Source organism: Cricetulus griseus (assembly GCF_003668045.3).
Source record: "Cricetulus griseus strain 17A/GY chromosome 1 unlocalized genomic scaffold, alternate assembly CriGri-PICRH-1.0 chr1_0, whole genome shotgun sequence".
In the NCBI taxonomy this organism is placed as follows: Eukaryota; Metazoa; Chordata; class Mammalia; order Rodentia; family Cricetidae; genus Cricetulus; species Cricetulus griseus.
This window is the reverse complement of record NW_023276806.1, coordinates 262,077,024-262,138,708: the sequence shown is the minus strand read 5'-3', so window position 1 is coordinate 262,138,708 and position 61,685 is coordinate 262,077,024. Positions and strand designations below refer to the sequence as shown.

At 49.2% G+C, this 61,685-nt stretch overlaps 1 protein-coding gene across 2 annotated transcripts; it reads right to left on the bottom strand.

Moving 5' to 3' along the window:
* Positions 1–1,330: 1,330 nt before the first annotated feature.
* Positions 1,331–27,092, bottom strand: Col6a2 (collagen type VI alpha 2 chain). Of its 2 annotated transcripts, none has more exons than XM_027394272.2 (28): positions 26,937–27,092; positions 20,282–20,430; positions 19,555–20,153; positions 19,324–19,344; positions 18,544–18,609; positions 17,149–17,202; positions 17,001–17,045; positions 16,697–16,723; positions 16,465–16,491; positions 16,330–16,374; positions 15,977–16,030; positions 15,488–15,550; positions 14,819–14,881; positions 14,559–14,648; positions 13,928–13,990; positions 13,288–13,350; positions 12,908–12,970; positions 12,391–12,453; positions 11,863–11,913; positions 11,457–11,492; positions 11,076–11,138; positions 10,370–10,432; positions 10,161–10,196; positions 9,658–9,703; positions 9,352–9,504; positions 8,738–9,190; positions 8,595–8,633; positions 1,331–2,383 (listed from the first exon to the last, which is right to left on the bottom strand). In XM_027394272.2, the coding sequence occupies exons 2-28, from the start codon at positions 20,415–20,417 to the stop codon at positions 1,785–1,787; spliced, it is 3,081 nt and encodes a 1,026-aa protein (XP_027250073.1). In that variant the 5' UTR covers positions 20,418–20,430; positions 26,937–27,092; the 3' UTR covers positions 1,331–1,784. The 2 variants fall into 2 exon arrangements, with proteins under 2 accessions (XP_027250073.1, XP_027250074.1); XM_027394273.2 differs by lacking the exon at positions 1,331–2,383 and adding an exon at positions 4,303–5,164.
* Positions 27,093–61,685: the final 34,593 nt, after the last annotated feature.

Below are 61,685 nucleotides of genomic sequence, written 5' to 3'. Positions count from 1 at the left end.
AGTATGGCTGTGATCAGGGGAAAGGCTGCAGAGTGAGTCAGAATGGGCAAGGCTGGAGAGAGGGAGAGTGCTGCTCCATGCCAAGATTCCACGGCAGCAACCCACGTCTCAAGTGGGGTTAGTGGCTGGTGATTGAAATAGCAGGGCTTTAGATGGACAATACCAGAAATAATGGTAAAATTAGCCCTGAGACCTGAATAACTAATTAGAGCTTGTTACTATTATGAGGGGAGAGCCAGTGGAAAACTCAAGGAGTCAACACCAGTTTACTTGATCCAACTTTTGGGAGAGAAATCCTTAGTCCTAGGAGCTGGAAGTATTCCCCTACATCTGGGTAAAATACTGCAAAGCAGAACTGTCTTTCCTATCACCTCATGTTGTAAACTAAGAGGCACAGTAAAAATTTATCCAGTTTTGAAAAAAAATGGAAAGGGGGAATTTGGACTGACGAACACAGGAAGAACATCTCACAAGGACTACTGTGGTGATGCCTGCTGCCAAAGACAAGGGGAGTGCCAGCTTGGAGTCAGGCCTGAGGCCTAGGACAGATCCTCCATGACGCAGGCCGAGGGCCCCAGCCTTACCCACTTCACACCTGGGCTTCTGGCCTCCATGTTTGTGAACCTATGAGTTTTCCTCCCTTCTAGTTCTTTTGTCTTTTCCCCTCTTTTTCCTGTGCTAGGTTCAAAGCCAGGACCTCATGAACATCAGGCAAGCTCCCCTCCCCCAACACACTATGAAGAATACGTAACCCAAGACAGTAAACTCTAGGCCACTCAGGACCCATGCTTAGTTATGTAAGTGTGATACAGCACAGCACCCACCTGGCCTGGAGAACCCACAGTTCTCTGCGGAGCCTCCAGGAGTGTAAGTGTGGAAGGCCCTTGGGTACGAGCAAGCCCAAGTCACCCAAATGAAGTAGGACTGACTTTTGAGGGTCATTTGTCTTGTCCACCCACCATCCACTAATGATATGTCCTTCCATGAGTATCCCATTCAAGCTATGGGGTGGTCCCAGAGCACCTTGCCCTGACTGAGGACTAAGAAACAGCTCACAATCCCAGGGTGGCAATTTTAGCTGAGCACTCTCTGGCCAGGGTGGAGTTCATGTTGAGGCTTTGCTGGATACTTACTAGGGACAGTGTAGACAGCACCTTTGGAAAGTCCCTGCCCCATGAGGGTAGGGCAAGTGGGCTGGGGGTCAGGGAGTGATGAATTCTGACATGTAGATAGCCCAAGTGTCCCCTTAGTGTTAGGAGGAGGCCCAGTGTAGTAGATGCCTGGGGTAAGGCCTGCTTGGGCATAGACACTGGGGATCTGGCAGCAGCAGGAAGGTTCAAAACCTTTATTGGGCCATTGGGTGTGTGACACGGGGCTCTCAGGTCTGATCTGACATAGGAAATAATGGGCAGAGAAGGACAGCGCCCTGGGCAAGACTGGTGCAGGCCGGCAGACAGCCTTCAGAAGGGAATGTGGGATGCACGAAGAGGAGAGGGAGGTGGAGGGGTAGAGACTGTGGGAAGCAGGCAGTGGGGGGACTCTGGGGTCCTCCAGTGCTTGAGGGCAAGGTTCAGGTAGGATGGAGAAGCAGGAGGAAACGCCAAGGGAGCTGAAGGTGGCAAGGGGCCTTGGGTCCAGAGTCCTCCTGTTCTGACCTCGGGAGAAGGGTTTTCACTCTGCAGAAGACTCAAGTGTTCAGTCCAGCAGGGACTGGCAGGGCTGGGGTCCGATTAGCACCACAGAGGGGAGATGGACAAGGGATGGGTGGGCATGGTGGGCACACGCTAACAGATCCAACGGATGAACCTGTCGAAGAAGCTGGGCTGGGCCAGACTGTCAAAGTCTTTCTCCCGGAAGATGGCCGCCCTGTCACCCAGGCTGATCTTGGTAAGCACATCCATGTCCACATCGCTGCCCACAGCGACCACGGTGGGCACCACGTTCTGCTTGCGCATGGAGTGCACCGACTCCTCCAGGCTGTCATTGCCCGTGACGCCATCGGTGAGGAAGACAAAGGAGAGCTCTGCGTGGCGCCGTGCCCCGCCCCGTGCGCCCCGAACCACGTTGTTGATGGCATGCACGATGCCTGCACCCACGTGAGAAAAGGAATTGAGGTAGGCGGTCCTCTCCAGTGCCTCATGGATGGTGGTCAAGTTGTAGGTCAGTGGGAAGACCACCTGCTGCTGATTCTGGCTGCCGTACTGCAACAGGGCCATGCGGGCGTTGAGTGGGTCGTCATCCTTTCGTGCCAGAGTCAGGCGCCGTGACACCTCCTCCACGAAGCGCCGTGCCTTGTGGAAGTTCTGCTCACCCAACCGTTCCGAGCCATCCAGCAGGAAGACAATGTCCACAGGCCGCTGTGTGCACTGGGCCACATATAGCTCTGCAGGGAAGATGTAAGGTGGGCCCAGGCGGGCAAGGGGCCCGAGAATCACCCCATCTCTGCATACATCCTGCACCCTGGATCCCAGATCACAGGACTTAGGGGCTTCACCAAAGCCACAAATGTAGGCCTCAGCAGAGCAGTCCCAGGTGATGTCACTGATTCAGGCTCCTTTGGGAGTATGTCTGCTGTTCCCTGGGGCTTCCTCTTAAATGCCCCCAAACTAGAGGACTAGAGATCTGACTAGAGGCCAGAAGATTCATCTTTTGTCACCAAGCATGGTCTCAGCCTCAGCCAGCCACCTCTGAGACCCTCAACAGCCCCAAACCCTCACTCAGCCCAAGGTCATTTCTTGTGGGGGGCAAGACAGAGCCTTTGGACCTGACTCCCTCTCCCAGGGGCTACTTCCTTCTGAGCTACCTAGTCTGTCTGAGCCACATATCACCCAGAAAGAGGAAGGGCTCACATGTCCGGGCATTCACTGTGGCTTTGGTATGCTGCTAGGGTATGGCTGAAGGAGTCCAGATGGGCCCTTGGTGACCACACTGACACCAAGAGATGCCTTCCTCTGGTGGTCACCAGCCCTGACACACGGCACTATGGAAGCTGAAACCACACTCCCTACCACCACACAGGTGTCAGAGACCCCAGGCGAGGGCCCGCTTACCTATTCACCAGACATCCATCTAGGCTCTCCCTAGATGAAGATGAGTTCAGCTCACCCATGCATGCTGCCATGGCCCAGTCATTTGGGACCCCAGGGAATCGCATTAAGAACAGCCAGACTCCAGTCATGTATGACCAAGGATGCTGAGGCAGGAGCCAGCTGCCAGAGTGCTTACCCCCGCCTCCCTCCCAACCCCAGTGGTGTGAGAGGCTCCATCCCTGTGTATACTAGCCCAACTTGGCCTTTGACCAGAGCAATGCATTAAGTTACAGGTTTCATCTTTTTATAACATATTTAGCATGGCTCACTTGAGGCTGAGCCCTGAGTCAGGGAGTATCTGCAGATAGGCTGAGTGTTTCTCACAGGGCTTACAAGCTACCTACTGTATTCCACCATCCCTGGAATCTGCTCAGAATGTCTAGAAATTTTTTTTTGGGGGGGACAACTGGACTTCCTAGCTCCTCATAACAGACAGGCACCCCCACAGTTATTACCACAAACTCTGAGGCAGACATATAGTAGGGGCTGGCTGCTGGATTGGGCACATTCCCTTAACAGCAACATCTACAGGGCCTGGGGGAGACCAGGAAAGGCTGGTGAAGATCCGTTTGTAATCGGGAGTTTGGGGACTCAGGGGTCTCTGTGTTCCATTTCTGTGGGGTTCCTTCTTCTCCCTGTGACCTCTCAGCAGGGAGAGGATGTCACCTTCCCAGGAGGATAGGTCTTACCCTGGCCTAGAGGGGAACAGATACGGATAAGGACATCAGTCCAGCCTGAAGAGGTCCCTTGAGCTCAGTCAGAATACTCCAGGTTCATGGGCTTGCCTTGAAGGCGAGTGACTTTGCAGTGGGTCCCTTGCCACTCCCTAAAGTGGGAGAGGATGCCTTTATGGTTCTCAGTCATGTGACTGAGGGTATCAAAAGCCCTTCCTGTCAGATATTCCCATGATGCCTTCTTATATCCAGAGACCTGGCTGGGCATACAAGTGTTTGGGGCACACTGACAGATAGCTCTGGGGCTTTGATCTACTGGGCATGGTGGTAGCTGAGGTACATTAAGGCCCTTGTCACATCCCTATGGTTGCTGTGGACTATAAACACATACCTGACACCAAATACGAAGCCCAAACAGAAGCAGGAAAGGGGGGACCTCCTCAAGCATTTCAATAGCATCCCACCCAAATCTATGCTCCCAAACACAAGCTAGCTCAGCTCGACTGAGGTGGTATGCTCATCTGAAAGATTCCCAGAAGTTTACATCTCAAAAACCTTAAGATAATGCCCTTTACAGTCCTTTGCCAGATGTGAGCTTCTGGGGTTTAAGGTGGGCCTTCAATCCAATTGCTGATGTTCTTATAAAAAAAAAAGAGGAGGGCCGGGCGTTGGTGGCACACACCTTTAATCCCAGCACCTGGGAGGCAGAGGCAGGAGGATCTCTGTGAGTTTGAGGCCAGCCTGGTCTCCAGAGCGAGTACCAGGATAGGCTCCAAAGCTAAACAGAGAAACCCTGTCTGGAAAAACAAACAAACAAACAAACAAAACAAACAAAAAAACAAAAAAAGAGGAGGGGGGGAAGGGGACATGACACAAAGATAAGACGCTAAGGGAAGTTGGAAGTGATACTGGAGGAGTGTGCCCTCAAGCCAAGGACAGCAGCTCTACCAGAGACCCTCTAGAGAGAATAAAGTTAGAGAGACAAGATTCTGGCCTCTGGCCTCAGGTCCCCCCTGCCTAAGGTCTTAGCTTGTGGTGGCAGCCTGGGAAGCTATAAGAAGTGCGGGGTTAGCCCTGGCTATTTGCGCGTGGTGAACCCGAGGCTTTAGCAGAGTGCCAGTGCAGACTCTGGGTCCCCTGTGATATCCCTGTGCACCAGCTTAAAGGTGTCAATAAACAGCTGCATCCAGTCCTGCCGCTCGACCCCTGTGGAGAACTTGGCCCGCTCGGCGGTGTAGACCATCACAGCCACCAGTTGGGAGTAGGCAGCTGGGTTCTGAGTGAACTCCGTGGTGTTTAGCAACTGCTGGATCAGGGGGATGGTCTTGGGGAAGGTGGGGTCCGGACCCTCTTCCGTGCGGAGGAAGGTGACCGGGGGCTTGCTGCCAGGCCATGGTTCATCTGCAAGGGAGTGCCCAGAGAAGACTTTAGGGGCTCCAGTGGGTGTGGCTGGCCTCTAGCCCTCCTTAGGCCTCTGACTACGGACAGTAGTTAGGACCAAAGAGACTGAGCCAGGGAGACAAGTAAGAGATGGAGCAGGTGGTTTTGTCTGGCCTAGGTAGGAGGCCTGCTGGGGTGAAGAAGCTGAGAGCAAGCAACACAGCCAAGGAGACTTAGCATAGTAGCAGTTTTGGGATATCCATAGAGCTCTAGGGAAACTCAGCGTGGAGCATTAGTGCCCAGGCCCAGCTGAGAGATGTGCACAAATGCTGTAATCATCTCCAGTTCAGTGCTATGTCTCTACATCCCTAGGAAGAGCCAGCTCCAGAAAGTGCTCGAAAACGGAACCACGCTGCTAACATTTTGTCCCAGACATGATCTGTTGCGATCCCAGGACCTGCCCTTGAGGGTCTGAGATAGTGGTACAGACACCAAGGGAGAGAAAGACCCTCTGTTCCTCCCTCCCTTCTCCCCTGCTCAGTTCCTCTTCTCTTTTTGTGTCTAGGTCTGTCTCTTTCCCTCCCTCCCTCCCTTTCTGCTTCTGTCCCTTTCTCCCGTCCCTTCTCTTTGTGCCTCTATTTTTCTTTCTTTGTCTATCTATTCCTCCCTCTCTCCTTTTTTGTATCTTTCTCTCTCTGCCTCGTTATCCTCCCCCCTCACTCCTCCCCCTTTCTGGCTTCCAGTGCCTGCTGGAGCAGAAGGGTATGACTCAATGGGTGTCATGGCCAAACTCACTCCCATTTCTCTGGTCACCAAGGAGGCACGAGGACACCCAGATGTGTCCAACACAGGACCAGGCCCCAGGACCTTGGGCCTCCCTGGGGACACTTCCTTCTCTAGAGGATCTTGTTTCTTTTCTACACAGTCAGTGCTCAGGTCTCTCTGCAGTCTTTGATTACCATGGTCATTACTAATTTTCTTCCTGAAGTTTTGAGCCTCTCAGGCACTCTCAGCAGGCCCTAATGATTGACACCATGCCTGGCCTGAGGCAGGCTTCTGGGTGGCTCAGAGGATCTGGCTAGGTCAGAATTGGAAGTGTTCATAACACCATATTCGCACCAGAAATGCTCACAAGGATGCTCACCCAGGACCCTGTTCTTAAAGACACTGTCTAAGGTCACCAGATTCCCCAGACATCACATCTAATTTACCTTGAAATTGTGTATAGCAGTAAATGCAACTGTGCTTTATAAGGTCAGCAGAAGGGGGTTAGGGAGCTGAGAAATGTGGAGGGGACTTGTAAGGAGCACTGTGCTTTGTGGGGTCCTAAGACCTCAGTGAAGCTGAGGTTCTCATTTCCTCCTGATCTTGCCACCCTCCAGAGCTGGGGTGCCCACAGGTGGGAACTGTCTGACCCTGGGCCCCCATCCTAGAACCACTGCACCCTATCACCCAGTGCCATCCTACACAGGCCATACACAGATGTCACCAGAAAGGAAGATGCAGAGACAGCTCTTTCTTGAACACTGAGGCGAAGTCTCCTCCATTAGACATGAGCTGATCAAATCCAGCAGGCAAAACTGAGGTAGACCAAGAGCAAGGGCTGTCCCTCAGGGACACAAGGCTCACTCAACAATAGAAAATCAATATGACTGACCATTGCTTTCGCAACTAAAGAAGAGGTGTCACCAACAGAGCAAGCATGTGACAAGATTCAATACCTTCCTTTCCTGACAACAAAACTCAACAACTAAAACGGGGAACTTGCTACTCCATAAAGGCAGCCACAGAAACCCACAGCTGATGTCACATATTTGGAGTAGAAACTTGGACATTTCCAACTGTGATCAGGAGCAAGACTTGGGGATCAAGGTCTGGCTTCTGTGCTGGAGGGGTGGAGCCATCTGTGGTCTCAGCTTCCTTTATACAAACCTCACTTAAGGTTTACATCCTGGACAATACTGTGATACAGTCTGATACCATCACTCACCTAAGGTACAGCTCACCTGGGAGGGCAATCAAGGTGCCAGGTGCCGGGGTTCGGGGTCTCACTGCAGACATGGCCCCAAGCCTTTGACAGATAACCAGAACTGGCAACTTGAGGCCAGTGCTCTGAGCCTCATCCAATCCTCTCCAGATAACTTCACTGGGTGGCTGAGGCCAAGACATGCCCTGAGAGTGTGTTCTTGGTAATGACCTCTAAATAGTGCGAGACCCTGATTCCCAGTGCACATGGTCCCTTCTGTTAGTCTCAGAGCCTGTGCACATGCTCAGTGGGCCACTGGTCTTTGGGAAGGACCAAGGAACAGCTGAGAGTTTGCAGGGAGATGCAGCTGCATAGTTCAGACTACAAGAACTAATACCTGTGGCCCATCTCCACAGCAGCCCCACCATGCAAAACTGCCCCCACCACTCTTGGGAGGGGCAGGCCTTGCAGAGGGGACTGCATGGCTCCTGAGGCTCCAGGACATCTTCCTGAGGGTCTTGCCCCATCACTCTGCAGCAGAGTCTGGGGAGGCATTGTCAGGGTCTCAGCATAGCAGGGACACCTCCAACCCTCCTTTGGGAGTAGCAGCTCTGGTTCCAGCTTTCTACCACGAAGGCCATCAAGGCAGCCGCAGGGTTAGAAGCAAAGCCAATCCACTGCTAGTGGGGACCAGTGTGCTTGCCCCAGATATTGCACGCTAGCCATTCTGTGTGGTGATATCTTTCTTGAACAAATAAAGCCTGTCTGGGGGGGGGTGTCAGAGAATGGAGCTTGCCACTAGCTAACAACCATAGAGGTCTGCAGGTCTTTACAGATAGGCAGGAAGTGATGTAGCTGGGCAGTAACAGTATATAAGCAGGGACAAACAGGTAATCGTTCTCTTCTCTGTTGAGACGCTTAGGAGGTAAGGTGTGCTGTGGCTTGCTCCTTCTTTCTGATTTCCCTCTATATCTGACTCTGGCCTTTTATTATCTAGACCAATTAAGAACTTCATTTACAATTCTGCCCATCAGTTTTAGGGCCGTGTCTTTTGACAAGAGCTTGCCAGGCCCTGGCAAATGGATAGCTTTAGTTTATGACTGCTCAGGGCCTGGCCCTCATGGACCAAAAGGAGAGCCCCTAGTGTTAGGAAGACTTCAAACTCTTAGATGAGACTCCCTTTGTGTTGAAATGTCCTTTTGATCAGTGTCCAAGAGCCACACACAGACAGGCCAGCTGTCTATGCAGATGGTACCCTGCAGGGGCTCATGACACTACATGCTCCTAGAAGCCAGTCCTCACCCTGAGCCCCTGACTCTACCATGCCAGGGGTGAACTTCAAGGGTTTTTCCCTAAGGAAGCACCTCCACAGTGGCACACCCTTGAGGCTGCACAATTCCTGGTAGCATCCCTGGCTATTAGAACAAGAAGGATGCTGGGGTTGCTCTGCTTGTCTAGGGTTAGGGTTTCAGGCACCCGTGTTACCTGTTTGGCAGGGAAGTTCTGGACACACGATCTGGGGGTCTAGAAGAGAGAAAAGAGACCAGATCTCTATTAGTCCCTGATGGGCCTTCAGTAGTCACCTACTAGTCTGCTAAGAGGTAAAGGTACTGGGTCTCACCACTCACCTGGGCAAAGGACATCTTCCATGTCATCGATGAACTTCTCAGCCACCAGGTCAGAGAAAAGTGTCATATTGCGCACCTGCTGTGGCTTGTCACAGGCAATGGAGTAGAGGTTCTCACTCTCATGCGTCTCATGGAACATGTCACCAATGCCAATGGCCGTCACAGTGACATCTCGATCACACAGCGCCCGAAGATTGAGGTCGTCATCTCGGGGGTCATGGCGCCCATCTGTGATGACCACTGCAAACACCCGAGTCTTCTGGCGCCGGCTCTCTTTGATGAGCTGATTGTAGGCAAACTTGAGGGCAGAGGGTGTCCAGGTGCCGCCAGCAATCCACTCGAGGTTTTTGACAGCCTCCTTGAAACTGGACAGGGAGTTGACTCGTTCGTCGTCTAGCCGGATGGCTTCAAAAGTGCCTTCGTGGCTGTACTGCACCACACCTACACGTGTGCCTACAAAGGTGCAAGAGTGTGAACAGTGTCTACCAGCCTGCTTTCCCACCTTGGTGACCATGACTCAGCCACCTTGAATGAAATCCCGGGCAAAGCCATGATGCTGGCTAGAGGTAGGGTTCTGGTTTCTGCCTCAGGGCCCTTCATGGTTTTTCACTGACCTGTCTCAGACTTGGGGTCCTTGGCAATGGCACCCAGCCTGTTGACCACATTGATGACAAAGTTCTTCTCCAAGGTGAAGTTGGTGTAGCCGATACTCTCAGAGCTATCGATGACGAAGACCACATCCAGAGCACCACAACGCTTCTCACAGTCTGGAAGTGTGTGTGGGATGACAGGGTTATAGTGGGGCGAGAGTATGAAGACCCTTGGGGTACAGGGCCAGGGATACCATGAGTGATCCTTTCCCCATTCACTCCATCCCTCCAGCAGCCGTGCACACATCCTGATGCACTAGGCCAACTCACCGCAGCACCCACAGGTTTCCCTCACATAGGTCATGACGTCACATTCCTGCAACACAGCCCCAATGGGTACATTTAGGCAGGGAGCACCTACTGTTGCCTGTGGGCTTCCACTGGAGTCCCTAACCCCATGACCACTGATGACCATGACAGCATGTGGAATAGAGGTACACACATCTCCAACTTTGCCCTCTGACCTTACCCATGCCAGCTCCCTCAACTGACCCCTATCCTCTGGCCTTCTTCTTGCCAACCTGACCACTGCTGACTTTTGCCCTCTGAACTTACTCCCGCCAACCTTGATGTGTCTTCTGACCTTGTCTCTGACAACCTCAAACCTGTTGGCTTTGACCTCTGCACATATGCCTCTAACTTTGCCCTCTGAGCTCCTCCTTGGACTTTGCTCTTGCCAACCCCCTGTACTCAATGCTCTTGGTCTTTGCTTTTTAGAAGAGAGAAGAACACTTATAAACAAGGATACTGATTCCATGTTACATGACACCTACCGTGAGACCAGGGTCTCCAGGAGGGCCGGGTTCTCCCTGGGGGACAAGGACAACAGTGAGAGGTGAGGCTGCTGGGTCCAAGTTGCCCCTGGTGCCACCACCCAGTGCTTACCAAACCATGGGTCAACTAAGGGCAGAACCAGGATGCTCCAAGTACCTCAGCCTGGCTGGCCCAGGAGATATGGGCCAAAGGGATAGAGATGGCTTACCTCAGGTCCTGGGATTCCTCTTGGGCCCCGAGGGCCAGGTTCACCAGGGGGACCAGGATCAGCCTGAGGAGGAACAGGGAAGTAGGCTCAGTATGCCCGTGGGAGGTCTCTCTGCCCCATAGGAGTACTGATTCCCCTGAATGGCCTCTGCTGGGAGTATATGAAGGACTGCACCACCCACTTCATCCTGAATCTGATGTCGCCCCAGGGATGTCCTAAGCTGCCACTGTCAGGGTCTGGTAGGCAACAGAGAGTAGAAGGCCACTGAGGAACTCAAATATAGTGCTGGGATAACTCATGCTGATATATCCCATGGTCCTCTAGTCACTCTGTGAGCCTAATCTAGCTACCCATCTATCCATTACCTGTCCAGCCATCTACCATCCCTCCACCCAACTGCCAACCCCACCCATCTGTTCATCCACCGTCATCTGCCATCTGTCCTTATTTGTGCTGTCTCGCCCTTACTGTTCTTCATGCATCCACATGTCCATCTCGACACCCAGTGGTTCTAGGGACATGGGCTTGTGCCAATGAACCAATAGGAGGTGCTGGCTGAGGATGGAGTGAAGACCAGAAGAGGCCTTTGAGCCTGACCATTCCCTTCAAGGGCTTGCTGAAGGGCAGGCTGGGTGTTTTCTCAGTTATCTTAGACCCTCCTCATGCAGCTAGCCCGTCGCCCTGGGCATAGGACGGTGACACTCACTGGTTCTCCCTTGTCTCCCTTCCTTCCAGGTGCTCCTTTCAGACCAAAGTCTCCTCGGCCTCCCTGTGACACAGGACACATGTTAGTTGTGGGCAATGGGTGGCATACACACTCCAACCCACACTAAAAGACCTTCTACAGACTTCCAGGAACTCAGAGGTGACACAGAAGCCACATGCAGAGTTCAGGATGCTGGACATTTTTAGGGAAGCCCTGGCTTTTGTTTGGAAAAGGACACTGTGTTGTATCCTTTAACCACCAGCCAGGGCCCATGTAGCTTGCCCTGGCCCAAGGACATGACGAAAAAGATAGTTTCCACAGTGGACATGGCATGCAGGACTTCCATAACCCCACCATGAAAAGGCTAATTGGAACAAGTACCTCAGGGCCTGGTGGACCGGGCTCTCCTTTTTCACCCTGTGAAGCAAGAAAAGGTCTGACAGGTTGCTCAGTCATAGACTCCAAGTCTAACTACAGAAAGAGAAGCCCACTGACTTTTGGAGTTGAGCTCACCCCTTATGATTTCTTGGATATCAGAATTATATAGGATCTCACACACCTCAGGTAAAGGCCACAGAGCCCACACATGCTGAGTCATGCTGACCCAATCCTGGGCTATGTCTGACACCTGGTATCTCCTGGTACTGGCTGGATCTGCCTTTGCACCAAGTGACAGGTAGCCCACGACCCCTCCCTATTCCTAGTCCCACATAGAGGGAACCATAGAAGCCTTGGGGCGTGGCCCACAGGGTTTTCCTGGGAGTTCTTGTTCCATGCCATGACTCACAGGTGTTCCTCGGGGTCCTGGGTAGCTGAATCCAGGCCTTCCAGGATCTCCCTGAAGGGGAAGGTTGAGTTAGTTGGAATGACTGATGAAGAGGCAGTGTCCAAATAGTGCAGATGAGGACCAGGATATTTTGTGTAGGCTGGGAAGAAAGGCTGTGAGCCTAGCCTTGCTTGTACATCTCCAGATGTACAGTGTGTGCAATTGACGTGCCAGGCACTCAGGGGCTGTGGCACACACTAGAGAGATCATTGGGATCATGCAGTACCCATCCCTCAGGACCCTGCCATCTTTTCAGGCAGGCCATTGCTGGGGAGGGCAGAAGACAAGGCTGCATGGTCTCCTACTGCTCTCCATGCTCAGAGGTTAGGTCTCTGCCCTGGCCAGTCTAATTAGGAGCTGGGAATAGAAGGCTCAATGGAGGCTTCTCTCCTGCTCTGGGCTCCAGGCTTCTTGCAACATTCCTGTTGGGTACCTCCACAGGCAACTGCTTTGGACCCCAGCCCATATTACCAGGAGGAAGGGACGTACCTTGGGTCCTGGCTGTCCTGAATCTCCACGGGGTCCAGCATCACCAGGGTCTCCCCTAGATCCCTGAGGGTAGGAGAGGAGACAGAGGCGGCCTTGTCACCTGAAATGGTGATGACCTAACCTGCTTTAGCCAGCTCGAAGAAGATAGTAAGTCTTGGCACCAGGGCCGCCACCTTGCCTGGGGTTAGGGGTTGGGATGAGTTGGGGAGTAGGTAAGTGATGGTTTGTAGAGTAGGACGGGGAGTGGGAAGAGGGTGGGTGGGTGGAGAGTTGGAAAAGGGTGGAGTGGGGAGTGAAGGGGGCAGGGTGAGGAGTGGATGGGGGTAAGGGGCAGGGTAGGGAGTTGAGGAAGGGTTGGGGGAAGGGTAGAGTAGGCAGTCATGGGACAAGACAGGGAACATATGGAGGGTTGAAGTGCATGGAGAACAGCTGGGATTCAGAACAATATTCCGAGTGGGTGGGGCCTGGGGGCAGGATGCCATCATGGCCTCAGCGTTTCTAGTGTCTTGCTACCAACCTGTTTTCCCAGCTCCCCAAGAGCCCCCTGGGGGCCTCTGGGTCCAGGCAAACCTCTGTCTCCCTGCAAAGAAATGAGATGAGGGTAAGATGGTGAGGTCCTGTGGTCTAACAGTATGCATACAGGGTCCTGATGTCAACCCTGTGGTTCAGGGTGAGGTCAAGCTGCCCTCACCCACTCACTGCCCAGTAGTGGTCTTCTTGATTGGGCCTGTGAGGAAGCTAAGTGGGGGCAGGAAGGTTATTGGGCACAGTTTTCTCCAGTCTGGCCTTTGCTACCTCCTGTCCTGGATGTAGCCTCCTCCACCCTGACCTTTGCCACCTCCTGTCCTGGGGACAGTCCCATTCAGTCTGGCATCTGCCACCCCCTGCCCTGCGTACCTTGGCTCCTTTGCTGCCAACTTCTCCAGCCAGGCCTCGAGGTCCCTCAGGACCAGGGTCTCCCTGTGAGAAGACAGGCCTGGTCAGGTTTTAGCCAAAGAGCAATTCTGATGCCCTTTCTCCAGAGGCGGTACTGAGGGATGTGAGGATGGGGAACAAGTTATTCAATCCACTGGACAAAGACACTGGCGTGGTGTCGGAATGGGGGTGCCCTGGGGGTGTCCTTCCTCCTGACGTCCAGTCATCCCCACAGACCAGCAGCCTCTGTCCTGCTGAGGCCACTCTGGGGGTGAGGGGACCCTAGCCAGGTTAGAGGAAAGCTCCTTCACCGTCATCCTTGAGAGCTGTGGCAACGGGAGGCCACAGGAACATGTATGTCTGCAGTGGGGATGCTGCAAGCTGGAGCAGTATGCAGCCTGTGTAGTTGTACATGGTACACGCAGGATGGGTGGCACCTTCCAGAAGTCCCAGGGACAGCTGGGAGTGGGAGCTCACCCGTCTGATTCAATGCAGGGACCAGCCCCCCCCCCCCTTTAGTGCTTAGAACTGAGTTTTGTTCTCCCGGTGAATGATGATAGGGTCAACCCCTCAGCTTTATGAGGAGATTCCAGACCCCTTGGCTCCTTACAGAGCACCTTACCTTCTCCCCCTTTGGACCATCAGTTCCTGGGCCGCCCTTGGTTCCGGGATCTCCCCTGCGTCCCTGTAGAGAATGGCCAAGAGGATGAAGGAGGAAAGAAACTGCTGGGAGGGGCACATGGGCCACTTGTAGTCCAGTTCTCCCCAGGACATTGGGGGCCCTGGACCTGGTATTCCCTCCCAGTGATAGCGGCCTGCGTATCTATGTCCATGGCTCTATCTTCATACTGCTGCTGTGTCAGTTTTGTCCTGGTCAGAAAGTCAGGACGTGGTGTGTAGGAACCGCGGTGTGTGGGAACTCCTGGTCAGACTGTAGGTCCTGGACACTGACTGGGATGTGGCTTGGACAATCAGCATGGTCATTCCTGATCACTCCCTGACTGGGCCTCTCCAGACCGTCTCTTCTAAGGATCAGCCCTGGGATGGGGTCCCTACGCCAAGTTCAGCCCTGGGGGAGCTTTGAAGGGACGATAGTGAATGGGCTGATTGGGAACAGAGGGCTCTGCCTATCCTCAGTCAGTCATTGGCTCTTCATCAACCCTGCTGCCCTGAGTAGTGCCACAGAAGAGCCCAAAGCAGGGGCCTGGCTCAGGCAGAGGGGCTTAGGGTCTGTAGGTGCAGGGTCAACTTACCGGCTCTCCTTTTGGTCCACGTGGGCCAGGCCCTCCCTTGCCTCCTTTCACTCCCGGACTTCCAGGAGCTCCGTTGTTGCCTTGATATCCCTGTGTGGGGCAGGGGCAATTCAGCATGGCTGGGAGCATGGCTGAGGAATGCACAGGGGCTAATGCGTGAGGGCCCCTTAGCCATCCCTTACCATCCCTCCCCACGCGTGAGGACATAGAACAGTGCGGATGACACCCTGGGAAAGGTAGTGAGCAGGCCAGCAACTCACCTTGCTTCCCTTGTCACCAGGATCTCCTGGTGGTCCCCTGCGTCCTGGGCGGCCAGAGTCCCCCTGGAAGGGTTGGGGGTGACATCAGTTTGTTTTTTTTTTTCCATGGGGAGGTACTGGGCAGTGAGGCAGAACCACCTAAATTCCCCCACATTCTTGGGGCACACAGGATGCCAGGCATAAGGGGGGAAGACCTTGCCATGGTGCACAAAAGACCAACCCATGAGCCCAGTGTAAAGTCTGTTGCCCCCTCTGGGGAAGGAGCCCTATGTGAGGCCCTGGTGACAGCGGGATTGCTAGGTAGGGGCTCAAGGGAGGAAGGGGGTAGAAGGGACATGATCTGGGCTCCTAGGGAAAGGCTGCCTAGCCTGTGGCTAAAGGTCTAGGGCTACCAAGAGCAAGGGACCACCAGGCTTCAGGGAGTAGGAACTTCAGTGACTAGAGCTCCCTTCAGGGTCTCTGCCAGCTTGGAAGGGAAGGTGGGCGAGTTCTGCTACTTGTGACCATGTGACCCTGCTCTTGAATAGTGAAAGTGAGGACAGGATTCCCTGCTCAACTTCACAGCCTGGGTTGTCCCCTCACCCTGATGTGAGCTGGCATAGGGAGCCCCAAGGCAGGGATTCCAGAGATGGCAGCCTGCTCTAGAGCTTTATCTAGCCAAGTCCTTACCTTGGCACCTTGGTCTCCTTGCTCGCCCGGGGTTCCGGCTTCTCCAGGGTATCCATCGGGGCCCTGAGGGAGGTAAGAAAGACTCCTGCTGAATGCTACCAAGGGCAGACTGTGCTTCTCATGAGCCAAGAACATCGCCGCAGAGCCGGCCCCCAGAGCTATGCTCACTCAGGCTATGAGGCCTTGGCTCAACAAGAGCCACGCCTTAGACTGCCCTCTATGGTCATCAAAGTTTCAGAACTTCCCAGCCTAGGACCATGAACTCCACCTGGCCTGGAAACCTTATATGTCTAGGCGTTGGCTCATAGGCTCCTGAGGGGGTGGGTTGTGACCCCAAGACTAGCAGAGCTCCAGACTGAGGTGAAGGCCAAGCAGGGAGAGAATGGGCAGAAGAGATAATCCAAAGATTTGCTTCCAGCCCAGCCTGGTAGCCATGTCCCATGAATGACATTTCACATGGTAGACAGTGAGGATGGTGAAGGTACTCACCCGACTTCCTGGGTCTCCCTTGCAACCAGGAGGCCCAATGCGGCCCAGTTTGCCCTGAAAGAAGAAGTAGGAATATCAGAGTGTAGATCTGGGGTCTGTGCACGTCAGTGACGGCAACACTCAGGACCTTGTATGATGGCCAGCTGCACTCTAGTCAGAGCACAGGAAGGTGAGGTGATTCACATTTTGCTTCATTCTGTCTCCATGGAGACAGAGTCCCAGGACCAGGCCAGGTACATGGATGTGGAATGTCCTCGCTGAGCACACATGTGAGTGTGTGTGTGTGTGTGTGTGTGTATGTGTATGTGGGGGGAGGCAGTGGCTGGCAGTGGAGGTGGGGCTGGCGACTCTACCTTCTGTCCATCAGTTCCATTCTTGCCAGCTAGGCCGGGGGCTCCCTGGGGAAGAAAGAAAAGGGCCAGGTTGGTCCAATCCTTGCTTGTTCTGAGCAGCATGGCAGGGCACACCCATCCCACACTCAGGCTTACCTTCCGACCATCGGATCCAAATTCACCCTGTGCAGGAGGCAAGCAAAGTGTTAGCTGAGTCTCCATGCTTCAAAGACACTGTTGTCTTTGGGGGGTGCAAATGAAGACCGCCCCCAGCCCAAACATGAGGCCAGAACTAAGACCTAGGCCAGAACCTAGGTCTGCCTCCTTGAGCCAACAGGCTGCTGTGCCATCAGTATCTCTCTAAGTCCTGTGTGGCATCACAACTTACCTTCTCTCCCTTGAAGCCAGGTACACCCTGAGGGCAGAAGGAAAAGACAGTGTGTTATCAAGGGCATGTTGGCTGTGTCATGCCTGGAAATCATATGTGGGTCCTGAACACATTCTCGATAGAGGAGGAATCAGGCTGGATATATTGTTTTTTTTTGGAGTGACCTTCAAACTGTAGAGGCATTTCCTTTCTTTGGCAACAGGGGCTGGGCTGTGGACATCCCCAAGTACAGGGTGGGGAACTGCCCCAAATTGACCTTCCTCTGCTTCCCTTCCCCCATCCTAGCCCCAGGTAGGGAACTTGCCTTGGGTCCTGGGAATCCAATGGGGCCTTCGATGCCAGGGTCTCCCTGTGAAGAAGAAACAAAGAACCTTGGGTGTGATCCCAGCCCTGGGTGCAGGGAGAGTAGGTGGGGGTCGAGTCGGGGACCAGAGGCTATGTGGGGACCTTACCTGTCGACCCTTCTGTCCAGGCTCTCCTGGCTCACCCATGTTGCCCTTGGCACCCTAAAAGTAGAGGACAGGGAAAAGGGTAAATTGAGGCAAGGGAACCATGTCATCTCCTGTGAGAGGTGATATGGCAAGAGCTGTCCCTCTCCTAGTGGGAACATCTTAGAATAGAGCCAGCTGCCCCTGAGAACCCCAGCAGCACCCACCAGGCTCTTGCTGACTCTCTTCTCTGAGCCTTGATAGACAACTCTCCATGAAGCCACACTGCAAATGGGGCAGAACAGCTTCTCAGCTGGGAACGCTAGGGACCCCTGTACCACAGCCCAGACCACAGCTGACCCTGGGCTCTCCATAGGCCAGCATGGAACACACGGGGACATTAATTCCTCTTGAATGGGATAGACCTGGGTAAGGCATGGATTGAAAGAACTAGAAAGATTGGGGCTTCAGAAAACCACATAAAATCAGACTCCCAGGGAGCTGAAGTTTTAACTTTACATATGTAATAAATGTAGCAACCTATTAATACCCTTTCACTTTAAAGGCAAAGGGACAGAGAAGAAGGAAAAACAAATCATGAGGTCGAGAGGAGGGAGGAAGCCAAGCAGAGCAAGTGGTCAGAATCCTGTGTGTCACAGCTATGCTTGGCTCTGAAGTCCCCGTGGTATCCACCTCCCCGGGCCTGGATCACCGCTCATACGTGTGAGTGATAAGGTGGCCCCGGGTGGCAGATTCATTCCCAGCTGTAGCATGGTGGGCAAGGCTCGTGGCCAGGACTGGGAGAAGCCAGGTCAGAGAGTGGCTGGTACAGGAGGTGTCTCAGCCAGCTACCCACTGATTAGAAGCTCTCACTGTACTTGCAAAGAACATGAGGGTGCTTAACTTCCTCTCTAAGCCACTGCATGTGACTGGCATCCTCTCAACTCCTTCCTTCCCTCCTGCTTTCTGACACACGAATTGTCAGTTTCATACACTGTGGTGGTAAAATTGGGAGGGATTCATTTTATACAGCTCTACTGTTAGAAAAAATGCCAGGTGACCATTCAAAGCAGGGTCCTCAGGGCTAGGCTACAATCAAATAAACCTCCTGTGGATGCTTCACGCCAACCCGCAATTACGTCACTGACAGAAGGGTAGCTTGTGTGTTGTTTCCCCACATAAGCATGCTTGTGTATTTTGGAAATGCATTTTAGGTGGCATATCTTAACTTTTTGTTTTTTTTTTAAATGCCTACTTTTCTCAAAATACCATTTAAAAGGGAATGGATAAAATCTGAAGTTTAGGTTTTCCAAGTTTGGAAGCACTGAGGCCATCCACAGCCAGCTGGCCTTCAGTGTGGAATTCTGGCAGGTCAGGGGCTTCCTAGAGCATGGGCCATGGGCTCTGCGGGCCTCTTACCTTCTGTCCTCGGTAGCCCTTGGGTCCATGGGGCCCAGGAATCTCCAGGCAGCTCACCTTGTAGCACTGAAATGAGGTAGATAGACAGCAGGTCAGGTGGGTAGGACAAATTCCCAGTTGGGTGTGGACTGGGGACAGAGGAAGTCCCCAAACATCCATACAGACAAGCAGAGTGGAATGAAGGACCAGACACACAGGGTACTAGACAGGTGGGGGCCAGTGCTTAGTCAAATCATCTAGCCAGGTTTTGGCTAAGCAGGTCTGAGCTAATCAATAACAGACAGTAACAAGGACCAAAGAGCTCTGGTCATGGCTAGGCACCATCTGTATATGGGGACTGATTTGCCTTTCTTTTTCTTTCTTCTTCTTTTTTTTAATAGCTGCTCTGAGATGGCATGTTTCCATAAAAGGAGTAGGGCAGGACTTTGGGTACCCAAGGCTGTAGGACCCCAAGACAAGTACATGGCTTCCAGTCTGGGTTGGATAAAGCCCCCAGTCTGGGACATGACTCAGCTTTTCTAGAAGCCATGTGTTTGGTAGGCAACTCTAGTTCCAGCCCCTAGGGCACTAAGCAGCCGGGGTTCGAGTGGGGAGGGACTAGGGCTTCATGCAGCCTTAAGAGTATCAGGCCCAACAGAGCAGGTGGACTTGAGTCCTTTGCTGCTCTGGTCTGCTCAAGGCCCTGGGAAACCAGGATTGCGGTGTTGTTCCTCCGCTGGATCAGCAGTCTTGGTTGCCAACAGGTAGCATAGGCTGGACTGTAGTGACAGGGCAACTCACCTCTCCATAGGCTTCATGTTTCTGCAGAAAAGACAGAGACCCAGATTAGCCTGAGTCTGGGGACATGTGTGACACTTCCCGAGTCTGGGTGGGGATGGTGGATATGAGAGGACTTGACCCCAACCTCCCCTGAACTGTCTGACTCACAGAGGAGTATACTCAACTCTAACGGCTGCCACACTGGTGAGTGGACAATATCCCCAATCTCTGCCCCAGCCGCAAGCTACTCACCATGACCTTGATAATGCGGTTGATGGTATCCTGGTCAATCTCAGTAGAGTCAGGCCTCATGGTGGCATAGTTGTTTCGGTAGAGCTCATGTGGGGTGTTAGCGATGTCTCGCAGGCCTTGCTCATTTAGGTTCCTGTTAGGGGCCACAGCAAAGAGCCGGATACCCTCCTCACGGGCGCGCTCAGCTTGCATTTTGATGCCCCCACACGGATTGCCTGTGACGTGGCCATCGGTGATGACCACAGCAAAGTTGACCACCCCTCGGCCTACATGCTGCCGGATCTGCTGTGTCATGTTGGCCAGGGCGCAGTCAGTAAAGGTGCCTCTGCGGAAGGAGCGGATGCTTTGGAGGCTCTTAGTGAAGGAGGCCCGGTCACTGCCTGGTGGGCTGAACACCTCCACCTGGTCGGAGAAGTGCAGGCCACCGTAACGCCAGCTCAGGGCCACCTGGTCCAGGTAAAATTCGTTCTGCAGCTGGCTGATGAACTGAGGCACAAACTGTTGCATATGATAAAGCAGGCTGTCTGTGGGGGACTGCATGGCCACGCTCTCTGAGGTGTCTAACACGAAGTACACATTGACTGGGCAGTCAGCCTTCTCTGGAGTGGGGGAGGAGGGGTGACAACATTAAACCCATCAGGGCTTGCCAAGTGGGGGCTTAGATGAGCCCAGCCACATCCTATGAGTACTACTTCTCTCCCAGAACTCCAGAGTCCCACCCAGGTACCTGGACAGTTGTTGTTCCTGTCAATGGTAGAGATGTCGGGTGAGATGACTTCCTGCTGCTGAGCATGGAGGACTCCCAAGAGCGCCCCCAGCAGGAACACAGGAAAAGAACCCTGAAGCATCTTGATAGCAGTCATGGGCCCTGATGTCCTGCAATAAAAGCAGGGACCATTACAGATAACCTCACCTGCTCTCCCAGGGTGGGATGCACATGGCTGGTAATTCCTTGAGGAAACAGGGGCCTCCATGACCCAAGTTGTTGCTCCCACCGGCAGGAGAGCTATGCCTCTCCAACTCTCACTTGGCTGCAGGGCTCAGTTCTAGGCTGGATTTAGACATTCAGCCCTTCCCTGTTCTCTGGGGCCAGAGTACACACAGATGGGCCCGTTTGAGTGGGTTGGAAACACCAGGGAGCAGTGTCTCTTTACACACCCCACTCCAGGGCCTGACTGGGAACAGGAGGAGGGAGAAAAAAGCCTATTTCACTCAGTGGGCAGGTCCTGGCTTCAGTGTGGGATTCTGGGCATATCCCTCTCCTATAGCCTGATCTCCCATCACATGGGCTGAACGAGATCAGAGCTGGTCAGACACAGTGACTTTTGGTATGATTTCCACTAGGTGCCAGCAGGCTGAGGGCAGCCCTTTCCCCACCATAGGTGCAGCAAGACCAACACAGACTCTCTGGAGCAGGGGTGGTTGTGCCCCTGGAGAGACTCTGCCGGAACTTGTTATCTGGGAAATGTCTTCAATCAGAAAGTACTCCAGATTTCAGATGTTACATTATTTTAGTTGAAAAATAAGTAGAATCAAGCATACTTGATACTAAAAATGGAAGGTATCAATTATTACACACACACTTGTAATCCCAACATTTGGGAATCTGAGACAGAAGCCAAGAGCTCAAGACCAACTAGTCTACATAACACAATCCTATCTCAAAACAAAACAAAAAAAGATGAAACAGACTATACACAAGTGTGGTAGTTTGACTATAATTGACACCCATAAGCTCATAGGGTATGGCAATATTAGGAGGTGTGGCTTTGTTAAAATAGGTATGGCCTTGTTAGAGGAAGTGTGTCACTGTGGGGGTGGGCTTTGAGGTCTCCTATGCTCAAGCTACTCCCAGTGACACAGTCCTCTTCCTGTTGCCATTGAGTCAAGATGTAGAACTCTCAGCTCCTTCCCCAGCACCATGTCTGCCTGCATGCCACCATGTCTCACCATGATAAAAATGGACTACTTCTGAAACTGTAAGGCACCCTAATGAAATATTTCCTTTATAAGAGTTGCTGTGGTCATGGTGTCTCCACAGCAATTAGAAACCCTAAGACAATAAGCGATGGTTGATAGAGATAGATGGTAATGACAGGAGACACAGAATAGATCATGGAAGGAAAAATGAGCATAATAGTAACTGAAAAGACAGGTGACCTTAGGAGAAACAAAGAAAGGAGAGAGGGACATTGTGTTGAGAATCATGAGAGGAAATTACCATCATTACCATCATTACCAGGAAAACAGAATCAATTAGGCACAGTCAAGTGAAGTGCACCAGTTGTGAAATCTAACTTGTAATGAGAATTCTAAAACTATCCACATAGGAACAAAACAAAAACAAACAAAATGGCAAAAACCAAACTCTAGGAAACATCTAAAGGAAAAAATTCATTGGTGGTTATATAGACAGTCATAATTGTCCCAAGATAAGCCCTGATTTTCATCTCCTGGTATTTCTATGCTTATGTAGTCTTTCTCACATCAAGTCTCGACTGGACCATGAAATGATGGTGTGCAGCTTCTACGATGAAGCATCTGTTTGTGAGCTCAGCACATGGGAGATGGAGGCAGGAGGACTGAGGGCTTGAGGCAAGCCTGAGAACTGTGAAAAGGCTCCATCTCATAAACCAGAATGAAAACCACAATCATTTTGATCGACTGTTACTAGGTAGGCATGCTCTTAGAGCCGTCATGTCTCCTTGATGAATTGAGTCTCCCTGCACCAATATGGAATATCCTTTTTTTTTTTTTGTCTCCTGGGTATTTTTAAAATTTAACATCTATTTTTGAATATCCCTTTCTAATTCATCACTAATTTTTTTTCTCTTTAGATCTAAGGTGAGACTCTTGTAGAGGACATGAGACTATCTTGTTTTTCTAAGTCCATTCTGCCAATCTCTGTTTCTTAATTGCAGAGTTTAATCCAGTTTCATTAAAAGTAATTACTGACAAAGGGTGGCCTCCATTTTAGCTTCATTCTCTCTATACCTTACACATCCGTGTCCCTATCTTTTTATATAACTGTCTACATTTTGTGTTTAGTTGATTTTTAGTCGTGAAATGTTTAGATATTCTTCTCATTTCTTTGGTATTTGTTTACTCTTGCCAGGTTGTTACCGGGGAGACTGTAATTTCACTCCCTAAAATTGAAAGGGTTTGAATCTGTACCTTTTTGTTTTGTTTTGTTTTTTTGGTTTTTTGACACAGGGTTTCTCTGTGTAGCTTTTGGAGCCTATCCTGGCACTCACTCTGGAGACCAGGCTGGCCTCGAACTCACAGAGATCTGCCTGCCTCTGCCTCCCAAGTGCTGGGATTAAAGGCGTAGGCCACCAATGCCCAGCTGAATCTGTACCTTTTTAATGACACAAATATTCTCTTCGTTTAATATCGCTATGCCCATTCCTTTCAGCTATCAGTGTCATAAAACTTGATCCTGGGGCTGGAGAGATGGCTCAGTGTTAGGAAGGTCTACTGTGCTTGCAAGATGACCCAAGGTTAGTTCCCAGCATCCATGTTGGGTGGCTCACAACTTTCTGTAACTCCAGCTGCCAGGGACCTGATGCTCTATTCTGGCTTCTGTGGGCACCAGCACTCACCACACACACACACACACACACACACACACACACACACACACACAAATTTAAAAACTCCATTCTCATACAACTGTTCCTTGGTACCTTAAGGGAGCTGGCTCCAGGATATGTAATTATGTATATCCTCCTCTATGCTTGAAATCATCTTTAGACCGCTGTTAATGCCAAGCATAATGAAAAGTCTATATATATACTTGTTATATGACATTTTAAAGACACTGACAGGGAGTAAAAGGTCTGTAAATATTCAGTACTTTCAGTATTTTCAGTCTGTGATTGGATTTATAGATGTGGAAAAGTGAATACTTTTCCATTTATCATTTATCATTTCAAAATATAACTAATATATATTTAATTTTTGTGTTGCATTTGTTTAACTCTGTAAAGCTGTGTTATTTTGCTTATCTAAAACACCTGATTGGGGCCGGGTGGTGGTGGTGCATGCCTTTAATCCCAGCACTTGGGAGGCAGAGACAGTCGGATCTCTGTAAGTTCGAGGCCAGCCTGGTCTACAAGAGCTAGTTCCAGGACAGCCTCCAAAGCCACAGAAAAACCCTGTCTCAAAAAGATAATAATAATAATATAATAATAATAATAATAATAATAATAATAATAAAATAAAACACCTGATTGGTCTAATGAAGAGCTGAACAGCCAATAGCTAGGCAGGAGAGGGATAGGCAGGGTTGCCAGGCAGAGAAAATAAATAGAAGATAGAAGAGAGAGGAGTGAGAAAAGGAGGAGAGCAGACACCAGGGGCCAGCCACCCAGCCACATAGCCAGCTACAGAGTAAGAAGGAAAGAAAGGAAAATAGAATATAGAAAGGTAAAAGCCCAGAGGCAACAGATAGATGGGATAATTTAAGAAAAGCTGGCTAGAAACAAGTCAAGCTAAGGCTGGCCATTCATAAGTAAGAATAAGTCTCTGTGTGTGATTTATTTGGGAGCTGGGTGGAAGGCCCCCAAAGAGAAAAAAAAGTCCAACTACACAAGGGAAGCAAGAAAACACTTAAAATGAAGAAAAGCCAATAAAAATTTCTGAAATGCACACAGCAGAAACAAGTCTAAAGACACACAGAAAAGCTTATACCAAAGCTAAGGAAGAGCTCACACCAACAGCCCAAAGCCAATCCACGAGTAGCAGAGAATAATAGCAGAGAATAATAAAGATGAGCAGAGGAAAAACAAGATACATATTAGGAAAAAAAGATGGAGAAAGTCAGTGAAACCAAATCTGGCTCTTAGAAAACACCAACAAAATTGACAAATATTTAGCTAGATCAACAAAAACTTTTTGAAGAAAATTCAAATAATTATAGATGAAAGTGGAAGTAACTAGCCTGTTCTATTCATCTATTTAGTATTTAAAAATACTACAGAGCAGGATTGGGGGTGTGGTTCAGTGGTAGAGCACTTGCTTAGCATGTACAACATCCTAGGTTTGAGCCCTAGTGTGTACATGTGACACACACACACACACACTCTCTCTCTCTCTGAAGCCAACCAACCAGAAAATGACACGTGGTGAGGCTATGAAGCAATATGAAGCGTTAGCAACTTCTCAAAAAAAAATTATGAACAGAACTGCCAAACGATACAGCTCTTCCATTTCTGGCTGTGTCTTCATGCGTTCAAAGTATGTATACAGAGATTTAGTCCTTCACCTTCCTCTCCAGAGTCTCACCACATATCTGAGTAGTTAAAAAAGCAAGGACATCTATTAGGAACATGGGAAAATTGTGACCAGGCAAGTCACAATAAACCTACAAATGGCCAATGATAGGTCATGTTGCACAATTGAGGCAGAGCAAACTCACAGCAAGGCATTGCACACCAAGAAGGGCAGATCAGCAGAGACCAGAGAACACAAATTCTGCTCTGCTTCTCTCGTGGGTATCTGACAAGTGGATCTAAGCGCCCCTAAAACTGTGCTCTGTACTCGATCATGTCACTGTCTGTCACACAGACTAGGTAGCTACCCCATTTCTAGCTAATGTTTGTGTCTTGGATCTCTTCATAATTTTTTCTTGGATCTCCAGTAGGTCTGTGTGCATCCATGAGGATGTTGCCCATAGTATGGTCCATCCCAGTGTTGAGGGCAGAGGCTGGGTTCCCAGGTCTGTTCATATGCAGCACCCCACAATCCCTGTCTATTTGTGGGGGTTCCCTAGATTCCTAGACTTTTCATGAATGAGAAAAAAGAGACACAGCAAGGCTGACATTGAAGTGTGGGACTGTGTAAAAGGAAAAAGAAACAAAACCCACACCAACCATCTGATTTTAGAAATCACGCCATCCTCACATCTTAGAGCTTTGGCTCTGAACAGTCTGTCTACACTGTGCATCCAGACACCCCAGACTCCCTGCTAGCTGAGACCAGTAAGTGCTTCTAAGTGGGACCTTATTTTGAGATCAGAAAGCAGAACCATCGCCAGGGGGGAGGATGTGGCTGGTGTCCCATGCCAGGGTTTGTGAAAATTCCCAGTCCCTTCATCCCGGATTCTGAGAGTTGCACCAGAAAGCCCCCGATGCCCAGGGTTTCCAAGGCCCAAAGCAGAGCTGCCTGGATGTGATGGCAATTCACCAAGGGACAGGAAGGAACCCCCCCTCCAGTAGACAAACTGCCCAAGTGGCAGCAGCCTTGTCTGCTTCTTCCAAAGTCTATGCCTGACATCATTTCATTAGACAGAGAATTCCACCGTCCTTAAGACTGATGCACAGCCCTCAGAAAAGCTGCTCTGCACCCCCAGACTCAGCCCCTCTGGTTTGTTCTGGGGTACTTGATATCACCCGTTCCCTGGAACCCTAGATCCAAGCCCAGTCCCTGGCACCCCCTTCCCTCTAAGGGACCCCAGGTCCCTGCTTTACCTCCATGTGAGATGCAGTCTCAAACGCCCCTCCCCCCTTTTTTTCTTGGTAAGTATGTGCTGGCCTCAAAGCCAGAACTATTTAATTGGAAAAAACCCCAGTAAGTTAATCCGGACCTTAAATGTCTCCTTTAGGTACCTGGTCGTTCTATGGTGCTGGCTCTATGTCCTCAGGTGAGCATGGGGATAGTAGTCCCTGAACAGCCAGGCTTAATGAGGGCTGTTTTGTGTTGCTGTCTATAGGGAGATATCTCTATGGTTATCCACTGTGCTCTGGGTGTGCCCTAGGGAGTCCAAGGGATAGGATGGAGTCAAGAGTGACAGATTATTAACTTGGGACCACTCTCAGAGGAAGTTCAGCAGAGGGTTGGCATCTCCTTGAGAGCACCTGGCTTGCCTGCCCCTAGGGCCGGAGACTCACTTCTCTGTTGTCCACAGAGCAGCCTTGAAGTCCATCTGAGGAGCTAATTCAGGTGGCTGCTACTTTCCTCATGAGTAAATACCCTTCCCTGGGGCCTGCAGAGAGGCCAGCAGGACCTCGTCCAAGTCCAAGTCACACCATGTCTTCCGACTGAGGCAATTTAGGTTCCTTAACCCATTGGAGATGCCGTCCAGGCCTGAGGTAACTCAGACCTGCTAGAAATGGCCATGGGTCTGACCAGATGCCAGACATTCTGTGGACTGGGGAAGTAGAGGGAGTCTGGGCCATCAGTGGTCAGTAGAAAGCTGTGGAGTTCAGACCAAGAGCAAGCCTACACCCCAACCAGGCTATGTCCGATAGAGACCTAGGGGCCAGCTGGATACTAGAACCCGGGACTGGGCAGTCGGTTTGGGTGGAACTGTGACCCTGAGGTGCAGCCCCTGAGCCTTGTTCCTCCTCTCCGGGCCAGGCTGGACCCCACACGGAGCTTACCTGGCTTAGCACTTCCAAGGAGAGGCCGTCTGGGCACTTCCGAGGAGAGGCCCGGTCCTGCCCGGTCCTGCCGGCCCGAGATGCGGGCGCCGAGTGGGTAGGAGGGAGGGGACCCGGGGGCGGCCCGGGACGGAGCGGGAGGGGACGAAGCCAGAGGCCTCCCACTTTAACCCTGCCCCGGGCGGGCGGGCGGATGCCTGGAAAGCACGACCACCGGGAGGCGCTGCGGCCCCGCGGATGGGCGGGGTCAGCGGGTGGGGATGCTGAGCGACTAAGGGGGAACCCGGAGAAGGAGCTGGGGGAGGGGAGGAAGGGAGGAGGGGAGTGGAGGGAGCGTCCAGCATACTCCGCTACAGCGCTGGGGCTGGACCCTGTCTACACTGTAGGACCTGGTGACGTTTTTCCTAGCAAATCTTCCCCACTTACCCAAAGGAAGGGACCCCAGGACCGGCACCAGTAGGAGCTACACCCACCCTGGTGGGCCTGGGTTCTCCCCTTCTCTCCCCCACCCTATCCGAATACTCTGACTGAAGTTGGGCGGGATGTGGCGGCTTTGAGCTCCCAAGTGCAGTGAAGGTATCCAAACCACTATGTCTTTAGAATCCCCTGGGCACTGGGTTGTTCTCGTGGCCTTTGGGAGTTGAAAGGGGACCTGAAAAGGCAAGAGGACAGGTCATAGGGATAGGAGGGAGTGAGGGAGCCCTGAGGAATCTCAAAGGTGGGCTTTGAGTGGGCCCTGCTCACGTTCCTGGCAGGCAGGGTGCATGGGCAGACTGTGGTTAGGGTCTTTCCTGCCTGGAGTGGGTGTGGCTCTGAGGAAGTATTGGCAGGTCCAGGGAAGGGACTCATTCAGGGTAGTTCTTGAGGGTGCAGAGGTGTGTGCATGTGTGTGTGTGTGGGGGGGGGGTAAGGCTTGCTTCCCATGAGCGCTGAGCAAATCTCCCCTATACTCCCACTCCTGTGTCCCGTCGCTCGTCCCGGGAGGTGGCTTCCCTATGTCTTCAGAGCCTTCCTCCTTCTGCCCTCTGAAGCTTGGTCATCTCTTTCTTTTGTTTTTTTTTTTTTGTTTGTTTTTTTGTTTTGTTTTGTTTTTGTTTTTTTTTCGAGACAGGGTTTCTCTGTGGCTTTGGAGGCTGCCCTGGAACTAGCTCTTGTAGACCAGGCTGGTCTCGAACTCACAGAAATCCATTCGCCTGCCTCTGCCTCCCGAGTGCTGGGATTAAAGGCGTGCACCACCACCGCCCGGCTCATCTCTTTCTTTTGATGCCTCACATTTGAGAAGTTGGCTGAAGGCACCTTTCACAGTGTCTTGTGTCCTTGTGCCTAGCAGTTGAGGAACAGTGTCACCTTGTAAGGAAGAGGAAAATGCCACCAAGGCGACCTCTTGAGAGCTGACCCTACAGGTCCCATTAGATACCTGTCCCTGTCACTTCTCATTTGCAGTTCCTAGAACCTGGAGCCCTGGCAGGACTCTTAGTAGTCCAGCATCAGTACTCACCCTTTCATGGGTAGCACCTGCTATTGCTGTTCTCTGCTCTAGAAGCCTTTCCAGTGGGTGGGGAGTGACTAGAGCCAGAGGTGTGAGCATGGATATGAGTGAGTGTGTGTGGCATTTGCATCTCTCTCTCTCTCTCTCTCTCTCTCTCTCTCTCTCTCTCTCTCTCTCTCTGTGTGTGTGTGTGTGTGTGTGTGTGTGTGTGTGTGTGTGTGTGTGCTCGCTCCTGAGTTGTGGCACATGGAGTGAGCATCTGTCTGGGTCGGGGTGTGACTGAGTATGACAGCTGCCTGGTGACCCTAAGCAAGAAGCTCTGGCTTGTGCCCTTGGCCATGCCAGACTGCAGCTGATCTGGGCTTCCTCAGCTTTTGTATACTTCTTGCCTTGGCTGCTCTCCAGGGAAAGGATGCTGGCAGATCCCAAGATCTGAGTTCTAGGGATTACTACTCTAAGACAATCTAAGGGTGATACTGACTGGTTTTCCCACTAGCTCCTCCCAGGGGTCCATCTCACCCAATGCCCCCAATGCCTGTGGCTTCTAGCCCTGTGTCTTTTCCAAGCATGGCCAAGCAAATCTCTACTCACATCTGATCCTTGCTTCTCCTGGGACCCCAGGAGGGCAGCAGGGGCCTGAAAAGGGAGCAGCAAGGTGACCATTCCTTAGCAGGAGAGGACACTGTCTTGATTGGGGGCAGGTAGTGTTTAGCACAAGGTAGAGGATAATTGTTGGAGGTTTTACCCTGAGGTAGACCAGGGAACATCTCAAAAGATGGCAGCTTGAAATTTGAAGGGTGTGGAGGACAATCGGGTAAGATGGCTATTCCTGGGGTACACTGATGCCCTGCAGAGAGACAACAGGAGACTAAGGCATTTAGCCAGGAGGGGCTCCTTCTGATACCTCTTAGTGTCTTTCTAGAAGCTAAAAGGAAATCATACCCCTTTCTAGAATGACAGTGATGACCACTTGGGTTTCAGGCACATTTGAGTGACACGTGAGTTGGACATCCATGGAAGTTGAGTATGTGGCTTTGTGTACACCCGGCTCTTGGAGCCTGCAGACAGGGTAGTCCTTGCTTCATTTGCAGTGGTCCAGGAGCAGAGGACAGGTTCTCAGGGCCTAGATGGGGTGAGGATGCCAGGTGACAGGAAGACTGGGGAACAAATGCCTCAGGGAGGTGTCTCAAGAGTGTTCTGAGAGATCCCAGTCACAGCTATGGTTAGGTTGTCTTTAATTTCCTTTGTGTGTGTTGGACACAGCCATCATTTATCAGAGAGCGAAGCCAGGCTGATGATGGGGTACTCTGCAAAGCTCTACTCACACATCCAAACTAGGACCCTGTGTCGTGAAGGGTGGGCAGCAGAACCCACTCTCCTCACAGAGGTAAGAATAAGGCTCACTGAAGAGACGGGGATAGGTAGGAAAGCAGGTTCTGACTGTTTTCACTTCTGGTCCAGTGGTATTGATTCTTTCCTCCCCAACCACTCTGAGTACATCTAAACTACATGGAGCTAGATTACAAAATACTTCTAAATATTTATATTTTGACAAAAGCTTCCTCTTTACCAGATGTGCTGTGCTGAATGAAGGGGTCACTTGAATGTCATGTAATTCAGCTCTGTGCTGGCATGTGGGGGCTGTGCCAACTAACCCCATGCTGCCTGACTTGACTGGGAAGTAAGAATGTTAGCATAGGGCTTCTCTGGAGGGCACGAAGTCCCCCAGGTCTGAGGAAAAACTTTGCCTGTGAATATTTTTTTGAGATAGGAATCCATGGATTTAATTGAGTTCTCAATTCTATACTGTGGTGGTTTGAATAAAAAACAGCCCCCATAGCCGGGTGTTGGTGGCACACACCTTTAATCCCAGCACTCGGGAGGCAGAGGCAGGCGGATCTCTGTGAGTTTGAGGCCAGCCTAGTCTACAGAGCGAGTGCCAGGACAGCCTCCAAAGCTGCACAGGAAACCCTGTCTCGAAAAACCAAAAAAAAAAAAAAAAAAGCCCCCCATAAGGCACACAGGGAGCGGCACTATTAGGAGAGGTGTGGCCTTGTTAGAGTAGGTATGGCTTGCTGGAGGAAGTGTGTCACTGGGGGTGGGCTTTGAGGTCTCAGAAGCTCAAGCCAGGCCTAGTGGCTCACTGTCTTTTCCTGTTGTCTGCTGATCTGGAAGTAGAATTCTCAGCTACCATTCCAGGACCATGTCTGCCTGCATTCTATCATGCTTCCTGCCATGATGAGGATGGACTAAAACCTCTGAGCTGTAAGCAAGACACAATTAAATGCTTTCCTTTATAAGAGTTGCTGTGGCCATGGTGTCTCTTCATAGCAATAGAAACCCTAACACACACACACACACACACACACACACACACACACACACACAGACCCCTCCAAAGACAATGAATATTTTCAGAAAACTAGAATAACAAAATATATAAAACCATGTTGAACAAAGATCAAATTTTTGTGTTTTTTTAATTCATCAGGTTTTTAAAATTTATTTTGCATACTAACCACAGTTTCCCCTCTCCTCCTGTTCCCTCTCCCATGTCCCTCCTAGCCCCTCCCCCATCCACTCCTCCTCTATCTCCATTTAGAAGGTGTAAGGCCTCCCATGGGAATCAACAAAGCATGGCATACCAAATTGAGGCAGAACCTTGATGCAGCTCCTCCCCTCTGCGTCAAGGCTGAACAAGGCATCCCACCATAGGGGATCGGTTCCAAAGAGCCAGCCCATGCACAGGGAGAGGTCCTGGCCCAACTGCTAGGGGCCCCACCAAAGATCAAGCTACACAACTGTCACCCAGATGCAGACGGCTTAGTTCAGTCCCATGCAGGTTCCCTAGCTGTCCATCCAGAGTCTGTGAACTCCCACAAGCTCAGGTCAGCTATCTCTGTGGGTTTCCCGGCAATGACAAAGATTCAATTTTTATGATGACTTGGGGGGTCCAGAAGCATCACCACCAGTACCACGGGCATCTTCATTGACTATTGCCACTTCTGCCTCCACATTCACAATGAGAGGTATACTCCATGTCGGTACCATCTGACATCCTCAGCATCCATCCCCATCATGACACGTCACCATCATCACAGCCACCACCATCATCTTCTCCACTACCATTGTTGTCACTGTGACTCTCATCAGCTTTACCACTATAACCATCATGGTGGTTTAAAGGAGAAATATCACCCATAAGCTCAGGCATTTGAATGCCTGGTTCCCACTTGGTGGTGCCCTTTGGGGAGGTAATGGGAAGATGTATGTACCCGGGCTTGGGGAAGTACATCACTGGGAGTAGGTTTTGAGGATTTATAGCCATAGTTTCTACTTTGCTCCCTGCTTCATGTTTGTGGTTAAAGATGTGATCTCTCAACTTTCTCCTCTGGCTGCCTGGACTCACTCTCTCTCTGGAACCATAAGTCCAAATAAACTCTATTTCTTAATTTGCTTTTGACCATGGTATTGCATCACAGAAACAGAAAAGTAACTAAATGCAACCATCCTGACTACCAGGACTGTTTCTACTTCTGCCATCATCATTGCCGCTGTCATCGGAAGATCGCTGTCATCGCCGGGTGTTGGTGGCGCACGCCTTTAATCCCAGCACTTGGGAGGCAGAGGCAGGTGGATCTCTGTGAGTTCGAGGCCAGCCTGGTCTACAGAGAGAATTCCAGGACAACCTCCAAAAGCTACAGAGAAACTCTGTCTCAAAAATAAAAAAAAAGGATAAAAAGGACCACTGTCATCCACATTATCTCCACCACTGTTATTCTTATCATCGTTACATCCATCACCGCCATGACCGCCACCACTTTCCCCCCAGTTTCCATCACTGCCACTGCCAGCATCATCAGTCCCGTCACCCCCACCACTTAGATGACTTATCCACTTCTCCGTAATAAAACACTTTTGACATTTAATGCCAACCACTTTGCTTTCTCTTTTGTTAATGGGCTCATCTGGGAAGTCCATGTGATAACTGCTCTTGAGCTTATTATGTGGCAGCCGTCAGACAAACATGCAGAGGAGGATGGATGACCAGAAATGGCATTCCAGCTAAGTGCACTGGTGCACACCTCAAATCCCACCATGCAGGAGGCAGAAGCAGGAAAATCTTCCAGGACAGCCAGAGCTTCATGATGAGACCCCGTTTCACCCTTCTACCCACAAAACCCACTAGAAATGGCATTCCTTCTGGGTCTTGTAGGGTTATAGGGCAGGCTGTTGGCCAGGAAATGTAAGCTTCTTTGTGTCGCCTCTTTAGAAGGCCAATTCTGACTCGTTTACGTGGTGTCAGTAAACAGAGTGAGAACAAAAGCTGCTAAGATTCTTGCAATCTGGGCCCAGAAATATATCATTTTGTCACATTTTGTTGGTCAAAGCAATCACAGGCCAACTGGAATTCAGGAGAATAGAGACCTAGATCTCAGCTCTGGTTGGGAAGTGTTGCAAAGATCCCACTGTTGCCATCTTTCTTCTTTCCTGATTGTCCTCTCTAGGCAAGTGCTGACCATTGAGGGTCTTGGGTCAGAAAAATACTGTCTATTCCCAAAGGTCCATGTTGATGAGTTTGATAGTACGCATGCTCTCACATGTTGATGAGTTTGATAGTACGCATGCTCCTCCTTTACTCTCTTGAGGTAAAAGAAGGTAGGAAGTCCTAGGTGACAGGGATGGTTCTATTGTGGAGTGGAAGAGGTGTGTGTGTGTGTGTGTGTGTGTGTGTGTGTGTCTGTGTCTGTGTCTGTCTGTCTGTCTGTCTGTCTGATACAGGAGTGGAATGTACCACCTTCTGGTTATCCTTTTTGTTAGATGTGTCTACAGTTGCCTTCTTTTGGCGTGTGTGTGTGTGTGTGTGTGTGTGTGTGTGTGTGTGTGTGTGTGTGTTTTATTTTTACTAATTACAATTTTTTTTACTAGTGGTTGATATTAAAGTTATGTTATTAGAATGTGGTAATATTTTGTTTATGATCTAACAAATAAAGCTTGCCTGGAGATCAGAGTGTAGACCGTACATGTTCCTTGTACAAAAGTAAAAAGCCACGATGTGATGAGAGAGTCAAGAGTGGGTCCCCTAGCCTCCCCTCCAGTTAGCTCAAGCTCACCATGTGCCTGCAGTTAAGTCACAGCCTCTGTGGGTCCCAAACACCAGTTTCTTACCACAGCTAGCACTTCACTACTTCATGGAAGCCTCATCTCCTCAGAGTAGGGCAAAATCGGAGAGAGATAATGGGGAAGTGGGGACACGGTGGATAAGACACAAAGAGACAGCTAGTAACCCCAAGAAAGGGTGAGAGAAGGGGATGGAGGCCCAGGAGAGAATCCAGCACTTGTGTAAGCAACAATCTGTGGCTTTTGCCATTATCTACTTGTTAGAAGACAGTCATTATTAGAAGACAGTATAGTCACAGTCAAGGGGAGGTTCTGCACAAATGACGAATGCCCAGAGGTGAGGATCTTTGAGGGCTCCTTTAGACACTGCCTGCTGCCATCCCCTCTACTGTGCTTTGTAGTGTGTTCTGTTGGACACAAGCATCTTCAATTTCCATTTGTCTAAATAACTTTTTATTCAACTCCCAGTTCTGAAGGATACTTCCCTAGGTAGGAATTCCAACTTAGTGGTTGATTTCCTTTCGATGGCATTCCACTATCTTCTGGCTTCCAGATGTGTGGGAAAGACTGTCTTTGAAGAAAATAAGCTTTCTTCCTCTGGTGTCTTTGAAGATGTTCTCATTGGTTTGCAGCAGCCTTGCCCTGATGTCCCTGAGTCTACTTCTTGAGCTTAGCATCCTTGCCACGTGCAAGTTTTCTTTTTTAATTGATGGTAAAACATCTTTTTATTGCTTGTAGCATTTAACTTCTAAAATACCGCCTCTGCCCCATTCTGTCTTTATCCTCTCCTGGAACCCGATTTCCACATCTCCCTGCTCTTCCTGTCTGTTTTTTTTATTATTATTGATTTTCCTTTGCCTGCTCTTCCAATTCATTTATTCTCTTTTCTGTCATGTCTAACCTGATGTTAACCCTATCAGCTGACCTCTTAGCACTAGCTTTTGCATTATTTATTTTTATTCTTTTTCTGTTTGTTTTATTGTGTATACGTGTGTGTGTGTGTGTGTGTGTGTGTGTGTGTGTGTGTGTGTTGGTTAAGGGTCAATGTCTTCTTTAGTTACTCCAGCTTTTAAGAAACTATTCTTTTATTTTATGTGTGCTTTATTTTATGGATGGTTTGTTTGCAGGTATATCTGTGCACCACAGTCATGGTCTGGTGCCCACAGAGACCAGAAGAGGGTGTTGGATCCTCTGGAACTGGAATTACAGTTGTGAGTCACTATGTGGGTGCTGCCAGTTGAACCCGGGTCCTCTGGAAGAACAGAGACATCTCTCCAGGCCTCCATCATTTGTTTTGAAACAGAGTTTCACACTAGAGCTCACTGGTTTGGCTAAGCTGGCTGACTATTGAGTGCCTGGCTTCTGCACGGGTTATGCATAGTTAAACTTAGATCCCATATTTGTACAGCAAATCCTTCTAGACTAAACTGTCTCTTCCCCCATGTTATCTATTTTTAGAATGTCTGTTTTTTCCCTCTTCAGGGTAGTTTACTGGTCCCTTTCACGAGGTGCTCAATATATATATATATATATATATATATATATATATATATATATATCAGGGTTCTTGTCTGATAAACTCCAAAGTCAGGGCTACGCAGGTAGTTTTTATTTGTCCATTTTTTTCCCCACATAGTTTTGTGATCCAGTTTCTTGAGTTGCCTGGCAGGTGATTTTTTGATTAAATGCCAGATATCTGTGAAATACCAATTGGAGTTCTATTTAATGTAACCTTCCTTGTCATAGGATTCTGGATGGTCAGGTAGTACAGGTCAGCCTACATCTTCAGAGACTGAAGTGACTCAAATCTAGTCTCAAGTCTTCTCTTACTCTTCCAGTGTGATTCTCAAGAGCTGAGGTGTTTGTTGATTCTGTATTCCTTCTCCGGCATTAAGAGGCTGTGATCAGCTTTTTAAAGGCTTGATAAGATGCATTTAACATCAAATTCATCCTGTTCACATATGCAACTCAGTCATTTTTGGTGTGTAACTATCTGTTTCAGAACATGTTCATCACCCCAGTAAGGCCTCCACCTCACAGAAACCCCAAATCTATTTTCTGTTCTGGGATTTGTCTTTTGGGCATCTCACATGAGTGGGATCACATGCTGTGACCCTGTGTGTCAGGCTTCTTCCCCTTAGAGTTACGTTCATGACAAAAAGATGCCGTGGGCCATCACCAAGGTGGAGCTTTATTTCCTTGAATAAATCCTCCTTAAGTCATTATATTTTGGTTAATTCCCTGAGCTTTGAAAATAGGTTTTGACTTTTGTCAGTGATTGCACTGATTTTAGGAAGGAAAGGGTCAATGGAGACACTTGCTCTACTGTTATGCAATCTTGCCTTGTATTTTTGTGTATTTCTACCATGGCTTGCTAATTCACTTACTGGTTATAACAGTTTATGAAAAGTAGATTCTGGGATTGGGGAGATGGCTCAGTAGGTAGGTGGTTGCTGCCCAAGCATGACAACTTGAGTTCAGATACCCAGCACCTGTGCAAAAAGGTGGTATAGTATACCTGAGAGCTTGATCCCAGCACTCAGGAGGCAGTCCAGTGGATCTCTTTTAAAATTCAGTATAGGTAGAGTTTCTTAAAATTTTAATTTCTTTTTTTTTGTTTTAAAAACCAGAACATTTATTTTATGACTGGCTGAAATCCTCAAGATGAACAGGATGCTGCAACAGCTGCCCTCTTGGGGTTAGGTGTTGTCCCTTCACGGAATCCATGTCTGAATCTTCGATAGACAATTTTTAGGTGCCTCATTCACCCAGTTCCGGTAGTGTTTCCTCTTCTTAAAGTTTTCTTTAGAGTTTTTTTTTTTTTTAATCAAATTTGCCAGTCTTTTCATTTTGTTGACTTTTGCTATTGTTTGCCTGTTTTTATTTCCGGTTCCTACCTTCCTGGGTGTCTGGAACTTTTTTCCTTCTTGGGTTACAACCTCTTCTGGGGGCCTCAGTTGAGTTCAGGCCAGTCTGTCTTAGGAGGACAATGCTGTTAGCCAGCCTGTGTGGCAGATGGTGAGGCATGGACACATCAGTGCCTTGGACAGGACTCTGTCAGAGGGGCCGTTCACAGACCTGAACTGTGTAAGGGACATCACAGGTTCAGTGCTGTTAGATGTTGTAACCCATAGCGGCTTTCCCCAGCACGGTATTACTGGCATGATAGTGAATAAGTCATATGGAGCTGAACCCAACAAGTGTGCCTAAATCCTATGACTGCCAGAAGACAGGCTACAGAGAGAAGCATGGAACTCAAGCAGCCAACATATGTAAATGGATGTCCTCAGGAAATTAGGAATACAGCCCACAAGAAGCCCTACAACCCTCCTATGGGTGTGTGTGTGTGTGGGGGGGTGTTGCTAGGTCTTCCTATGAGTTTAGGACTCCAGGATTGGTCTGCCCCTCCCCTGCTTCTGTGGTACTAAAGTCAGAAGAGGCAGGAAGGACACTGCAGGATCACATTTCCTACTGAGGTCCTCTGGAGTCTGGGTCTCCTGCTAGTTACACAGCATCCTGGCTTGCCCCCATGCTGCCTTCCAGCCTGTACTCTCCATGGGTCGATGCTGGAGGATTCTTAGCTGCAGAGAAAGACAGTTTCCCTTTGAGGTCAGCTTCTTGGCAGGAAGAAAATGTTAAATTGTCTAGCAAATCCAAGCCCTAAGCAGAAGCAGCTCATTTGAGGTCTGCCAGTTTTGAGACTCAGAGCAAGCGAGTGGCGTCGAAGCTCCCCCAGACCTGCCTTAGAGGTTAGAGGGTGCTTGGTGCTGAGGGCAGGAGACTGAGGACGTGAGAACTGGGAGTGAGTTCAAAGGACTCTGGCTCCGGGGTTTTTAGGTTTGCTGGAGTGAGCTGAACTTCCACAGACCTGCTTGCACTCTCTGTGGGCTCAGGGGCTTTGAGAGATGTCGCTAGCCTCCTGTGCTCTGCCCTCTCCATGGATGCTACAGCCAGGATGGCCAGCTATAGCGGTGCAAATGCTCTTTACCATAAACAGCGTATTCCAAGGACACTGCCAAAGGAAAGGGGAGCAGCAAATGACCGTCTCCCATCCTCAGTGTACTCAGTTGTGGAACAAGACATGGTGTAGGCATCAAATGGTGGTTGTTAGTGTCTGGCCCCGTCCTGCCTGGTCTCTAGCTATACACGTCTCCTGCGCCGTGGCATTGGCCTTGCTGGACTTTCAGAGCTAGCCTCCCAGGGCCAAACAGCTACAGCATGATTAGGAACAGCTGCTCCTTGGACCGTAGCCTTCACACCCGCATGGTAGATGGAGTTCACTGTCTACTTTGCAGAATCCACTCAGTAGTGCCTGTGTCCTCTGACCACCCCCACCACATACTGTAGGGAACTGAGAGGCAGAGCCCCCAGCTCATTAGGCTATCCTACCTGAGGCAAGTCACATGCTCCCTCTGTGCCCCAGAACTCTCTCACCTATGAGATGGACTTGTTATATGAGTTTGTTCATGGGGTGGAGGTGTTCACGGCTATCAGCCTTTCTCTTTGACCTGCCTGAGAAGCCTGTGCATGTGATGGCATCTCAGGCTGCAGGATTACTGCTATTGGTCAGTTCAGACAAAGCTGGTCCAGTTAAAACCATCAGCCCTTGAGGTTGGGATGTATGCTCTTCTAACTCTAGTGTGTGTGTGTGTGTGTGTGTGTGTGTGTGTGTGTGTGTGCATGTACACACTGGGCTCTTCAAAATATTCTAAATATGTGTTCCTCTCTCCTCTGATTTCTTGCTGTGGCTGATCATAAGCTGCTTGTTATCTTGCCCCCCTTGCTACTTGGGACCCGGAGTGAAACCCCAAAAGAGAAGAGACTGTCCTCTTCTCACTTAATGTATACCCTTCATTCCTTGGCCTGGGTATGGGGGTTCTGCAGAGCTGGAGGAGCTCTTCAATCCAGCCCTTACCCTACTATGGGCATCTAGCAACCCAGTTGCCCCCCCACCCAGATCTCATAAATGGCATGGTTTTATTATTCAGACAGAATGTTCCAGAGGTGACTGGGTCCAGGTACATGAGTCATGGCACACATTGCAGGAAGGACTCTGGGCTTCTAGTGAGTAACTGTAGGAACGCTTAAACACAGGTTTTCTCCACAGCAGACTTCTGTGTCTGAGCTCAGAGGGAGTAGAGTTTGGATTATGGTGGAGACAAGGAAACTGCACAGGCATCCCCAGTGTCCAGCCCCATGGGTTGTCAGGGATTACTAACACTTTTCCCAAGCAGTCTGCAGGGCTCTCTGGTTTCTGTTGACTCACACTGTCTCATGGTCTGCTCTGGGCCAGCATTCAGTTCCCTCCCTCCTATAGCTACGGGAGTCTATTTAGCCTCTGCACTGTGCACCTCCCAACTCTCCTCTGTCCCATGTCTTACTGTATGGGACTAAGGTCTTGAGATAGGGAGCCATGTCATGGTCACAAGAACGCCACAGCACCTCTGGTGGGGATGTCTGATACACCAGGAGGACCTGATGTGAGGGCTGGGGTCTTTGGATGCTAAGATGACGCCAGGGTCATGTGGATGGAGTGGAGTAGGGCTGTAGCTCATAACAGCCAGAAAATGTAGCCTCCTAGCTGGGAGTGAGCTTGAGAAGCCTCTAAGCCTGTGAACAGCCCCCATTGAACACAGCCTGGGACCCTGGGCAGACCCTGGGCAGGGGAACAGTGGCAGAGGAGTGGAAGTTGCTGAAGTATTCTCTGTGGCTATTTGTGCTACAGCCACAGCCCTTGTCACTTAAGGCCCCCACCAGGTCCTTTAGTCCTCTTTAGCTCCCACAGCTCCCTTTCTTCAGCAAAGCCTTGTTGCCACCACTGTGTGGGCCAGCTACTATTTTAAGATCTTGCTGGATGCGCCCCAGGACTTCACCCACTCGCAGGGCAGCTCTCCCTGATGCTGCTGCCTGGGCTTCTCAGTTAAGATGAGAAGCCACAGTGACTCTGAGCTGGGCAGCTGGAAGTCATGTAGGCAGGACCATGTCTGCACCAATGTCCAGGGAACAGAGCAGGTAGGGAGAGGGTGCTGCTGGCTGCCCAGCTTAACACTGGTGGTATTCCTCACATACATCCCAGTGAGCAGCATGGGGACGGCCACAGCAGGAGATCAGAGAGGACCCCCTTCCCAGACATTCTGCAGGGTGCAGTGAGAATAGCACCCTCCCAGGGTTGGAACAGCAGACACACCCCAACCACAAGGGCTGATGGCTTTAACTAGATCAGGTTCAGCAGGATTGATTGACAGCACTAATCTCCTGGCTAAAGACACTCTCATTGCCAAAGTAGGGGGTGCTTTGCAATGGGAGTGAGGCAGAATGTCTACACCTGCTGGGTTTTCCCCAAAGCTCCAGGCAAGGGCCTGGGACAAGATTCTGGGATCCTGTGTCCAGGGCAGCCATGAATAGTTACAGGAAACATCCTATGCATGTGGCTATGCATGTATAAATGTATTTTGTATGTGTGTATACACACGCACACATACCTCTGCACACATGTATACTCACACGTGTAAGTGGAGCACAGATTGGAACAAACATGTATTTCAATGTGTATGTGTTGTTGCACACAAATGCAAAGTTATGCCTGTGTGGGCATATATATGCACACGCATGTACATATATTGCATATGAAATATACATACATGTTCATGCATATACTCACGAGCCCATATGTATGTAGTGCACATACACACTACACACATGACTGCATTCTAATACATGTGTGAATGTGTGTACATATAGGCTTTATGCATGCACATATATGCGATCATGCGCACACATATTCATGCATTTGCTCATGTATATTTATATACATGTGTGTGTGTGTACATGCACATATAAATGTGTGTTTAAATGTATCCAGGTGCTTTTGACTTGGACGAGTTGTCCCAGAATTGGGCTGGATGTGTGTGGGAAACAACTTTCTAGAGCACTGCAGCTAGATGAGATCAGCTGTGCAGCCAACACATGTCAGCCAGGCGGAGCTGGGGGCTCACAGGAAGCTAACCCCCTTCTTAGAAATCCTTAAGGAGGGAACAGGATGTGCTCTGTGAGCGGGTGGGGCGGTGCTGGCTTTCCCTGAGTCACATACTCAGGCTGTTTCCAATTATGTGTCCAGCCAGCACAGAAAATGTCATGTAGGGGCCTCATGGTCTCCAAGAGTGTGCTTAGAGCGAGCTTTACCTACTCCTAAGACCCCCAATCCACAAAGTACCATGGAGATCCCGGGACTCAGACAGGCTGTGGTGTGGCTGTTGTTCCCAGAGCCAAGGGCCTCCTGGTTCTGACCCCACATTTAGGGGTCTGCCTGAATCATGGGGACTTGTGATGAGTTGGTGGCTTGGTGACTGCCCCCACCATGGTGAACATGAGATTATGAGTTCTGGGGGTGTCTTCTCTATCCCCCCAGGGCATTCTTTGTTCTGCTCTCAGTGGAGGAAGGGCTTGTCTTTCTCATGTGGTAGTTATGCCGCCATCCTTGTGTCAAGGGTGGCTTGATCTGCATCCCGAGGATCCTTCCAATTGTCCCCACAGCACCCAGGAAGTCTTGGCCACCCAGGCATGGAGATATTAGGGTCTCTGTCTAGGCAAATCCTTATCCTCCCAAAATCACTTTAGTACTGCTTCTGGGGCCCTTCAGGGGTGCAGGGGATGCTCCTCACTGTTAGAACATAGGCCCTGCTCATCTCTGAGGTCTCTTCTCCCATGTTTTCACTATGTCACCTCCAAAAGTTGCCATTTCAGTCTCAGTCTGTGACAGGTCTTTCTAGAATCTTCCATTCTATAGGACATTCTATTCTCACCCTAAGACTTAAAATCAGGAAAGTTGACACAGGTCCTTTTTTTTTTTTTTTTTTTTTTTTTCCAGAATTGGCTAGACCCAGAACAAGGGAGGTAGGGTGCTGTGGAAGGGGCCTGGTGCAGAAAGACTCCAGAGACTATGGACTGGAAGGCAAGGCAACAGCCTGTATCACGGAGTCACAGACTTCAATTCCTTCTCTACAGAGTAGGTATTACCCATGCGGTTTGTCTCACTGATTACGGCATTGACTCACCCACACGTCCTTGGCATTGCTCCCTCCATGCCATCTTCCCTCTTAATTCCCATGTGGTTCATGCTTCTCTTTGTGCAGGGATCCCTGCAGAGGCTATGCTGATGGCTGAGCTGCGGGGCTTGTCAGTCTACACCAGGGGTTCTCAACCTGTGGGTCATGACCCCATTGGGTGTCGAATATCAGATATTTACATTATGATGCATAACAGTAAAAGTACAGTTATGAAGTAGCAGCAAAATAAAAACGGTTGGGCATCACCACAACACGAGGAACTGTATCAAAGTGTCACAGCATTAGCAAGTTTGAGAACCATTGGTCTGGAATGTCATTCTCCAAAGAGATCCTCTGACTGGAGGCCTCTGGCTGCTTAATAAACACACTAGGAGTTGATCCTTTGCCTTAGGTCTTCTGGTTTGGGGTGTTCAGCCAGGCAGGTGCCATTCTGGGTGAGTCATCTGTGTTTGGCATTCTGCAGGCTGATGGTGATGTCTGTGGAGAGTTAATGACTGTATCATTCACGTGCAGTTTTAATTTGAATTACCCTAAATTGGTTAGGTTTATGTCAACTTGATATGGGCTAGAGTCATTTTGGAAGAGGGAGCCTCAATTGAGAAAAATGTCTCCACCAGATTGGCCTGTGGTGCACTTATTTGATTGATGATTGACGGGGAAGGCCCAGGTCACTGTGGGTGGTGCCATCCTTGAACTGGTGGTTCTGGGTGCTGTAAGAAAGCAGGCTGAGCAAGCCAGTAAGCAGGACTTGCATGGCGTCTGTTTTGGTTCCTGCTCTGACTCTCTTGAATGATGAATTACAAGGTGTAAGATGAAATAAACGTTTTCCTCCCCAAGTTGCTTTTTGGTTATAGCGTTTTATCACAGCAATAGAAAGCCCAACCTAGACAGAAATCTAGTCGTGGGTCATTGCTAGGGACAGACCTGATGGTGTTTTGGGAAGGACTGTGAAAGAACTCTGGAACTTTGCGCCAGAGAAACCATTGGGTTCTCAGAGTTTAATGACTTGTTGTGGGAACTTAAAAGATAATACTGGGGCTGGGTGATGGTGGCTCATGCCTTTAATTCCAGCGCTTGAGAGGTAGAGATAGGTGGCTCTCTGTGAGTTCAAGTCTAGCCTGGTCTACAGAGTGTGTTCCAGGACAGCCACGGCTGCACAGAGAAACTCTGTCTTGAAAAAATAGGAAAGGAAGGAAGGATGGGAGATGTAATACTGGGATCTTGGAAGAGAAGAATGCTGAGAGAAATGCAGATGATGGAGCCTGGCTTGTGAAGTACCAGAGAAAAGCTTGAAGAAACCCTCAAAGACTCTAATGGGGTAGCTTGATAATTGGAATTGAGGATTTGTGGGTGCTGGTCATTTGGGGATGGAGAACCAGAATCATTGAGGTACAATCTTCTAGGAAGCTCTTCTTCAGGGTCAACACACGGAGGCTGTGGTTCAGAAGTGGCCACGGCTGTACCTTGTGCTAGCAGCTGAAATTGGTAGTGTGTAAGAGCACTTCTAAAACCAGCATCACCTGGAAATACAACCCAATTGCAGATGAAGAATCCAATGTTTTGGAATTATCAGTATCATGGGACGATCACCAAGGACAGCAGAATCCATGGAGCAGAGCAAGCCTGAGCCTATGAGACACTAGGTAATCTGTGGCAAGCCCTTTGGATCTAGAAGACCCTGAGCCCCAGACACTGGACCCGTTTAACAGTGTTGGAGTTTGCCTTGTTCAGGTTGTGACTGGTCTCTGATTCTTCCCTTTGAGAGTTAGAATGTGTGTAACTTACATATTTCTGTTACAGGAGCCTACAGTTGAGAGAGTTTGGAGTTTTAAAGAGACTCCAATTCTAAAGAGATTTTGGATACTGTAAAGAACATTATAAATTACTTCTAAAGTAATTTATGTTTTATATTGTGATATTAGTGAGATCTTGTTTTTTTTTTTTTTTTTTGTCAACCTGATGCAAACTTACCTCGGAAAAGAAATCTCAGTTGAGAAAATGCCTCCATAAGATTGGCTGTAAGCAAGTCTGTAGGAAATTTTCTTAATTAGTGATTGATGTGGGAGGGTCCATCCCATTGTGGATGGTGACACCCCTGAGCAGGTGGTCCTGGGGTGTATAAGAAAGCAAACTGAGACAGCTGGGAGGAGTAAACCAGTAAGCAGCGCTCCTCTAGGGCCACCACATTAGTTCCTGCCTCCAGGTTTTTGGTTCTTGCCCTGATTTCCCTCAGCGATGGACTTGACTGTGGAACTGTAAGTTGAAATAGACCCTCTCTTCCCCAAGTTTATGGCCAGGTTGTTTTGCCAGAGCAATTGACGACCCAACTAAGACATACCCCTTTGACATTTTTCAGAAAAAGTCATCAAATTTCTTTAAGTGCCCTTATGGAAATTCAGGCTTTGGTCAGTGTTTCACGTCACTTTACTTGGGTATGTAACTTCTAGTCAGCAAATGCATTTAAAAACTTTTTACAAATTCATTGTTTTTAGTTGTATTTACTGTCTTTCAAGGAATTGACTTCTTTGCCTTGACAAAATTAAGAATCCTTGACTGATCTTTTTAAAATATAAAACTTATAAATAAGGGCTTCACATCCTTAAATTATACCAATTTAAAGTTGGTGAGTTTAACAAACATATGACCTTTGCAGATGGCACCAAGTTAAGACCTGGACACTTACCGGGCATGTGGTACCAACTGGTAATCCCCGTATGTGGGAGACTGAGGCAGCTGTGCCTGCACCTGAGGGTTCAGACTGCAGCCCTAGGGGTCCTGGACCCTACTGTACTCAGGAAGAGACCAGACATTTTGCCCAGAGAGGATCGGAAGCCCCTCATTGAGCAGCGAGCCCAGTAACTGCCCAGAGCATCTGTACCTGCAGGAAGCAACTCCATAACATGGAAAGCATATGGCTTGAGGGAGCTGGGGGAGCCTGGGTCTACTGGCTGGATGTTGGACCCCCTGGGTCATGAGACTCCTGTCATCCTGCCTGGAGATTGTCCAATCAGTGCTTAGAGAAGCAGCTTGTGCCCACCTCTGATGCCTGTGCTCACATTAATTTCCAGTTACTCTCAAAAGAAAGGTGGGCCACAATAGCATCACTCAACAGAGGCAAAAAGTAAATCTAACTGGATGGAATTCTATTTAGCCATGAAAAGGAAGAAACAGCTCAATTTATCACTGCAGGAGTGAACCAGAGAGCTGTACTTGAAGAAAAGCTACACACTGCAAGCTACAGGTCACATCACTCCAGTTTGTGACTTATCCAACACAGGCCAGTCCAGGGACATCCCCTCATCCCTCTTCAAAGTGTGCTTGTCATTTCTTTATTCTCTCACCCCTCCAGTTAGGTCACTACCTGGAGCCACATAAGACACAGTGTGGATCCAAGGTAGACCCACAGAAAAGCTGGGATCCAGTAGTCTGGGCTCTAAGATGGAGAAGCCACAACAACAGTGTGCTTATTGTATACAGTTGAACATGGAGGTGGGGCCATTGCATACAGCTAAACAAGGAGGCGGGGTTATTGCTTACAGATGATCAGGGAGGCAGGGCTATTGTATACAGCTGAATGGGGAGGTAGGTTATTTAATCTCAGGGTAGGAGCAGTCTTTGTAGGGGAGCAGTCTTCAGACAGTAAACACCCTATGGGCAAAAGCTACGGTGACCATTTCTTCACACAATATTAGCATCCACACATGGACAGCTGGAAGGCTTTTCCATCCCTCTGAGCCTTGTGCAGGGAACCTTTGCTACTCCCATGGGCCTGGTCATTGACACGGCTGTGTCCACGTTAATCAGTACACATTCAGTTGCTCATTTTACTCACTCACAGCCAAACGGGCCTGGGGAGAAGGACGTTGTCAAAAACGTTGGCTTTGAGCCAGCAGGGGTGGCACATGCTTAAATCCCAGCACTCTGAGGCAGAGGCAGGCAGATCTCTGTGAGTTCAAGGCCAGCCTGGTCTACAGAGCTAGTTCCAGGATAGGCTCCAAAGTGATACAGAGAAACCCTGTCTCATAAAACAAAAACAAACAAAAGCTGGCTTTGTCCTTCCTGGAAGCTTTGCTATACCACACTTTCCCCACCGTAAGGATGAGTTTGCCCCAGGATCACAGCAGTATGGCAAATCAACCAGGAACCAAAACCGCAGACACCATGAAAAAACAGCCTATCTTCCTTTCCATAGATTTTTCTCAGTATTTTGTCACAGCAGCAGACACTGATAACTGAGTGGCCAAGAGTTGAGCGATTGCCCAGGGTAACCAGATGGCAGCAGAGCTGAACCCACTTCTGGCACTTCCTAGCCCTGGTGTAGACTGCCATTTCCAGAACCCGGTTAAACAGACTAGCCTGACCCTACTCCGCCAGGGACAGTGTTCCAAAAGTGCCTGGATTTGTAAAAGGGCCAGTGTTAGATTCTGTGGAAAGGACTCGAGCCCCAGTTGGCATTGATGTCTGGCTCTACGCCTTGTCTTTAAATTCACAGACTCCTCCCTTCCAGTCCCTCACCCCGATGGTTAATGTATTAGTAAGGACCCCTCCCTCCTATTTATAACCCTGACTAAGGTACTGTCCTCTGTGGTTAGTTTTTTAAATCTCCTCCTCATCTAATGCTAACAGTTAGTGCAGTATGTCCCCAATCTGGGCTGGGTGTGACCTCAGAGGTGGCACAGCTCCTGGCCCTGAGTCATGGGCAGCCCATTCCCACATGGAAAAACCTCCTGGCTTTCCCGTCTCCAGCATGGGGAGTGTAGTGGGCGTTTTCAGGTGGGTGGCATGTGCCAAGCAGACCGGAGCCAGTGTTCCCTCCCTCTCCATGCACACAGACACTTTTGAAGTCAGTTTGGATATTTTGTGGAAACTTCATTTCTTATTTTCCCCTCTTGTTTCTCTGGTAACACCAAAACAAACCCACATAGCCATGTCACCTGGCTCCCAGCTGCATTTCCCAACAGACACCTAGGGCTGAAAAACTTGGTAGGCTGTGGGCGCCAGAAACCTGAGCAAGTGCTGCCTTAACCCTTAACTTCTCTGGGATGGGTTTCTGAGCTCTGGTCAGTCTCAGGTCCCTCCTGGGAAGGTCATCTGCAGGCCCAGGATAGGCCACAGCTGGTCTTCTCACCATGTAAAGTCTTCTAGTTGTAAAATTAGAAAACGGAGAAGCTGAGACAGACCACACAGTGAACTGGTAGAATGAGGAGTCTCCACCCAGCCTCCCCCCCACCATGTGGCCCCATGGGGGTTGGGAGGTGCTGGGGGAGGCAGCTGTCTGGCTGTTCTGCAGGCCCTGGGATCTGGCAGCTTCAGCCCTTTCTGCTGACTTGTTCTTTTTTCTCTCTCTTTTTATCTAAACAAAGATTTCCCTATTTCTCTCCAGCTTTTGAACCCTTGTATGTACTCTGACAGCTCAGCGACTTTCAAACACGCCTCCAAGCACCAATTGTCAGGCTTCCCAGTCAGAGGGCATACAGGCAAGTGACATGAATGATGCTGGGGCAGGGGACATACTCCCCTCTGCAGCACTTGACAGGGAGAATACCTGTCAAGTAGACAGGTAGCCTTGGCCTCTCTACAAACCTACTCTGTCTTCTCCCTAACCTAGAGTAGTAGAGTACTAGTCAATCATGAAAGTCTCCAAGGTCACTGTGTCCTGGGCTCCTGTGTTCGCTGTCCACATTGGTTGCCAAATGGTCAACTGCTCTAGCCTCTGTTGGAAAGATAACAAAGGCCAGAATTATTTTATTGTTTTCTAAACAATCCCATCACAATGCATGCTGTGCTATTCTTAGAGCATACAAAATTAATTTATAGGGCTCCATAGCTTATAATTAAGTCTGGGGGAGAGAATTTCTGACAAAATAGTTATTTGAAAAACAGTTTCTAACTCTCCCATCCCAGAACTCTTTCAAACGCATCTGGGCTAGAAATTCCCCACCCTCTTAAAAAATGTACTCAGGCCAGAAGCCAGAGAAAGCCGGGCCCTGGCCCAGAGCGTCCAGCCTTTGTACAAATGATATACCGGGCAGGGCCAGTGGAGGGCTGTCTGCCCCTAATGCTGACCCTGGCCCAGGAGACACACCCAGGGTCTAGCCGGTGGTAAGACCCCAGACCCTTGCTTCTGCAGAGAGGTGGTTGCTCTGGGAGATCCCAGGACTCTTCCTGGGCCAGCAAACTCTGCTTGCAGGTCCTGTTCCTTCCAGGCTTCTGGTCTCCACTCTGTGTCACCTCTCATTAGACACACACCTTAGAGTACATCTCTTCATCAGCCTGTGAAGGAATGCAGATGGCAGAGCCCTCCAGTCCTAGACAGAACTGCCCCAGTTCTAAGTTGAGCATAGGCAACACGCCACTGGGACAGAGTCCTCCTTCAAAATGAGAAGGAAAATCATGGGGCTTGAATTTTAAAAATAATCGAGGCTTTATGTCAGCTCCTGAAGAAGCAGGAGCTAGACTAGATGCTCAGGACATGTTTGGGAAAGTTAGGGGGCAAGGAGCTACACTCCCACAAGGGATGGGGACTAACACGGGAGCAAAAATGGTCCAGACAGACAGGTAGGAATTCTTGAGCCAAATCACTCCTCTGTGGATTCCTGTGACCCATGGGAGTAGACCTGTGTTTGTTATGAGGAGACAGTTGTGACCCTGGGGCCAGACCTGAGACCTGATGATTAGCCTTGCTGGTACTCATTGAGCCCTAATGGGTTCATGTCTCTTCTAGGGTCCTGGGATAAGATTCCTATGATTCTCGAAGGGCTCTGAGAAGGGTGTAGTGGGTGAGCTACTGCCCTGGCTCAGAGGGTGTGATTATCTGAGGGGAACTCAACCCTGCTCATCCTGCCTGACCAGGATGAGGTCAATGATATGGACAATTGGTGTGTTTAGGGTCCACAGCTCTCTGGACAGGGGTCAGAGAAACTTCAGAACTACTCTCTCTCTCTCTCTCTCTCTCTCTCTCTTTCTCTCTCTCTCTCTCTCTCTCTCTCTCTCTCTCTCTCTCTCTCACACACACACACACACACACACACACACACACACAGGAGTGTTTTATCATCCCTGAGATGGCAGACCACCACCGTGAGTCATTCCAGTCAGAACAGGAAGGAGGGCTTTTGCCAAGTCAGTGGCCAAACGATCTGGGCCCCAGCTCTTATTGATCAGTGCCAGAAAGTTATGGTCACACCCTAGGCCTGTACAGTTGCCTTGAGTGCAAGACAGAGCCAATGCTTCCACGTTGTAGGAATCAGCCGTGATGGGATTCTGAGTAGTGGAATCTTCTACGTGTCCAGTAGACTTCAAGTGTCCGAGCCTTTCCCTCCCAGTCCACAGCCCCCAGGGGTTGCAGGCTGGTGTGATTTCCTTCCTGCCTCTCGGTCTGCTCACATGACATGCATGCTCACATGACATACATGTGGGCGCAGGCAATGTGCTTTATACTAATGTTTGTGGCTCTAGTTCAGCTCCGTGGACTTCACTCTCAACTCCTTTCCATGTGTAAGGAATCATTTCTTCAAGCCACAAGACCCCCCCCATCCTCTTGTTTGTTGGATCCTGGGTTTTTTTGGGGGGGGTGTGGGTGGGGCACAGGTTCAGAAACATATCAGAAACCACCCAGAGCCTTTTGGTCATAGAGAAACCCAGAGGTCACACCCTCAGAAGGCCATCCCTGTGCACTGGTGAGGGGTGCTGGCATTGCTATCCAGGGGTCAGGCAGTGGTGGTGTCGTCTGTGGACCAAGGCAGGAGAGAGCCATAGGATCCACATGTTGAGGCCCCCAAACAAGGAGACATAATGGAGGCAAATGCAACGACACTTAGGAGCCAGGGTCAGGCTGTGACTGTCATTGCCGTCCCCAGGGAATAACAAAAGGACTCATAAAACACAGCATTCCTAGGAGAAGTGTGAGATACAGAGCCAGACAAGGTACAGGACAGCAGAGAGGGCAGGGGACAAGACTTCAGGGCCCAATGCGGGGCCTGGCAAGAGCAGGCTTTAGTGATTGTCCTATGAGTATATAACAAATGAGGGAACAAAGTAACTATTGGGGAGCTCGGAGGCCCGTAGCTGCCTGTGTGTAGGGAGATGATTGTGGCTTGCGTTATAGGTTTAAACATTAAAAAATGGTGCCTTAGATTGAATTGCCGTGCCAGGACTGGCTCAGTGATATGAAGGAACACTTTTTGGAAAGATTAATAAGGATTCCCTCAAAGTTCAACTCTACTCAGTACGCCTAGAATTCCAGCACTTCTGAAGTGCTTTTTGTTTCCTCACTAATCCCAATGTCTGAAACACAGTGTAACACTATTAACACTCTGAAGGTAAGGCAAGCTTGTGCTTCATTTGGGGGTGCAGGTGTGGGTGCAAGTGGGTACCAGGGCTGCTAAGACTAGTTATGTGACTCAATAAAGGGCCAAATACTCTTTCTGTACTTGGACCCTTCATGTCCACTGGCTCCTTCATCCCTATTGGATCCTGGATCTTCCATCCACTCTGGATCCTTCATCCCACTGGATCCTTTATCTCAGCTGTGAATTCTTCATCTCTACTGGATCCTTCATCCTTGTTGCATCATTCATCTCAAATGTGAGTCCTTCATCCCCCCCCACTCTGGTCCTTCATCCTCACTGGATCCTTAATCTCACAGTGGACCACCAGCCTTCTCTAAATCCTTCAGCCGGGAATCCCTGTTCTTATTAGATCCTCCATTCTCACTCCATTCCCTCGTGAACTATTCATTCTCTCTGGATCCTTCATCCCAACTGCAAATCCTTCATCTCCATTCCATCTTTCATCTTACTGTGAGTTATTCATCCTCCCTGGACCCCCCATCCCTTGGATCCCCCCATCCCCTCCGATTCCTCTCTGCTGTGACTCCTTCATCCTCGCCGTGAATCCTTGGGACCCAGAGCTCCAGCCACCTGTGCCTTTGTGTTCACAAATTCCGTATTGATGAGGGATCCTGTGGACCTGGAGCCCAGGACAACAGCCTGGACCAGAGGTTGTGGCTCACACTAGGTCAGGATGGCTGAGGGACAGGATCTGGGAGGTGCAGCCGAAGGCAGTAGCTGGCACTCTAAAGTTAGTAAGCAGGGAACTTGGGATAAAGGAGTGTAAATGAGGCTACCCAGGACACCAGACCTTTAACACATTAAAGTGCCTTTGGGGACATTTAGCCAAATCATAGTGGAAACAAAGCTGATCAATAACTGGAAGTAACTCAAACGTATCATGTGCCCCCTAATGGCATCTCAGTCACCATCAGACCACACAGGTAGAAGTGGTCCTGTAAGACATGGTGTCTTTCCTCTGTAAGCTTGCTGAACAAAAATCCCTCTAATGACACATTTCCAAGACTGTATCTCCACTCAGTGTGAGACTATAGCTCACTGCTCATTTCCTCCTCATCTTTTGGTATTTTTGACATAGGGTCTCTTGTTGCTCAGGCTGGTTTTGAACTCAGAGATCAGCCTGCTTCTGCAGCTCTAGTGCTAGGATTAAAGGTGTGCACTACCACACCTGGTACAAGAATTGCTTTTTACGGTTTGTCAGCAGACTTCATTCCCCTTCTGTTTCATTGTCTTCAAAGGAAGAAAATGGTGGCAATCCTTAACTAACTCTTACAATCTGAAGACCTGGGCTCAAGACACTGGCACGGTGTACTCATTCATTATCGTTAAACGAACATTATAACATTTTAATTATTACATTTATTTTGTGTATGTATGGAGTCAAGTCCCGGCGAGCGCTCAAACACCAGCGCTGTATATTTATAATCACTAAGCAAACATTGTGTGGATGTGAGAAGGTCATATGAAGCGTGGCATGAGGCTAGGTGGAGAGACGCTCTGCTAACACCGACCTGAGAGGCAGTGGGGCAGCCTGGGCTGAACATTTTCTGCCGATGGCTCTTCCCAGCTCCTCTCAAGCTCCCATGTCCTGCCATCCTTACCATCCCTGACTCAGGACCTGGAGTGGACTTCCTCTAAGGTTTCTTTTCAACCCTGGGATGCTGCACAGCGTCTGGAAGTGATTCATACAAGCTTGATGAACATTCAAATGGATTGGGCTGCACCAACTTCCCACATTCCTTCCCACTCTCTGAGTCAGAAGACAACTTTCCACAGAAAGTTCCCGCAGGACCCAGGCTGTCCAGCGTGACTCATTGTGGTCACCCTGTGACCTACTTTCCACTGTGAGCTTTGGCACAGTGGATTCCCATGACACTCCTCTGTCACCACCGCCACCTCCTCTGGAGAATGGAGGCTCAGTGAAACAAGTTAGTGCGGGCAATGGTGAATTTGGCAACTATGGTTTTGGGTGTGGATGGAGGGGTTGGAGGGAAAGGCGGACCCCTCAGCTCCCCAGGGCTCCCTGGATTGCTCCCAGCCAGGCTAAGGTTGCTTCTGCAAGTTGAGCTCTGGGAAGAGGAGAGCTGTGGGTGGGGTTAACAGCCCTTCTAAGGCTGGGAATGCGTAGGGGTGAGTCTAGACCCAGATGCAAAATGCCTGCTTCTGAGCTGGTAGCTTGCCACCAGGAAAATTAAACATTTCCCCCTGATCATCTGAAAATCCTAAAATGCATTGTGCTTTTTAGTAGTATTTTTACCATGTGACCCCTTAACCTTTAGGGGTTAGGTGAGTTGCTCTGGCTGCTCACAGATTGCCTTCACCAGGCTGGTAAAGTCAATGGCTCTCTCAGAGGCGGAGAGTTTGACTTTCCAGTTGATCCCAGTTAAAGTGCTCCCTCTAAGTGGAGATATGCAAGGTTCTATTAGTGTGTCCACATGGAGAGAGTATTGGACATAAGACTCTGCTAAGCAAAGGACATGGGTAATGGGATTCTGGTTATCGTGAGATGGTTGCCTATAAGACACTGATCAAAGCCAAGAGAAAAAACCAGCTATCTGTCCATGCAGACGTGAGGGTGGATGCCCAGGATGCCCACATGCTATCCTGTGTCCTTGTTTCCAATACTAAACACCGAAATAGTGAGGCAGAGAGACGAGGGATTTGTCCTTTCTGCATAGCTCTGGTATAGATTACTCTGGGATGTGCATCCACTTGGAGGATCAGACTGTCTGCCATGTATCCATCCTGTTTGGACCAAAAGCACTGTTTTTAACTTTCTGAAAATTTTCCTTTAATTCTGACCACTTGCCTTTATGGCCATCTGCGGACACACCGTGTCTGTCCTTCATGCGTCAGAGAACCTCAAAACCAGCCTGCAGCAGAGATGAGCCTGGCACACCTTTGAGTGGTGTCTCCTAGGCACTGGACACATGCCAGGCTGTGATGGTGGCTCTAGCTTGCTCCTGGCTCCATCAGGAACACTTGAAGAAGTCTGGCTTTCCTCAGGCACAGAAGTGTATTTCTTAAAGGGAGTTGTGAAGGCAGCCAACAGTGTTAGCTAGCTTCCCCACTGTGTGGCAGGTGGTGAGACTAAGTCCCAGATCTTCTAGGGACTGGTATCAATATCCAACCCCAAGAGACTGGGAAGAATGTGTTCCTTTTTAAGCCATCTTTAAAGAACACAGCATTATTTTGTGATCTGGCGACTCTTTAGCTGAGAGCGAAGGAGGGTCATTTTTCTGCTGGCGAGCTCCCCTCTTTATTTGGAATTCTCTTTTTGTCTTCCCAAGTCATAGAAGTCAAGCTCCTGTGCTGCTGGCTAGGGGATGAGTTGGGTGTGACTTGGAGAAAGAGCTCAAGACAATGCCAGCCTCTGAGGGTGCTGAGCAGCCTTAGGGACTAGGTCCTTGAGGATACACTTCCAGACACAGTGGGGCTCAGGGTAGAACATTCCTCTAGTGGAATGTTCTTCATGGTGTGTGTGTGGGGGGGCATGGTAGTGTTGAGCTGCATCCATAAGGGATCAGGTTGTACCTGCTCACTGGCCTCTGGTTGACAAGATCATCTGAGACTCACACGGTGTACACTTGGGCAGTTTGTTTGGTTAAAGCAGTGACCAACTTTGCCTTCAGTCCTTACCATTTGCCACCCCTTTCAATGGGCAGGTGGGTCCTGCCCCACAAAGACTCAGCCTCTCGGGGCCTCATCACACCATCAGTAAGCAGAGCTAAGCAGTAAGTGGACATATCAGTGTGGATTCCCCAAGAGCCCCAGCATGTTCTCTGCATGACCCAAATTGTTTATATGATCTGGCAAGGGCGCAACAGAAGTTGAGTGTGGACCCCACCTGAGTACCCATGGGGTATACGTCTATTATGGTCAGCTGCAGCTCAGCCCCTCTCATCCACTTCCCTCAGTCCCCTCTGACTTTGGCTGCATTTGAGAGAACCCGTAACGCTCTGATCGTTTAAGTGTTCCCATCTGTGTGGCCAAACCGGGATGAATTCTAACCATAAATGGCAACATTCAGAAGGGGCCATAGGCAACACCAAATGATAAACAGCAGGGTAGGAGTCCCGCCAGCCCACACTTTCTGGGCTGTTACAAGGGGGCAAGGGAGCATTATTAGGAAACTATGGTAACAGCCCCAGCTGTGACGACTCCCCGCTGGCTTCTCAGCCTTGCTCTCTAGCCAAGGTGGGCTGTGAAGGTTCTCAACTGCTTAAAGGAAGTCTTCATTTTAGCCTCCTCAAAGTCCGTTAAAAGTTAATGGAAAAGGATTTTCTTTTTCAGGCTTAAGGCTGACTAATGCTGGCAGGAAGCTGTTCCCAGGCAGATGCAGACACGAAATAGAAGACATGCATTGCACACCGCAGACCCACCAGCACCCACAGACTCGGCCAGCTTAATGAAAACCAGGCACAAGAGATAAGTGTTTAGCGATTTTTAGAAAAGTTTTTAATCTATTGCCAGTGAGCTCAGTTTTGAGTGTAAGATGGTTCGCTTTCTTCGTACCACTGCGGCTCTGAGCAGTAACTGAGTCGCCAAAAAAGAGCAGCCAACAAGAAGTGTCCCCCCCACCCCCCAAAAATCACCAGACTAGAAGGAACATTAGGGTTTTATGGGAAGGATATCCTTAACTCCTGGTGGTATCACAGGTTTCTGTCATCTGTGGTTAGATGCCTGAGGATATGGGTGGTTAGGCACGGCCATCAGGCACACTGGTGGTCCCAGCCTGTCTTTCCTGACAATGGGCTGTCACATCACCTCAGCCTCCATCACTGAGGAGCCTCAGGCATCAGGCCTTTCTGAGAATCGAGATTGGAGCCACCCCTACCTCCACACCCATAGATAGGAGACCCCAACATCTGGAATCGTGTGCCAAACCCCAGCCCCAGCAGTGACTCCCTCCTGGTAGTGTGAGCCGCAGTGAGACACCATCCCACACTCAAGAGTATCTAAAATCAAAGACCCACAAAGCCAAGGACCAATGGGGTCATGGAGCAACAGGGACATACATTGGCAATGAGAGTTCAAATGATACAGGAGCTTGGAGACTGGCAACCTAATAAGGTTATGCTTCCTCCTACCAGCCAACCTACCTGCTCTGCTCCCTAATGTTTCCTTAAGACTACGAACACAGTTGCTGACAGTTAAATGCAAGAGCAGCTGCATCCATCACCTTCAAGCAGTGGATATGACTGTAAGTCCTGGTGTGAGCATCAGGAACCTGCTCAGTGGGCACAGGCTTCCCACATTCAGCAACACGGAGGGAGCCAGACAGGGAATAGATGTGTAGGGATCCAGTTGTAGTAGCATCTTGAACAGGTAAGGGCAATCTCACAGGCTGGGAGCTGGTGAGTGTTGCTGGACATGTATGGGGTGACCTTTGGTGCAGAATCTCACCCAACAGTGTGTGTGTGTGTGTGTGTGTGTGTGTGTGTGTGCAGTGTTTGAAAAATGGGTCTAGTGATGACATTTTCATTCAAGTACATCAGGTAGTTGACTATTTCACTTCTATTACCATCTCCTGTCCCCATGCCAAAGAAAACCCTTTTTGTTGATGTCATATGTGTGCACCATGTATGTATACATACCTCAAGAAAACTGATTATAAAAGTTCATAAAAGGCATCTGCCATGGGGACCCTGAAAGGCATTGGTAGGTGCCTGTGTTAGCTGGAAATGAAATGCTTCAGACAGAGCTCTGCGTCCTCATGGCAATGTAGGCCAGGCTGCCCTGCAGTTCACGATCCACCTGCCTTAGAATCTTAAGTGTTGGACCTCACAGATGTGTACTATCATGGCTAGCTGTCTTCTCAAAGTTATAGAGTCAAAAACTCAAGATCAAGGTGTGGTGGGGCTGGTTTCTGGTGAGGTACCTTCCCTGGCTCATAGTTGGCTCATCTTTCTTCCCCTCCTCTTCTTCCTTTTCCTCCTCCTCTTCCTTCTCTTTTTCCTCTCCTTCTTCCTTCTGTTCCTCCTCCTTTCCTCTCTTCCTCCCCTTCTCCCTTCTCCTCTTTCTCCTCTTCCTTCTCTTCCTCCTCCTTTTCCTCTCCTTCTTCCTCATCCTCCTCTTTCATCTCTTCCTTCCCTTCCTTCTCTTCTTCCTCCTCTTCTTTCTCTTCCTTCTCTTCCTCCTCCACCACCTTCTCCCATTCCTCCTCCTCATTTTCCTCCTTGTGGTGCCAAGGAGGATCAAACAGGGCCTCGCACATTCTCGTCAGGCTCTGTGCCACCGAGCTGCACTCCAGTCATCCAATGGGGTGTGTCTTGCTGTATCCTCACAGAGACAGATATGGGGAGCATATACTCTTGGCTCTCTCCTCTTAGGGTTCAATCCTCTGGGATCAAGCCCACCCCTGAGACCCCAGTGTATACCCACTAAATCCACCCTTTCCAAACAGTCATCTTGAGGCCAGGGTTGCCACAGTGATCGTGGGGAACACAGTCCATTGGCACTGGGTGGGGGCGGTGGGAGGTGAGTCACGAGGACTCGCCTCTTTTGCCAGATGCACTCACTCCTTTTTTCCATGGGGGCCGTGAAACTGCTAAGGGGGAGAAGTCAAGAGTGGGAGGGGTGGTAATTCCTGAGGGATGTGAGGGAAGCAGGCCAAGAACATGGCTGGGTGGTCCCACTGTTTGGGAGGGAAGAGTGCCCCCACCCCACCAGGGAAAAAATGCTGAGAAAACCCCCGATGCATCTGCCCAGGACTCAACTCTGTCTTTTACTGGCACAAATTCTAGACACAGGAGCCTCAAGCGGAGGGGCTGCCAGGGAACAGTCACCCATGGACCCAGCCTCCACCAGGTACACAGCCGTTTCCCTTGTGGCTCACAGCTTCATTCCAGTGTTCCAGATGGTAGAAATTCGGAAGAGCTTTGTTCACTCAACTTTTTATTGATCAGCATTTATTGAATCAGAAACTAAAAGAGGAATACAATTATAGTTATAGATTCAAAATAAAACCCTCACATATTAAAAGTTTTTTTTAATGAAAACAATATTTTCCAAAACAGAAAAGACTCAAGAAGAGCAACCCTGATGTGCGTTCTTACGAATTTCACCGCTGGCTTAATGGCAGACAGCTGCACTGCCAGAGCTGTTCTATTCCAGCTGTGGTAAAAGGCTGTAGGGAAAAACTGGGCCTTGAGTCAGTAGAGTGAAGGGGACCAGGATGGTCTTAGAGTCCATGGATGTTCTTCAGCGTGACCCCGAATTCCAGGGTAAAGCTATCTGAAACCAAGCAGGGAGCTTTTATAGTTGGTGTGTTATTGAGAAAATGATAAAGATGGAACCAATTTGGCCTCCCAGACTCTGAACATCTCAGGAACCTCCCAAGGTCTCCAGAAAACCCCCCAAGAACTGGGGTGTTGACTTCTCAGAGGGCAGGGCATCCATGAAGGGGGTCTCACAGAGTCGTTGTCCTTTGGTTTTGAGGTCTAGGACTCAGAATTAGGGTATAGGCAGTTGAGAGGCATTTCAGGGCTGAGTAAAGGGGGAGAGGCAGCTGACATCATCAGAGACCCTGCAACTATCACACACCCACTCACTTTCCTACAGCTGGGCCCATAATTGACTTCAGTGATTTCTGTCAAACCAGAACATATGGTGTCCTCTCTGCTAATAGTCTGTTAGCTCCACAAGACCACACAGATCCTGCCTTCCTACTCTGTCTTTCTCAACAATCAGTGTCCTTTCTCAACCATCAATGCCCTTCCCCACCAATCAATGCCCTTTCTCAATAATCAATGCCCTTTCTCAATAATCAATGCCCTTCCTTAGCAATCAATGCCCTTCCCAATAATCAATACCTTCCTTAACAATCAATGCCCTTCCTCAACAATCAATACCCTTCCCCAATAATCAATCAATGCCCTTCCTCAACAGTCAACGCCCTTCCCCAACAATCAATGCCTTTCCTCAACAGTCAGTGCCCTTCCCCAATAATCAATACCTTCCTTAACAATCAATGCCCTTCCTTAACAATCAATACCCTTCCCCAATAATCAATGCCCTTCCTCAACAGTCAACGCCCTTCCCCAACAATCAATGCCCTTCCCCAACAGTCAATGCCTTTCCTCAACAGTCAGTGCCCTTCCCCAATAATCAATGCCTTCCTTAACAATCAATGCCCTTCCCCAGGGTCGCCTCATGCGCTGCTGCAGCAGTTGCCCTTGTGTATATATCCCAAAAGAACAGTGAGAAGCTGTGGAAAGGACCAGAGAGAACTCCTAACAGAGAAGCTAGTCTTCAGGGGAGGTGGGAGGTAGCTCACAAGTCCTACAATGCTGCCCCTCCCCCTTCTCAGTCCTGCTTGGGAACCAGAGGGTCCCTGTCTCCTGGCTTGGATAGGAGTCTTGTTTGGTTCCCTGCTTATCCCTGTGCCCACTCTAGGATAGACCCAGCCTCCTCTGCTGCTCTACCCTGTCCACAGCTCCCAGTTGGGGCCTTGAGGTCTGCTGGACCACAGTGAGCTGTCTAGAGGGTTAACAACCCCCAGCTTCCATGCTGATGCCCAGCAGCCTTGTTGCATACCATTGCTTTGGGGGAGGCAGCTCTGGTTCCTTCTCCTTCCTGATGTCAAGAGTAAAAGGGTGAGCTTGTGCTGGGCAGGGGACAGCAGCCAGCACACTGCACCAGGCCTACTATATGCCAGCTGCGCGGTGGGCACTACATGACCACAGATGTGGTTTTCATGGTTCATGGGCAGCTGGGTCACACTAGAGACTGGGCATGTGGGAAATGGCAGTCTTTCCCACCTCCTTTGTCCACCAAGTCACCAATATCAATGACCTCTGAAGTCCCCAGACTTACAGTGAGACTGTCTACAGGAGAAGGACTGGGGAAAGGCTGCCAGGCCCCCCCAACCCCGCCTGTCTTTTTCACCTTGAAAGCTTTTTAGTTTCGAGATTATGATATAATTACATTTCTCCTTTATCTTTTCTTGCATCTGAACCCTCCCATATACACTTCCATGGTCTCCTTCAGATTCATGGCCTCTTCTTTCATGAATCATTATGTGTACATATATTTATAGGCATATACATTTCTTAATATAACCTGCTCAGTCTGTATAATGTTACTTGTCTGAGTGTTTTCAGGGCTGACCATTTAAATAATCTAGGCTGTTTCCAATTTCTGGCTATTATGAAATAGCCTAGATGTCCATCAGTAGATGAATGGATCAAGAAAATGTGGCACATTTACACAGTGCACCACGTTATCCAGCTGTTAAAAACAGACAAACATGAAATTCAAGGTAAATGGATGGAACAAAAAAAATGAGCTGACATGATCTTGGCCATTCTGACTGATGTAAAATGAAATCTCAAAGTACTTTTGATTTGTATTTCCCTGCACTAAGGATGTCAGACATTTCCTTAAGTGCTTTGCAGCCATTTGTATTATTTCATCTTTTGAGGATCCCTATTTAGACAAGTAGTGCATTTTTAAATTGGGTTATTCTATTGTTCGATTTTTTGAATTCTTTCTATATTGTAGGTATTAACTCTTTATCGGATGTGTAGTTGGTAAAAATCTTTGCCCATTCTGTAGGCTGCTGTTCAAAAGGTGTCCCTTGCCATACAGAAGGTTTTTAGTTTCATGAGGTCCCATTTATTGATTGTTGATCTTAGTGCCTATGATATTGATACTCTGTTCAGAAAGTCCTTTCCTGTGCCAATGAGTTCAAGACTATTCCCTACTTTCTCTTCTACCAGATTCATGCTATCTGGTCTTACGTTTAGGTCCTTGATCCTTTTAGAGCTGAGTTTTTGTAGGGTGATAAATATGTATCTATTTGCAATGTTCTACACAGAGACATCCAGTTTGACCAGCATCATTTGTTAAATATACTGTCTTTTTCCCAGTGTGTATTTCTGGCTTCTTTGAAAAAACAACAACAATAATAACAACAACAGGTGCCCATACATGTGTGGACTTCTGTCTGGATATTTAATTTGATTACACTGATTAACGTGTCTGTTTTATGCTAATACCATGTTGGTTTTATTACTGTAGTTCTGTAGTACAACTTGAGATTAGGGATGGTGGTACCTCCTGTAGTTCTGTTATTACTCAGGATTGTTTTAGCTACCCTGTTTTTGTTGTTGTTGTTGTTGTTGTTTCTCTCTCTCTCTCTCTCTCTCTCTCTCTCTCTCTCTCTCTCTCTCTCTCTCTCTCTCTCTGTGTGTGTGTGTATTTAGTTTTTCCTAGATTTCTTTTTCAGTCTGTTTGTCACTTGTATGTAGGAAGGCTTCTGGGGTTTGTGTGTTAAGTTTGTATCCTGGTACTTTGCTGAAAGTGTTTATCAGCTGTAGAAGTTTCCTGGTAGACTTTTTAGGGTCAGTTATTATATATGATATAAAATTATATCTTCAATATCTTCGTTTCTTCCTTTTTTATTTGTCTCCACTTGATCTCCTTCTTTTGTCTTACTGCTCTAGCTAAGACTTCAAGTACTATATTGAGCCGGGTGGTGGTGGCGCACGCCTTTAATCCCAGCACTTGGGAGGCAGAGGCAGGCGGATCTCTGTGAGTTCGAGGCCAGCCTGGTCTACAAGAGCTAGTTCCAGGACAGCCTCCAAAGCCACAGAGAAACCCTATCTCAACCCCTCCCCCCAAAAAAGACTTCAAGTACTATATTGAATAGTATGGAGAGAGTGGACATCCTTGTCTTGTTCCTGATTTTAGTAGAAATGCTTTCAGTTTCTGACTGTTTAGGTTGATGTTGGCTGTGGGTTTGCTGTAAGTTGCGTTTATTATGTTTAGATATTGTCCCTTGAATCCCCAGTCTCTCCACAACTTTTATCGTGAAGGGATGTTGGACTTTGTCAAAGACTTTTCCTTTTTCTCATGAGATGACCATTCGATTTTTGTTTTTCAGTTTTTTTATGTAGAGGATCATGTTTATAAATTTACAAATGTTGAACTAACCTTGCATCTCTGGGATGAAATCTATTTGATCAAGTTGGATAATCTTTTTGATGCGTTCTTGGATTTATCTTGCAAGCATTTTACTAAGAATTCTTGCATCTGTATTCATAAGATGTCTTATGTTATTCTATTGCTGTAAAGAGACATCATGATGAAGACAACTCTTATGAAAGAAAGCATTTAATTGGGGGCCTGCTTACATTTTCAGAGGATTAGTCCATTATTATCATTCAACATAGTGTGAAGAAGTCAGGCATGGGACTGGAGCAATAGCTGAGAGCTTTACATCCTGATCCATAGTCAGCAGGCAGAGAGAGAGAGAGAGAGAGAGAGAGAGAGAGAGAGAGAGAGAGAGAGAGAGAGAGAGAGATGGAGAGATGGCTATAATGGGCTCCCAGTGACACACTTCCTCCAACAAGGCCACACCTCCCAATAGTGCCACTCCCTATGGACCAATCATTCAAACACATGAGTCTATGGGGGCCATACCTACTCAAACCACCACACCATGTAGAATCATTTTTAATTTCATGGTAACTGACAGTCCTAATAACTCAGCTGGTTTGAAAGTAACAACTTTGTGTAAAAGGAAAAAAAAATGGTGTTGTGTTCAGTAGATGTTGGGAAAAAGCAAAAGAAAACAAAAAGACTTGGGACCTTCTATGAGGATTCCCTGTGGCTCAGAGTTCTGCCCAGGGCCTGTGGAGCTGCTCACTGGCTCAGACCCTGAGCAAAGCCAGGGGTAGACTTTGGCTTCCACCTACATGGGGGTCGTTTCCATTTC

What these genes read in the sequence shown, in the direction of transcription:
- Col6a2 (XM_027394272.2), bottom strand. Translation starts at nt 20,417, where the DNA reads ATGACTGCTATCAAGATGCTTCAGGGTTCTTTTCCTGTGTTCCTGCTG. An exon ending in CTGGTGACAAGGGAAGCAAG is followed by an intron (nt 14,649 to 14,818) that starts GTGAGTTGCTGG and finishes TGCCCCACACAG; the next exon opens with GGATATCAAGGCAACAACGG. An exon ending in GGACCCCAAGTCTGAGACAG is followed by an intron (nt 9,191 to 9,351) that starts GTCAGTGAAAAA and finishes GCACCTTTGTAG; the next exon opens with GCACACGTGTAGGTGTGGTG.